The sequence below is a fragment of the Lycorma delicatula genome, chromosome 7 (genome assembly GCF_047948215.1).
Source record: "Lycorma delicatula isolate Av1 chromosome 7, ASM4794821v1, whole genome shotgun sequence".
NCBI classification, from domain to species: domain Eukaryota; kingdom Metazoa; phylum Arthropoda; class Insecta; order Hemiptera; family Fulgoridae; genus Lycorma; species Lycorma delicatula.
The window spans coordinates 77,700,896-77,772,984 of record NC_134461.1 but is presented as its reverse complement, the minus strand read 5'-3'; the positions used below and the strand labels follow the sequence as shown (position 1 = coordinate 77,772,984).

Sequence of the window (72,089 nt, the reverse complement as noted above, 5' to 3'; positions counted from 1 at the left end):
ATGTGAATTGATCATTTGTTCTGTAATGCCCCTGATCCCAGTTCAATCTTACTAAAGACATGTTACTTTTAATTGGATTTGAATACCTGTTTATTTTTTTAAAAATCTCTTAAGATTAAAGTTAATGCATGGAATATTAATAGTAAGCATTTATTGGACATAAATACATTATAACGAATAATGAAATTTTAAATAAAATATTTATCTTCAACCAAATGAAAACATTCAAAATAAAATAAATGAATAGTGTAAGATCACAATCACAAAATTCTTTTAAATGTTCCTCAACTCATCGTAGTGTATAACTCTCCCTCAACCAATACCAATGTAGTCTATCATATGCTGCTCTCTCTCAGAGTCTACCTCCAAAATTAATGACATCATATCTCAATCCTGACTTAAGACATCCCGTTTTTCTTGTATTTTATATAGGGAACCAATCTGTGGTTCTCCTGACTCAAATGGAGCCATTCTGGCCATCTGCTCAGCACATTTTCATATGGATTAAAGAATCACCAGTGACCTATTATGAGATAACTTCTGTTCATAATAGATTTCAATTTCTTTTAGTAATCCCAAATATAATTTTCCATAAACCTGTACAGAAATGTCCTATCAGCCATCTTAGTAACCATGCTGTAATAACCTTCTTGTACTGGAATTACATTTACAGATTAGACAGGAAGTATATTTTGTTATGACATTATGCACATTTCAAACTCATGATTTTTTGCCTGCCATTCACTCTCTGGAAACCCTTTTCATCCCATAGCCTTTGTTTTTACCAAACTTCCAGGCTGCTTTACCAAGCTTCCTTGTTATCCAGTTATCTTTTTTTTGTGATTTTCAACACCTTATTCTATTCATTAATCTAACTTACAAAGGTGTCAGTCCAAACAAGGATTCTTTAAAACTACTCCATAATCTGCATGGAGATTACTCCCTCTTTTCTTTATACCTTATATAGTTTAAGTATGATCTAATGTAGTTGTAAATTTTTACCTGAATCCTAAGTACAGGTATTCCTAAAAACTGTCAGTTACGATGTCATCTTTGTGTAAGAAAGGAGTAGTGACAACAGTCAGTCAATCAATATAATGCCAAAATTTGCAGCATTGTGATGTTTAATTAATAAACATCAATGTTTAAGTAATAAATATTACATTAAAATAAGCCTAGTAATTAAAAATGAATCGTTTTACTTAACGATATAATATCATTGACCAAGGCAATACTTTTAGATCATGTATAAATTTTGTAGATCTTTATTGATTTATTTATTTTCAGAATGCAGTTTGTTTTAAAATTTTTATACTCCTTACTAGTAGACAATCAGTTACTGCCGTTGAATGTATAGAAAAACGTTTTTCTTGAATGGGATCATATTTTATGTATAAAACAGAGAAACTGCTTTTTTTTCTTTTTTTTATTAAATAAAAGATAGAAAATATTGAACGAATCTTTTTTTTTTATTTCAGTATATAAAACAGTATTCTAATTACAACAGATGATATTCAATCCTACATAAAGTGTAATTTTATCTTTGTAGTTCAACCAATATTATGATGCAAGCAAATAATAAAGATAAGATTTCAGACATTTGACTTGAATTGCTTCTACTGTGGTTAGATAATCTCATTATGTATTCAAGAATATAAAATGAAAAAAAATATAAAGGCCTAAATGTAAAACGGAAATCATTCAATTTACTATTTAATTGGTAGTATTACTAGTGAAGAAAATGTGAGGTGGCTCATTCACGATCTGGTAGTATAATACTCATCTCGTTAGTGACTAACATTAAATTCAGTTTCCTGTCCAGATGCACTTTTTCCTCTAAAAAATATCATTTTGCTTTTCTTTTTTTTTTGTAGCTACTTCTTCATTAATTTTATATGAAATTTTTCGTGTACTGTGATCTTCAAGTTTGCAGTCATTAACATTAAAATAATGTATATTCATACTTTTTTTTTGTGTATGTAGTAGAATATTTTGTATATGTTTTAAAAGGGTGTCTTAATACAATTTTACATGGTACAGTAAAGTATGTGTTCAGATAATAAATACTCAAACCAACACTTGAAAAATTATAAGTATAATAATTATAAATTATTATAATAATATTATTGTTATATAAATTATAACTACAATTATTAGTATAAAAGTTATAAGTGTATAAATTATACACTTATAAAATTATAATTACCACTTGAATAATTATAAATTATAATTATAATCTATACTTGAAAAATTATAATTATAATCTACACTTGAAAAATTATAATTATAATCTACACTGAAAAATTATAACTTGTGTTACTACACAGCATATTGGACAGATTCTTAGTAAAGTATGATATAGATTGTTCACAGGACATTTCATTAACAATGGAACCAGGGACAGATCAAGGACCTTACTGAAAGGGCATAAATCGCTGCATGAAGCTTGATCTATACCATATGTAGAAGGTTTTGGAAAACATGTTGCTTACTAGCATGCTAGGCTGAAGTGTAGAGCATGTCCTGTTTCTCTTAAAAGAACTTATAACAACTTTAATATTTCATAAGATTTGTTTTTACTTCCTTGTATGGAAGTAAAGGAAGTATTGTGATCGCAGAAAATTTCGGTTTTCAGATTCCAACGGAAATATTTATTTTGAATCCATTTCGATTAGTTTCGGCGTTACGTTTGTATGTACACATATGTACATACATATCTCGCAAAACTCAAAAACAATTAGCTGTTGGATGTTGAAATTTGGTAACATCTACTTGTGCATTTTCCTTTTGATTGCAATCAACTGAACCAAAAGTGTCCAAAAAAGGCCAAAATCCATAAAAAAAATTGGATTTTTGACTTCTTCCTAACTGCAGTAATAAGGCCTCTTTGAGAGCTTTTCAGCGATATGTCATAAATGATACTTATTTTCATTGTTTCCATAGTTGTAGCCAGATAAAATTTTAATTAATGAAATATTTGGATCTTACAAGGGAAGGCACATCAGTTAGAATCCTATTTCATTTCCCTTTTTTTTTAATTTAAATATGTTGATTTATTAATAATTATTAACCCATGATTGTAAAAAAAGTTTTACAATCATAATTATTCAATAATAACAGTAAAAAAAAAAATTAAAATAAATCAGAAGTTAGTGAAATAAAATTTTATACTTTTAAAAATGTGTATTTATAATTTAATAGGCTCTTTGGTTTGATATAATACTTCTGATCTTAATTTGTGTTCACGTTCTCTAGTTTTCAAATTTTCTCTCTCTTTTTATTCATCATTTTCTCTTAATCTTTTTATTCTTTCCTTGGTCTTAACGTTTTCTTCCTCTTTATATTTATCATCTTCTTTTATTCATTTTATTTTTTCTTTGGTTTTAACATTTCCTCCTCTTTATATTTATCATCTTCTCTTAATTTTTTTATCCTTTCCTTGTTCTTAACATTTCTTCCTCTTCATATTCATCTTCTTGTAATTTTTTTGAGATATATTTCTTCATGTTATCTTTCTTTTTCATTTTTGATTATTCACCAAATAATCCAATAATAAAAACTGAATGTTTTACACCATAAGGTCGAAATTAACATTTTGTAACCTGTCTCACTAAATGGAATAGTTTAATTATTATTAACTTTTATTTACATAACACACCAAAAATCTGAATCTTTTATTAATCAGCAACTCACGAAGATACAAATAATACTAATTAGTAATACAAGTAATAAAGGGACTTTTATCTATCCTAATATTTAATTTAAGATTGTTGAATTAATAACTGTATAAATGTTTGATGTTAACAAAAACTAATATTTCAGCAATTGTATAATTGTCCACTTTATTACAGAATTGGAGGATCGTATCTCACTTTCAAAAGAAATAAGTTTAAATGAAATGTAGCAAAAAATGTGTATATGTAATTTAATAGGTGTACAAGGAAGTCATGTGGTGTACACATCAGATTTTTTAAATGCACAATTGTGCAAAGTAATTGGAACCAGAATTTATTGAAAATGTATAATCAAACTGAAAACTTATCTCTTGAAAGGGGGCATGTCTTCTTTATATTCTTCATTTTAATTATCTGTTTATTCATCTGTAGGATTTGAAAACTTGAGCTTCCATAATTTATTTTAAATGTTGTTCTTTGCTAGAGTATACCAGTGATAGAATACTTATTATATTCAATTACCATACTGCAGTGTTTATACAGCATTTAAATAAGTACTGTAAATCCTTGTTTAATATTTTTAAATGTTTTAATATTACATCATGCTTAAATTATGTGTTCAAATAAAAATTCTGTGTTTTGTAACTTTATTACTTGTGAAAACATGAATTTTAATGAAGATTTTTTTCTAGTGTACAGTAAAGAAGGAAATGTTATGTAGGACTCAACTTCCATTGATTGATTTGTATGATATTCCAGAAGTCACCTTTACCTGGTACAATTCTCTTGATTCAAGGCCATAGGCAACTGCATCTCTTGTTTAAGTAATGAACATACCTGTTGTGTGTTAACCCTGGCCAGAGTTTATTGTTAATTAGAACCAAACAACTGAATGCAGGCTAGGGACAGGAGCCAATGTTAGGTGGGGCTAGGATTAGAATTCATCCGGCAGGTTTCATAGATTTAACTAATAAAAATATTAAAGAAATTCTGGATTTACAATTTGAGCAATTAGCAAATGAAAGTTTGATAGAGATTTTGCAAAACTCTGGGAGAAAGATGAACGTAGGATCTGCTTGAAAAGCATATCTCTGCAGGTTTTTATTTCATTTATGAAGGATTGCATATTTTAGCAGAAGCCTTAATTGAGAATGAAACTCTCTTTAGGCAGTTAGAACACACTGTAATTACTTAAAACAGCTAAATATAAACATTTTCCTGTAGTAACTTATTTTATTATCTTTCACTACAGTAGCTAATAAATTTAGAATTAAAAGAGTAAATAAGTCTAAAAACTGGGTATATTTAAATCAGTTTAATCTTTATCTTTAGTTAAGAAATTTACACAAAGCAGTAACATTATAATAAAACCTAACTTATTAAAATTGAATCTTTCCTGATAGGAAGGGAATATAGTGTGCTTATTGTTTGACCTTGTTCTTTTCCAAAAGATTACTGCATTATTAAATAAACATGTGTTGTGTGCTTCTTGTACTAGAATAGTGCCGCAGATAGAATAGTTCCAGACACAATTGTTCACAAAGTAATAAAACAATATCAAAACTAGTTAGAATACATCTTAACAACCTACCTAGAAATCCATATTCTGATATGGATTTATCAAAATTTACAGAAAACAGATAAGTATCTGTAATTATCTGTTTCTGTAAATTTTACTTTGCTTAACTTGTCAATGTTCATATATCTTCTATATGTTCATATACCATATCAAATGGTATATGATACATATACCATTTATTAAATACCTTCTGTATTTAATAAATGGTATGTAGATTTTTTTCAGTTAATTTCTATATAACCATTGTTTTAACCTACTTTACTTTAGGTTGATCAGCCTACTTATTTAACGTATAATAATATATATATGCTTTTACATTAGCATATGAAAGTATAAGAAATAATATTAGTGTTAATACTCCATATCATATGGCACCTTATGGTAAGAGATCAGCAAAAACTTGTAGCATCTTTATAAATTTGCATTAGTTTACAAAAATGATTAAGTTAGGTAAACAGTACAATAATTTATTTAGATAATAAATTTTTGACGTGATGAGATAATGATTGTGGGAATTCATTCAAAACTTCAGAACTATTTTCAGATAGTTATGTCTCTGTGGATAAATATTGTTCTCACTATCTATCCAGGGTATTCTGTGGTTATTAAACTGATATCCCTTGGATTCATCCCTAAAACATGAAGATTTGTAGAAATAGTACAACCATTCATACATTGTGAATAAAACCTGAATCAGCTTGTTCCAGGTTTGACTCCTGCCAAAGGTATGGCATTTTTTCACCTATCATTTGATTCATCTCATTATTTTCCCCATTAAAATACATGTTTAGTATGTTTCAGGATGTAATACTAAAATGGAAAATTAAAAAAAAATTTAGTTCAAGTTATTTAATTTATATTATCAACTTTTATAAATTTGAATTTCTGTTGAATAAATATTAACATTATTTGCATATTTATCTTTTAAATCTTGAATGTAATGAGACTTTTTATTTTTCAATTTAATTTTTAGGATGCAGTATACATCATAAGGTAATTTTTTTATAAATTTTAATGATGTTTTTAGGTTATATATGTAAATATATGTGTTTATTCATTACACTTTTTAATAATGTCTATTTTTTGATTATCCTTTTTTTATCCCGTAGGCAGCACCTCACTATGTTAAAGTTATGGCGTAACAACGCCTCTATAAAAATAAAATTTGGCAAACATAATCCATTATCTTATAAATTAATCATGCTACTGTCTACCTTGAGATATTGAAATATTCTCAAGGACTTCCTCTCTCCCCTCTTCCTCTTCTTTAACCATCTCAACCTCTTTCTTTCACTGTTTTTCTATCTTTGATTTATAACACAATACATTTGTTTTTATTTCCATTTATGACAGATTTATCTTGAGTCAAAAAAATAGTTGATTAATGTCATTTGTCTTTTTCAGTTGTTTAGATCTTTCATTTCATTAATTTTTCTTAAAAAAAAAATTATGTCAGTAATATTGATATATTCTGAAAACTTGTTACTTTTTCACCACCAAATGATACATGCTTTCTCTCCTACATAAGTTCTTGTTGATTACAAAAATTTACATAACAAAGTAAATGCATCATCATTATTATATCATTCTGTAACCATTTCATTTCCACAATAGCTTTTATAAAATTGGAATATATTTTATCTTTATATTAGTACAATAAGTCATGTGAAAATGAAATTTTTTCAGATTGCATTTAATATAGACTAAGAAGCTGTTTACCATCACCATATTCATGTACTGAACTATAATACTATTTTATTTTGCTTTGTCTAGGTATTGTTGACTGCAAAACTCACCACCCTTTACGGGTAATCTTATTATTCAGTAAATTATATTAAATGTATTTCTCTTGATGAGATATTACATTTGATTAAGTGTATCATCTTAACATTTGTTGATATCAATGTTGAATAAAAATGTTATAACTTAATTTTTGTTTAATTAAGTTTCAGATAGAAGATACCCTCAATTAAAAACAAATTTACCTAGAAGCAGACACCCAAAGAAAACTGAAAATGAGTTATATCTTGTAATATGTTAAGATAAAACATCTTTTGATTCCCTTAAACTTTTCATGCAATTTTTCTGCAAAACAGATTAAAAAAAATTTTCCAAACAAATTTTTCCATCAAACAGATTGAAAAAAAATTCCCCAAAGAATATTTGAATTCTGATTTAATAAAAAGTAATTGCCGTTTATTTTTTATTTATTTATTTATTCATTTTAACAACTGCATATTGATGCCAATTATATCAATCTTCTTTCTTTGATGATGGGAAATGAATCAAGTTTAATCATCAGCAACTTTAATAGAGAAGCTATATTTTAGTTTGCCTTGACTTAATATTCTTAACCCAAGAAAGTATTACGGGTGCAAATTTCCCACGTATTCCTTTTTTTCCAAGTATAATGCAAGACTGTCCATCAAAATCTAAAAAAAAGTATTTTGGCCATAGGATCTCATTCTTTCTATAGGCTTGCTCATGCATCTCCATGTATGCTTTGGTAATCATCTTTAGTTCTTACTAAGGTTCACTGCCTATTTGCATGTATAGTTATGAATTTGATCAGTAGAGACATAACATTTTGCTTCTGATGATGGCATTATTCAGTATTCTATTTTTCAGTCTACAATAACCAGACTACCTCGTTAAAGCAATCCATCTTCCACTTATCATACCCACATCTGATCGTGTACTTATTTTTTTAAATAAATAAAAAACTTAAATTTATCAGTTATTATAGGATGATAATGAGTTTTGTAATATGTATTAAATAATCGCATGCCTGCCCCAGACTTGAACCCAGTACCTCAGATGAAAGACAGAGATGTAATGTTCCGTTACATTTTATAATTATTATTGTTATTATTACGTTGATAAAACTGTATAATGTAAGTTTATGCAGTAAGTTCAAAACTCAAAACATCCAGTTAACTTGATGGGATGGGATTTAAGATTTTTTATTATTAAATATTCATGTTACTTTGTCTCATTACATCATACATATTATTGTATTACATTTACTACTGTATGAGATAAGAATGGTTAAAAATACATTTTCTTAGATATCACAGGTTCTACCACACAGAATGGAAATGGAATTGATATTTATTCATAATGATAAACATTATATATATGCATTCTGTTTTCTGTTATATATACTTATATATATTTTAATATTACACAGCAATTAATTTAGAATGTTTTAGAATATTTAAAAAAATATTTTTAACATTTTTGTGTATCTTGTTCATGTTTTGTAAAATTATAATAAATCTTTATAAATAAAATATATATCAACCATAATATTCCAAAAATAAGAAAATAAATTAAAAAAATGTAGATAAATCAGTGATGAGCATTGTGTTTGCAGGAGGTATGTTAGTTACGCTAAGGTCAATGGAATTCTGCCGGTTCATGTTTTATACCCATCTAGAGTTTGTCGACCGGCTTGACTTGGCTTGGCTTGGGCTGGCTTGCAAGATGCCAGCCAACTATGCTGAGCAAGCTAAAAGTGAACAAGACAACAGCAAGCAGAACCAATAGTTTTTAGACTCAACTTTGGTTGTACAGTATATTTAGGTAGAAGAGAGGTGAGGCTAGGCATCCATATAAAACCAGTTTCATAAGAGTTTCTCTTTCTCACTCTCTCTCCTTTTTTCTCTCTCTCTTAAGCTGTTTTTAGCTGAAAACAGGTTTCCTTATTTCCTTCTTGGTCATCATGTAGCAGTAGACCTTTTTTTGTCTTATATTATACACTGTAATTATCATAAATTTTAACTGTGGATATTTATAACACAGCCAAAAACTTAATTCAAATTCCCTGTTCTTTCTTACGTACACAATCACACATATGAATTATTTATTTGCTTTTTAAAAAAAAATCGACATTTATTTTAGATAAAAGACTTCAAATAATGTGTTTGTAATTAATTAGTGCACAGTCATTTATATTCCATTTTACATTTTTTGTAAATTGCATTCATTTTTTTATAGAAATAATTTTTCAGTTATGAGAATTTGTCTGAAATAAATGATGCTATATTATTATTTTTAGGATTAGTAGTAAGCAAAGTGTGTGTGTGTGTGTGTGTTGTCTTTTATAGATTGCTGATTATAATAAAAATAGATCCATTATAAAAGGAAAATTAAAACAATTGAGTTAGCTGTTTCAGAATACATATGAGTTGAGTTGATTGCAACTAATAATAGGATTTGTCTTAACATTTATTTAAAAAACATAGTACATGATCTTTCTTCAGAAGGTTGTAATAGAGGGTAAGACTAAATGAAGCGACAGTTTTGATGTATATAAAAAAAAACAAAACAGGGAATTAATAAATCATCATATTTAAATTTTAAACATATTTTTAAGGCTAATTGTTAAAATGCTCATATTGTCTTAAGAACTAAATCATCCAGATATTTCATCTCTTTGTTTATATGTTCATTTTGCCTCACGAAGCTTTTTGTGGTTCAATAGATCATATCTTTTAATATTACAACAATTTCTTGCTGGATATCATCTTAAGGTTATCAATGGGGTTCACACTTTAATCATTGATGTACCGTTAAGAAATAAATTGGTCACAAAAAAATTGGTTGGTCAATCATACAGGACACAATGTGAAATATGATGCTTTGGGAAGAATTTTCTTAGAACATTCATAGAAACTTTTGCCATATAGGTGGTGGCTCAATCCATCAGAAAGCAGATTGATTACTATCTAAAAGATCATGGATCCAGTGATCCATGAGAAACTAAAGAGACGCTAAATGAGGGTCTGAACAGAGGGATAATATTTCAATGATTCATCTTTTAAAGCTGTTATAATTCATCTTATAATTATTCTTTGAAAATAAATTAAACATTAAATATATTAATTAACATTTCTTTTTTCCAGTGTCAACAGAATTATCAGATCATTCTACCACCAGTTTAAAATATTAATGGTACTGTATTTTGTTTATTTATTTTTTTAACACTTTATAGTTTTTGTAGTAATTTACTGAAGTTATTTATTCTCTTTAGCATTCTTTATTAAAAGGATATATCCCAGATATACGTCACTGAAAGAAGTATCCACAGAAACTACAGTCAACAGATGTAATTTTCATGATTATATTATTCCAGGTAAACCATCAAGGTCATTGAAATCTGTAACTTCAGTAGGTTATAGTCCTGTTGAACTGCATTCAGTTATGAGGATTGTATGGTCAATAAACGTTTCTTATATCTCAAATGAGGAAAATTGTTCCTGAAGTATTTAAAACTTCAGTTACAAACTATATATTTAGACTACAGTAGCCAGAGGTAGATTGTTTTGTTTTCTTATTTTCAATCAATTATAATTTATATTAGTAACATTTAAGAAGTAGAAAGTAATTAAAATAAAAACAACTTTTAAATAACATGATAATAGGACCATATCAGGCCATAAACTGTTTTCCTTACAACCTGTTGAATTCACAATATTTAGAACATCTGAGAGAGTAACATCCTGAATACGTAAGGGTTTGAACTTAGGCATAATATCAACATGTAAAGTCAAGTTTGATGAACTGGTTCTTTTAAATTCCTGAAGTTGAATAACATTGAATTCAGTTAGTTTTTTTTTTTTTTTTATAACCTGGGACATGCTTAAATTTTATTTTAATAAGACAGATGAAGTGGGTATAAAAAAAATGCTAGGAAACAAATCCAAGACCAGTCGATCTATAAGCTAGCATGTTAATTACTTTGTTAATTGAACAACCAAGCATGCTAGTGCATACTTTTGGCATTTATTATTGGCTAATGACCACAGCAATCGATGCCATTTAAAAGTTTAAAAAACTATTAGAGAAATGAAAATGTTGGTAAAGAAAAATGTAAAATGTTTTATTGATATGGAAAGAATTTTTTTTAAGGTTCTAGATGGAAAAATTGCAAAATCTTGGTAATTAAATATATAATTGCTTTTTAATAAGAAAATATTTAAAGGAAAAAATTTATTCACAATCAATTTATAAATTTTTAAATTCCCATCATCATTTCTGAGTACTTCAGTAAACAAAATGAATGAATAATTTTTGACATAACAAGGAAACCAGTGAATTGGTCTAGCCAAAATAAGTTAAGAGTTAATGAGTTTATTTAGCCATAACATTCTTATTCTAATAAATTGTTTCAATCATTTTTAAATTTTCATATGGTCCTTGTGCTTTAAAACCAGATTTGATTGTTTTACGTAGTTGTATCAAGTTACAAATCTAATGTGGACAACATATGACTTCCTTGTATGCCTATAAAATTACATATACACATTTTTTGCTCCACTTGATTTAAACTTATTTCATTTAAAAGCGAGATACAATCCTCCAAGTCTTTAATAAAGTGGATTGTTATACAATTGCATTATGGTGGACATCATATTTCATTCCATTTTTTTGTGGTGTCCGTATCAGCATTTTATATTAGTTTGTATATTAATTTTGTTTCACATCGCTCAAGTAGTTACGTGGTGTAAGAAAGTGTCGGATCCATAAGCATGAAAACATCGGTTCAAATCTGACTTCATATAAATATATTTTTTTTAACTTTTTTAAAAAAAATTGATTATATTGATTTATTGATAATTATTAATCTCTGTAAAAAATTTTGAATTAAAATGAAAAGTACATAAAATTTTATTTCACTATTATCTTCTGTGAATTGTTATTTATTGTAAACATTTTTTTTACAATCAAAGGTCAATAATTATTAATAAATCAATATATTTAAATTAAAAAAAAGAAGTTAAAAAATGTATGTATATGAAGTCGGATTCGAACCGATGTGCCTTCCCCTTGTAAGATTCAAATATTTCATTAATTAAAATTTCATTTGGCTATAACTCTGGAATCAATGAAAATAAGTACCACTTATGACATATCATTGGAAAGCTCACAAAGAGGGCTTATTACTGCTGTTAAAAATTCAAAATTCAATTTTTTGGATTTTGAATTTTTCACCCTTTACTTCATACAAGGAAGTAAAAATGGACATCTGTTGTTAAAAATTTTATAATTTATCTACTTTTACTTATATTTTATGTATCATAAGAGTTGATTATCAATCAATTAGTTTAAAAAATGGTTAATCAATTTTTTATTATTAGTTTAAAACTTGTCTTCACAATCTCTTCCTAAGTGCTGAAATTGTTGTCCTTTCTCTGAAATTATGATTAAAAAATAGAAGAGAATTTTACTAACATAAAAGTTTTCTTGGTTAATTAATAGTACAAATAAAGGTTTCTTTTTAACTTCATTCAATTTTGATTTTATTTACTTATTGTTAATTGATTTCGTATGATATTCTGAAAGACTACAGATGCTTTGTGCATGTTTGCTGAATCTTGTCAACAACTGTATCTCTCGTTTATGTAGCTAGTGTATCTGTTGCTTGTTACATCTTCGAATTGCCATGCCAGGATTTGTTTTTAATTACAACCAACAACAAAATGTTGGTTAGGAGACAGCATCTGTGAATCATTAGCATTAAATTATAAGCGCTAACAATCTTAAATGGATCTTCAATCTATTTTAACTTTCAACTATCTACTACCAACGCTATCATGTCAGGCAATGATAATAAAATACAAACTACCATTATTGTCATTGTCGTAAAGTACTATTTGGAGAGGACAATGATCTTAACAATGCATTGAATGTTTCAAAAAGCATTACTGAATGTAGTCATTACATTCATTTTTTATTGTGTAACAAAGTATATCTATATATATATATATATATACACTATTTATAACTATTGTTTTTTTTGGGAGAGAGGAAGATTTTTGAAATTACATCTTTCTCATTTAGTTTCATTTTTATATTTTTAATATATAATATAAATTGATTTGTTCTTATAAAAAAAGGTTATTATTTTCTCATTTTATTTATTTTACTGGGAATTAAAACTAAATTGTCAGAATTTATATTTCTATAATTATTGTTATTTTTTTTTGTCTTCAGTCATTTGAATGATTTGATACAGCTCTCTGAGATTCCCTATCTAGTGCCAGTCATTTCATTTCGGTATACTTCCTACATCCTACATCCCTTTCTTTCTTTTCTTTCTTTTTCCTCCGGTAAACTACCGTTTAGCCTCCGGTAACTACCCTTTAGATAATTCTTCAGAGGATGAATAAGGATGATATATATGAGTGTAAATGAAGTGTAGTCTTGTACATTCTCAGTTCGACCATTCCTGAGATGTGTGGTTAATTGAAACCCAACCACCAAAGAACACCGATATCCACGATCTAGTATTCAAATCCGTGTAAAAATAACTGGCTTTACTAGGACTTGAACGCTGTAACTCTCGACTTCCAAATCAGCTGATTCGGGAAGACGCGTTAACCACTAGACCAACCCGGTGGGTTACATCCTACATCTCTAACAATTTGTTTTATATATTCCAAATTTGCCTGTCTGCATAATTTTTCCCATCTACCTGTATCTCCAATATTAAAGCGACTGACTATTTCAGGATGTCTTAAAATATGGTCTATAAGTCTGTCCCTTCTTTTAACTATATTTTTCCAAATTCTTCTTTCTTCAGTTATTATTACTTTGGTGATAATTACAGCTATCATTTTATATTGTATACATTATTATTTTTATAAAAGTATTCAAAAAAACAATTTCCTTCTTTCTTTTCTTATGTTAAAAGAATCTTGAAATTATTGTGTGAATTTTTTAAATTTAATACAGCTTTTTTTTCTTTAGATATTATATAACTACGTAGAAACTATGAACAAAGAAAAAAATTCTTAAGCAATTTTATTCATAATTTAATACTTTCTTACTTCATGAATTATTATAATTTACTTTATTTTTATTATATATCACAATAAATAACTCTGTAATAAATAATCATTTTTTATTGTCGTAACTGTTTTGTATCTCTTTTAAATTCAGCAAAAGCTGAATTTAAAAAGAATAAAAAATATATTAATAAATAATACTGAGAACCAGAAAGTAATGGTGCTATTGAACTTTACCTTATACATAATCTTCTAAGGTATCTGGAAATGTAAATTTATATTTCTTTATATGTGTGTGTGTGTATTTCATTTGTTTTGTTTAAAATCTGTTAATAGTATTTATTGTTCTCTTATTGTTATTGCTGCATATATGTGTAACCCAGTCTTCTCATTCTTAGATGATTACAAGTTTTCTCTAAAAAAATGTTTTTAAAAACGTTCCTGGTGATCAGTAGTTAAGTATTATTTATTTATGGCTTTGATCTCTGTCTTAAACTTTAAATTCTTTAAGTTAGTTTAGCCAGTCAATTGATCTACGTTTAATAAACTGGTTTTTGGTCAGATAGTCACATATTTGATTTCCAACAATAGTTCGGCATTTTTACATCATTTAATTCATCTCTTATTCTCCTCATTAAAATATGTGTACAGCCATGTTCAACGATATAATACTAACGTAAAAATAAAATAAAAGGTTCAAAGAATAATAACGTTAAAAGCTTATATACAGAAATATGTATACCATTAATATAGTGTTGTAACTTTAGAAAAAAACTTGTAAAAATTGCAAACCTAATTGAATCCTTTTCAATAGGAATCTAATAGAGTTATTTATCTGTCAGTTGAATATTTCCAAATACCATTCAATTGTGGAGTGAAGTGAGCTTTTCTTAAGACAATTAAACCTTTTCTTAGATGGTCTTTTTAGAATATTGGTAAAAGAAATTTATTGCGAAGTATATTTTGGTGGTTAATCCAAAATCAATTTTAAAAATACATTTCTAGAAAGGGTTTTTTAAGTATAAATATTGGGGTACTTGGCTAAACTGTTGCGGATCAATTATTTGAAGTAAGTATGCATATAGAAACTGCTAGAATGTCTTTTATAAAATTATGTAAGATGTTATCCAACAGGGATATACTAATTTATGGTTGTGAATTAGAATGCTCAGGTCCAATACAAAGTATATTTTATTCTCTTTTGAATGCAGACTTACTATCATAGTGTTTAAGGAATATGCATAAGAGTGTAGAAGTTTATCAAAACAGGAAAGAAAAGAAAATTGTAATATTTAAAACATGTGAGGGGAAAAATACCCTTCACTTTATTTAACAATTCATAGAAAAGAGATATAATAAAACAAGTCTTAGGAAGAGGATGTTATAGCTCAGGAATTTGTGAGCATAATTCCATTGTTCAACTAGAGAAGTTTTTAAAATATTTAGTCATACCTCCTTGTAGGCACAGTATCGAATGGGTTTTAAGTAGTCGTTAGTCCTCCAAACATTACCTAAAACTTTTGTCTGAAACAATTTTTGATATGACCAACTCTTACGGCAAGGCATGATCAAAACATTGCTGGAATTGTAAGAAGATGGGGCTTGTCGTATGCTAAACATGTGAAACTTTTTTTCACATGCAACCGTTGTCGTATTGAGTGAATTTGAAGTGAACACATTTAAACTGCTGACAGCACTGTATATTTTAATTTTTGCAAGTGACAATATTTTATGTGGGAAATGTAGATTTATTGTACTTTCAAATCATCTTCTCAACATCACTGTTGTTTCATTTATACATATGTTTAAATAAAACTTTCTCAAAATATTGTCTTTTTTTATCAATACAGATACAAGCCTAGAATCTCCTACTAATCCTGAAATTGGTTTTGGTTTTAACTGGGTTTTTTGGTTTTGGTCATCCCTTACTGTAAGGGTTGGTCACATCAAAAATTGTTTCAGACAAAAGTTTTATGTAATGTTTAGAAGACAAATGACCACTTTAAACCGATTTGATACTGTGCCTATTGAGGGAGGTATGGTGTTTTGGTCTTCAAAGCCCCATTCTATCCACCCTCTGGGACAATGGTTGGTGATATCAAAAAATTTTACTTAGATAAGTTTTAGGCCCTTTTCCAAAGAATAGTAGGAACTTTAAATGAATTTGATATTTTACTTAATAAGAAAATTATAGCAATATTTTGTTTTTTCAAAAAAGCCCCTCCATTTCCATTTCCATGGTTCGATTTTGCCCATTAACGAACTTGACCGAGATTTTGGGTCATTATATTTTATTTATCAATTTGAAAGTGATTGGCGCAGAATTGCAGCAGTTAATGTGTTCACAAGAAAGTGAAATATACATATAAATGTATATAAACTTTTGGACTGACAGTGGTTTTGGGATATGGGGGATGTGAAACGAGAAGATATGTCAAAATTTTCCGGAAGTCGAATCATGGTACCCATTACTATATGAAATCTACTTAAAAGATATATTTCTTCTACATAGTAATCAATCTTCTCCTTCCCCAGCTTTTCCTCCCTTCACAAGGGGATTCCTGAATGATGTTTCAGTTTTTTCTTGCATAAACTTCATGATTCCATTTTCTTTCAAATCCTTTTTCGTATAGTCATACCATCATTTATTTGTTTTTCTTCACCTCTGCAGTTTTATACTGTTATCCTTAAATGATCATTTTGTCTTCTCATTATATGGCCACACCACTTCAATTCTCTGTTCTGTACCTTGTTTGATCTTCCGGTATTTTTGTTATCTAAATAGATCATTGCAGCTTTTAACTATCCTGGTTATTGAACAAAATTCATTATAATGTTCTCATTTCTGTCATACACTGCTTCTCATATGCTGTCATTATCCACCATTTTTCTGCTTCATCGATGAATGATGATCTGAAACTGCCTTATAAATATTGCCATTTCTTGCACTAATTCCTGTAAATAATACTCTTAGATTCAGTATTTTCAATCTATTTGCATTTTATGGTTCATTTCTGTTTTCAGACTTTCCATCCATCACAATAATCTAATTTTCATCTTTCTTCAGCTTTTCTTCTATAAATTCATCTCTTGTGGCCATTTTTTTTTCACAGCAATAGTGATTTCGGTCAGGAAAAACTTCTTTTTTGTTACTCATTTGTTGACTTTTTCTATATGACACCAACACAATTTCTGCATACATATGACTTAAGTTAATTAAATTGATTTTGTTTGCATTACTACTTAATTTTATGTTAATGCAGAAATATCTAGGATCTCTGTTGTAGATATTATTATCTTTAGGGATCTGCAGATATCAAAACATACTTTGTTCATACAATCACAAAAGTCAAGTAATTATGTTTTATCAAGATTTATGTATAGTTAATTAGTCACAGGCATGGTCGGCCTGAGTCTGTTCAAGACTACACATTTACACGCCAGACTGTGCACAGATGTTTACGCATCTCTGCAGAGTACTGTTGACATCATGTCACTGTGCTGTTACATTGTAACCTGATATACATAAATAAAATAAAATAAATGCTGGCCAGACATTACTGAGTAACCAGTAGTATTACCAGACTTAAAAAATTATCAAGATTTATCTTCTTTATTACCTCAAACCCCCTATATTTTAATAATATTTTAAAGATTTATTATTCTTTGAATAAAGTAAAAAATATATCAATGAATTTGTTATTGTAGAATATTTCTTCCAGTTTTTCTTTTATATCTGATCCATATGAAGTACATGAAATACTAAACGCACTAGTCATAGATATTCTCTCTGAGGATGATATTCATCTGTACAAATAATTCCTGTTGTAAACAGAATGGAAATGTTACTTGCAGAAATAAAACATCACCTGAATTTCAGAAGTCTTTATATGCCGATTTGTAATTTTATATTTGGATCTGTGAAGAGGGCAGAAGTGAAAACCATATCTAACTTTTAAATAAGCCTGGCATGAGAACTTTTTTTTTTTAAATTAGCTGTTTAATATTTTCAAGTATGACTTGTAAACTGTAGGCTAATAGATTACAAATTAAATCCAACCCAGTAATTATTAGCGCAATGAACCTTTTATTTTGTAATTAGAGGCCCATGACTTCATTAGTTTATTATCTTTTATCGTTGAATAGCGTTTTAATAATTATAATCATGAGAAAAAAAATTTCTTCGTAGGCTTTTTGTTGTGGAGTTGGCTAGAGTTCAAAATTTTTTTTATAGTGCTTTATTAATTAAAAAGTCTTGGCAATTTTTTTACTTCTTACCATCAAAAATTACCCCCAAATCCTAAAGGATGAGGCACCAGTTAAGATATAATAAAAGTTAAGTCTTAGGAAGTTTTATTATTACGAAACTGATTTTCTCAGGCGATTGATTTCAAGGAGTTTTATTATCATCACAGTTCCGTTAAATTTTGACTACTGAGAAAAGATATTAAAGCATCAATTGTCATATTTCAACCGTTCTCTGACCACCAATGGTGTTTTCTCTCGCTTGTCTACCGCTCTATGACGAATTATGTTAGGTTATACTTCATTTGTTTCTTCATTCAATCGTTGTACACCACGTTTGGTTTAGTGAGTATTTTTTTTCTAGTGCGAATACCCGTTGAAAATTAAATGCTGTTTAAAATATTTTGTTTAGAATCTCAGTGTTTTCTTTTTGACCTTTATTATAAGCACGCTTTCTTGTTTATACACGCACGCACGCCTACACACGGGCGCTTAACGTATAGAATAGTAAATAGCGGTCTTAGGATTGTTGCTCTGTTTATCATAGGTTAGTAACCTGACTTTTAGTTCTATAAGTACGCATACACGGTTTTTAACTTATTGTAGATATTCTTGGTTAAATGAATGATGCTATAAACATGTCTGTACCGACTTATAGAGTTACTGTAAGATACTTGTTTGTTGTTAAAAACAAATCTTTTATACCAGAGATTTCTTATTTGACTTGTTATTACTGTAATTCTTGCTTACAAGATACAGTACGTTATTATTTCTTTAATGATCTTACCTGAAGCTGGTTATATTATTGAATATAACTATAGATTGTGTACATGGAATGTTGTTTTAATAAAGTTGAGTAATTTTACTTCGTTTAATTTTTAACCGTACTGCTATAAAACTTTAAAAAGAAAGAATCGTCAAAACAGAAGAAAATTTTATAGTTACAGACGACTCATTTTGTACAGGTTTTTAATTTTCACGGCTCGAATTATTGAATTTAAAATTTAGAGGCTTCTAAATAGTGTGAATTTTTTTATTATTTTTTTTTTTTTTATATTAGTCGACATAATAAAAAAATGAAAGGGTTAGTGCTATCTCATCTCGGGCAGATCCCTTACTTTGTATCTGTATCCTTTCCCTGTTCGAGTTCATGATAGCATAAATTTCCTTTTAAATCATTTATCATTTTTATTCTTTTACATATTATGTTGATCCTTCCAGTACTGTTTTATTCAGCCCTTCCTCTTCGATATGTACTAGCCAATTAGCTCTACTATTCTGAATTGTTCTAATTAGACGATCTAAGTGTTTTCAATTTCCTTCAGAAAGAATCAAATATTCATGGGTTACTTGATTAGATTGTTATGCATTCTACTCTTCGATTTTATCGCATTCTGTGCTATTTGCATGACTGTTCAATCCAATTTCATCTATCATTATGAGTTACATTATAATCCTGCACTGATAAATTGTTACACATTTGTTCAATGACCTTTCTTTTTCCTGTTTAGCCTCCGGTAATTACCTTTCAAATAATTCTTTAGAGGATGAATGAGGATTGATATGTATGAATGTAAATGAAGAGTAGTCTTGCACCGTCTCAGTTCGACCATTCTTGAGATGTGTGGTTAATTGAAACCCAACCACCAAAGAACACCGGTATCCACGATCTAGTATGTTCAATGGCCTAAAGGTATTTTTTAGCGCTCTAATAATTACAGCATCTATATCTTGATATAACTTACAATAGTCCATTCTATTTTACGTCTTCACGACAAGAATGAGAACTTTATGGATTAGCATTTGTATAAATGGATCAAGGAGATCAGAACAGCATCAAAAAATATATAATTAAAAAAAAATGATGTAATAAAGTTATATTAATTATTTAAAATATAAATACATGAAATCTTAAGTAAATCCTTGAAGATACGTAATAAAAAAAAAATTGTTACAAAATAAAATTTGAAAGCATTAATAAAAATTATTTTAGTACGTATTTATATACATGTTGAACGGATAGAGAAAATTCAAGGATTTTTTTAAAAATTACTATTATTTAAAAATTCATCCACAAAAGAAATCATTTATTTTTTATTTTTTTTATAAATTGCTGGCAAGATTAAATGATTTGGTAATTTATTAAAAATGGTAATGGAAATATAAGGCACTTTCTCGTGAGCCGAAATATTTTTTTGAGTTACAAAAATCTGGTTCTCTTGTGGGTTTGGTAGACGTGGATATTGTTATTTTTTAAGAATAAGTGACTATTACTTTTAGCAAAGATTCCACATTGCTAAATATAAACACGTGGATAAGTTAACGTATTCGATTTTCTCGGTCAACATGATTCATATTTATGGGCGCCATACGAGATGGCTCACTTTTGTACCTTGAAAACTTATTTTGACGTTTTGAGAGAGTCCGAAGAGAAGATATTATACTTAGGTTGGGTATAATAGATATTTAATAATGAAAAACTTACTGTATTAAGCCGATTTATATCAGAACAATGCGGTTTGATTTTGTTGCAAACGAATCAGTTTGATCATTTCAGGAAAATTTGTCATCTTATAAAACGTCCAGAAATGTTACTTTATGAGCAACGGAAATTCTATCCACTAACGAGAATTCTATCCATGCAATCCTACGAAGATAATGGAAGAGTTTTATCCATATTTTAAGTTAGATTATTGCAATTCATCCAGTGATTAATCCTTTTTAATCTGCTAAAAGAATCTTCAAATCCTTTTAAATAATTATCTTCGAATATACAGATGTCCCATGCATACACCAGCTGTGCTGCACAGCTGGAATATTCTTGTAATGGCATTGCTGAATCGTTCCTTGATGTGATTATATTTTGTATCTTTTCCTGATACACTATGGTTTCATAAGAAAATGTTTATTTTTCCTCTGTATGAAAACTTATGGGGTTACGTGTTCTTCAGCAGTGGATGAGGCGCATCAAAATGTGTTTAGAAAACAATGGTAGTTATGTAGAGCATATTATATAAATAAAGATGGTTTTCATAGAAAAATGTTTATTTCTCTACGTATGGAAAATTATCGTGACACTGCAGATACATTTGTGTCGTCTGTTAGTAGGGTAACAATGAATGGTTCTAGATTTTGAGGCGGATCATTATAATAAACAAAAAAAAAAAATAAGGGAACGAAGACACTTCCCTGTGGTACTCCGTGTTTTATTCCTTAAAGTAAAGACTTACATTTTACATATATATTTTGTTATTGAAAAGATGAAATTTCTACAATTGTTAAGGTACGATTAACCGTAGTAAGTAGTAATCAGGAAATCACAGCTGTTACTTTTATACGAATTTAGATCGTGGATACCGGTGTTCTTTAGTGATTGGATTTCAATTAACCACACATCTCAGAAATGGTCGAACTGAGATTGTACAAGACTACACTTTATTTTCATTCATACATCAGTAAACACCAAAACCACTACCTTACGGTAGTTCCGGAGGCTAAACAGAAAAAGAGAGAGGATACATACAGCTACCAAATATTTTCATCAGTAATAAATTAGCCTCAAATGCTTTTCTAAAATCGAAAAAAATTAAAAATGGAGTTTTTTTGTATCTTAGTTATTTAAAATATTTTATAAAAACTGTGAAATGGCTGAATCAAATAATATTTTTTTCCTTAAACCATGCTGAGAGTTTGTCAATAAGTTAAGTTTTCAAAAAACGTTAAAAATTTATTTTTCATAATTTTTTCAAACGCTTTCGAAAATACAAATAACAGCAAAATTGGTCTCTAATTTTTTAAATTAAATACCTAACCTTTTTTGAAGAGAAGAATAATAAACCAAGTATTACGTCAATTTAGAAACTCTGTTAAAATATTCGTTAATTAAATTTGCAAGAATAATTATTCATTATAAATCGATTTAAAGAGATATTTTATAATGTTATTAAATGTTAAATACTAAAGAGTTTAAGTATTCGTACAAATGGTAATTAGAAGTAGTTGCACGGCCTGTTTCATGCCGTTTAAAAAAAAATTTCACTGAGTGTAGAGTAAATTGAATTTAGATATTTTCAAACCTAAAATCGTCTGAACTTTTAATTATTTGCTTTAAAATCGCTTACGTGTAAATAAAGCAAATTCACAATAACTACAACAAGCCTTGTTCCATTTACCGTTTCAAAATTATGAACGAATAATCTATTTTCTTAAGTAATGATACCCATAGGTATCTTTAGATGATTAAAGATGAGCCACACGGGAATTCCGGGTAATGAGCATGCAGATCCGTTAAAGACGCATTTAGTCAACCGTCCTTCACCGCTCGTATACTATATCTGACTTAATCAATTTTGTAAAATGGCAACGTGACTGGATTGCTATAGTTGATAACAAACTTCGATTTATCAAAGATAATGTGATGCCATGCCTTATGTACAAAAGTTCTCTGAGAGGAAGTGGTCCTCTGCCGATTGCGGTTGGGACATATGAGAGTTACGGAGTATTTTATGTCAGGAGAAAATGCTCCATTATGCATAAGATACGACAGCCGCTTGACTGTGCGGATATCAGGATACCTTATCTTGATAGTTAAAGTATATCTGGAATGATTTTAAAGTTGCTGAGGAGATACTTCTGACTCGCTATGTATATTACTCTCAAATGAAATAAATATTTATCTCTTTCACCTCAGAAATGTTATATTTGACATAATAAGAAAGATTAGTACATATAGTATAAACCAACAAATTAATGTATCCTTTCTTTCGTGAAGCGATTCGTTTTACTTAGAGAGAACCCTTTTTGTAAGTTTGTAATCATTCTGGTATTGGTTTAAACTTGTCTTTTGTTGGAAGGGTATATGATTTATTACTTTTTCGCTTTCCTATTTATTTCTTCGTATATAACTTAAGAGTAATAATCCAGTAAATTAAAAATTAGGATGTACTGTAAAGCTGTCAGATTTGCTTTTTATGTTCATAGTTTTAAATCAACGTATTGCTAAATTAAATTGTATTTGTTTATTGATTACCAATGGTGCTCCCATGAAGTAGACTATGGAAGTTGCAGCCCTCTCCTTTAACAATTGTTAAGGGAAGGATAAAATAACAAATGTTTGTAAAATAAAATAGAACAAATGTAATACGAGAAGGAAATTATATAGTTAAATTTATTTCTTATTGAACTGAAACAAGACATATTTATTTTTGTAACTTATTGGGAACTGTTGTTCCAATATATCATAGTAATGTTAACCAAAAATTTACACGATTAGTGCTTTATTATTTAAAGAAATAGTTTTTTTTTGTTTTAACATTTTTTTTAATTAGAAAAATTGGTAGTCTATTAGATCTTGTTATTCTTGCTAATGATTATGTTATTTTCGAGAATGACTTGTGACTCGTATCAGATCGCCTATAACTCTTACAATTTTGTCACTTAACATACAAACATGATTTTCTTAAAACGTTTTTTTTTTTTTATTTAGCCGACTACACAGAAACGACAACCTGTATGTTTTTTTAAATTATGTTCAAGTCTTATATTTTATGTATGAAATGTATTGAATTCGATGTCTTTTTTGTTATGTAGAGGAAGTTTTCTTGGTTATTTTATAAATAATTTGAGTTGAAGTTTTTTTTAAAAAAACTGTCAGCATAAATTATCTTACAAATCAACTGATTTGGGAAGACGCGTTCACCACTAGACCAACCCGGTGGGTTAGGAGAAATGTACCTCCGCCTTCCGGCGTGCCGAAAGGGATTTTTTTATTTTATTTTTACTGTGTACACTGCAATCTGTTCAACTAGTGAACAAAGTAAGCTACCTTCCCACAACCAAAATGAGATAAGGATGAAATATATGACTTCTAAGTGAGGTCTAGTCTTGTGTTCAGACGTCAGGTCGACCATTCCTGAGAGACGTGTGGTTAATTGAACCTTAACTACCAAAGTACACCTCTATCCACCGTCTAGTATTCAAATCCGTGTAAAAGTTCACTAGGATTTGAACTTTCGACTTCGAAAATCAGCTGTTAAACAATTGATTTCCTAGGGCGTGTTAACCACTAGACTCGCCCGATTGGTTTTTTTTACTATTTAAGCTCTTTTTTTTATGTTAAATGATTTCTTTATGTTTCAAATATACGGTTTATCAGATCGTAGTTCAGTGCATTGTTTTAAAGATATTTTTAGCCGATTTCAAAAAGGAGGAGGTTTTCAATTCGACCTTGACCTTTTTCTTTTCTTTACTCTCCGTCTGATGTATAGACGATTAATAAATAATTTTCTTTTTTTTTATCCGTTATTATTGCTCAGTATTAGATTGTTATAACGTACTGAAGTATAGCCTAAAATATTTTCACATGAAAATTCTAGAAAATTTAAACTAATAAATAATATTTATTTCCGCATTCCTAATAGATCAGCTTACACATTCAAGAGCGATATTTTTTTTTATGTTTTTCAGCAGTCCTTTTTGTTTAATTAACTAAGATGCATTTTTCTAGCGTTTCAGTCTTTTTTTTAATACTATTTTGGACTTTTCTTAATTGGAGTAATAAGCCCTCATTGAGGGCTTTTCAACGATGTATCATCATAAGTGGTACTTATTTTCATTAGTTCCAAAGTTATAGCCAAATAAAATTATAATTAATGAAATATTTGGTTCTTACAAGGGGAAGGCATATCGGTTCGAATCTGAACTTCATTTCCTTTTTTTAACTTTTTTTTTTTTTAATTTAATAATATTGATTTATTAATAATTACTAATCTGTGATTGTAAAAAAATGTTTACAGTAAATAATAATTCAATAATAACAATAATATATATATATATATGTATTTTATTGTTATTATATATATATATGAAAAAAATCAGAAGTTATTAGTGAAACAAAATTTTATGTACTTTTAAAAATGTGTATATGTAATTTAGTAGGCATTATTACATATGTATATATGTAATACATTTGGTGAAACATCTGATTATTTAATAGTAATTGAAAATTATAATTTAGAATCGTATTATTTTTGGATTTTTTAGTTTAATTTCTTTTTAATTCTCTTTAAGTATTCTGGAATTTCTGTTTAATTTTATCTACTTTAAGTTAACTACGGAATGACTGAAAAATAGACCCTCACAAGAACAACATGTACACTGAGGCATACATGCCCGAACTTTATAAATTGCAAAAAATTCTTAGGTTTAGTTCATTACTCCTTTGATATTGTCGGACAATAAGTCGGACCCTAAGTCGGAGTTGATCATTGTTTAGTTTATTTGTTTTTTGTTGCCAATCATTTAATCGCTCTTTGGTTTGATATAATTCTTCTGATCTTATTTAGTGTTCACGTTCTCTAGTTTTTAAATTTTTTCCCTTTATATTCATCATCCTCTCTTAATCGTTTTTTCCTTTTCTTGGTCTTAACGTTTTCTTCCTCTTTATATTTATCATCTTCTCTTAATCTTTAAGATACGAATAATACTGATCTAGTAATACGAGTAATAAAGGGGGTTTTTTACCTTATCCTAAGATTTCATGTATGATTGTTGAATTAATAATTGTATAAATATTTGATGTTATTAAATACTTATATTTCAGCAAATTTGTAACTGTCAACTTTATTAAAAGGATTGGTGTGGATCATATCTCGCTTTCAAATGAAATAAGTTTAAATGAACTGCAACAAAAAAATGTGTATATTTAATTTAATAGGCGTATAAGGAAGTCATATTATATCGACATGAGAGTTTTTATTTTAATAAATTTTATTTTGTTACGATTCAGTAAATTAATACCAGAATGGTTAATCGGTTTAATTTTAACAGATACCTTTTATTATTAATACTAATACTAAATCAGTGCCCTTCCCAACGTTTTATGAAATTTTGAACGTATTTTTTTTTTAATATTAATATAACAAGCATGAAGATAATTGCTGATGAATATTAAACTAAAGTTTAATCAAACAATACTTTATCCTTGTGTTAGTAGAGTACAAATTGTCGTAACACTACAACCAGAAGGGAAAGTTAACATTTCAAGAGGCTAGGGCAAGGTTAAAGAATGTTATTAGTCCGGAATGTATTCTCTAAAATTGTTTAATTTAAAACTAGCGTAATGGAATATTATTGTACGATGCCTCTATCTGCCAATTTTTGTGGTAACTATTCCGTATAGAACCGACTAAGTAAGAGTACTATACTACTACGGTAAGGTTTCTTAACCTTCAATATCGGTTTGTGTACGCTCTCGCTCGGTTCCGAGTTCCCAAGGATGAAAACTGAAGACCAATCTACTGTTGTAAGCTAGGCTACTTGATTATTGGATTTCCACGGAGAATTCGATTACGATCTGCTGCTGATGGTAGTTTTTTTTTTTCTTTAAAGACATCTCCCCTCGTTCTCTTATTTCTCTCGCTTTATCTTCTTCTCTTTCTTCTTCCTCTTTTTCTTCTTTACTTCGTAGTTGCGAAACAAGTAACCGACAACGATAGTCATAGTCGCGGTTGCGTGTGACTGGTTATAAGGTTAGTCACACCAGTCACAAAGAGTCATTGTGAAGCTCAAGGTCAAACGGCACATGAGATTATTTCATTGTTATGTCACTCTTTTCTCCTCCTTCTACACCTCCTGTTCTTATTCTTTATCTTAAAGATTTGTACGCCTTCTAGACAGTGAAAGTCTTCTTATTATCAGTAATACCAACTTCGTTTGTATTTTAAAACGATTACGTTTTACTTCCTCTATTATAAAGAAGTGTAACTGATAAACAAATAAAATGTGAACGTGCAGAAATGTCATTATAAAAAAGATTAAAATAAATAGAGTTCCATTTTGAGATTTTAGCGAATTTGTTCGTGTTTAGGATTCTTAATTACAAAAAAAACTTTTTTATTATAAAATATTAAAATAATCAAACGACTTCATCCGGACTTTTTTCCTGATATTTGGGATTCTTATGCCTAAAAATACTAAATCTGATTTTAACAAATTCTGGGAGTATATTATATGTAATTTGGTGTGGGTGCCTTTGTTTTAGTGGGGTGGATTCTCTGGAATCCACCAGTTTGTTTAGTGGGGTGGAGTAAAACAGTTTTTAATTATTTTAATAGATGACACTTTTGAAGATATATAATGTGCATGAAGTTTTATTAGTACATTATTTTTACTTACCAAACATAACCGCTGGAAATAATAAAAACAATAAATAGGTAGGATTATGTGATTGCGATATGTTACATTTTATAAATTAAATTTTTCTCATTAATTAAAGTGAACAAAAGCTATTCAAACAAATATAATGGTAGAAGTTTACAGTTAAAGATATTAGATTAACAAAAGTTATGGCCTGTTGCAAAAATAAACAAACTAATATAAGTATATGACTGATGGAGGAAAGTGGATAGCTCATTTACTTTGGCAATAAAATTACTGAGGATGGTCGGATTATAAGAAGTAGTTTACATTGGAAAGGACAAAAGAGAGACCATAAGAATTAATAGAATTCGATGCTTTCGAATAGTCCTAAAAGCAGAAATAGATTCTTAATTACTTACGAATAGAGTTTGTAACTAAATGATTACAAAAATGGACAGTATGAGCAGAAGAAAAATGGAGGCTTCAATAATTCTTTTGAATTCTTGTACTGTAAGAATCGGTTAAAAATACGGTGCTTTGATTAGACCTTGATTAAATAGGAGAAAAAATACAAAACAAACTTTAAAACCTTAAAAGTGATCTTGTATTTCAGCATACGCGTTTCTACATACACCATTATCCAAGCCCTTTGAGAAGGACACCATTAAAATAACTATAAAAAAATGTATGAGTTTAAATATTTCTTTTCGATTGACAGAAAAATTTCATCTAATTAAAATTTGTTTTCTTTATTTTACATTATATATCACAGTAATTATAAAAACTTATTATAACTTCAAACAGTTATCAATAATTATTCCTGAATTAATTTTATTTAGGATGAAAATACATAAAACGTAATACCGTAAAACATAGATTATTGGTTACATTACATGTCGTGAGGGAATTATCAAAGCATAGTTGAAGATTACTATGATGATAAATGACAGAGGAATATCAAAATTCCGATTTATAAATCAAATGGTTAAGATGACGATTGCAATTCTTATAATTAAATCAAGCGGAATTTTTTCTTGAAGTAAAAACCTTCAAAATAGGGGTTACAGATGTGATTAACGTCCACCATATGAAAACATATAAAAATGCTTCGTTAATATTTTTATCAACTACTAAAAAGCCTAAGTTATTAAAACCTTAAAAATATCTAGAAATAAAATATTCCAATCAGGCAAAGTATAACTTAAATTTTATATAAAAACTAGCTCTACCCGCTACGCTTCGCTGTGGCACATTGTGGTTGCATGGATGAGAAATGAGAAACAAAACAAAGCATACGTTTCATAGAAGTTTAATTTTGCAATACTTGTGGATATACAATATTTTTTTGTTTTTCCACTGTCTGCGTAGATATAAAGGCTATCTGGTTTGCCGACTCGGGAACACGCAACATACAGTTGCCCATGTGAGAAGCAATCCGCATCTAAATCTAAACCACACAATTCTAAAGATTGACCTTGAGCTTTATTGATTGTGATTGCAAATGCCAATCGAATTGGGAATTGCAATCTTTTAAATTAAAATGGTGTATCGGTCGGGATTATGGGTATTCGAGGAATGAGGACATCTTGACCTTTGAAAGGCCCCGTTAAAATCGTTGCTTCCACTACGTTATTCATCAATTTCTTAACTGCAAGTCGCGTGCCGTTGCAGAGTTTTGGCTGATTAATATTCCCCAACAGAATAATTGTCATTTTTTGATCGAACCGTTGCTAGAATCAATCTAATGAGGAATGTTTTCCCAGTTTCTCCTGGCGCATCCAAGAAGAAGGTCCCCCTAACTCCCTCATTTATCATTTGCATTATGCGATCATAAATGCCTTTCTGTTCACGCGTTAATTTGGGAATGTTTGATTGGACATATGATTGAAGATCACCAATGTTTTAACTCTGTTCACGGCGTAAATCCACATCAAATGAAGCAATCGCAGCTCGGGTGGGTGCTGGCATTCCCAATTAACTAAGAACTTTATTTGCAATACCTAAGCACTTGTCTTCAATATTTATCAATGCTTCGTTGTAAATGCCTTCTGTAAATTCCATGGTCATATTGGTATTTTCTAGGCGTACTCTATGCAAAATATCCTCAGCCATATGCGATCGATATCTTTCCCATAACTGTGGGAGATGAAGGGAAGCAAGCGGTCAATATAATTGCGAATAATGCGCGAATTTGTTTTGGATGTGCAGTGGTGCACGCGTCATTAATGCATATATCCCACTGTTGGTCGTTTCCTAATAAATTCAGAGCTTGGTGAAAGGCGCAGCTCAATTACGACACGATCACACAAAAGTACCTCGATTAAAGTGAATATTTAATTCAGATTGTATAATAATCTGAATCAGATGCAAGTGGATACATTTTTTTTTTTTTTTGTTAATAAACAATGTAATTGGGAACAGGTATTGTTTCACATGTGACTGCGGTTTTCGTTAGCTAGTATGGCGAGTATTCCCCTCGCTTTCGCTTCCGGCAGATGGCGCGGTCACTGGTACACAGCTGACCGTTAAAAAAACTGTTTTCTCGCGGTCGCGGGTATGTGACTGATGCGAAAAATAGATAAAAACAGTCTTTGATGCGGGTTATATATCGTGCTAAAATTTGAGCTCAATCGGTGCAGAACATTTTGAGTTTTTGAAGCGTACACAAACGAACTTAACATTTTTATATATAAAGGTTTGTGGACTGCGAAAAAAAGCTCTTAAGCCGTGCGAAAAAACACATCATTTTAAATGCTTACAAATTACAGAATAATCAAACGGCGTTGATTTCAGATGTTAATAAACTGCTAACGTAAGTAGAAGTTTTGCTGCTTCAGTGTACAACGTGATTCTCGAGTATGAATCTACTAATGAATTACGGTCTCCAAAGAAAACAAAACCCCGCAGGTCAATTGAGAAAAAGGTGAGATTTTGATAAAAACGCAATTCGTAAAAAAATTACACGAATTTGAATTATTTAGAAATGGTTTAGCGGTGTATTATGTCCTTTGGAAGAGAATTCGGTTATTGTCTTCGACAACGCTTCTTATCATTAAACGAAAAGAATTCCAGCCGTGTTATAGAAAAACAATGATATCAAAATGTGGCTTAGTTCAAAAGGAATAATTTTGAAGAGGTTTAAGTTATTGTTTAATCATTGCAAAGGGTTTCGCGTATTAAAAGTAATTGTAATCCGTATAAAATTGGTTTGACACACAACGCCATATTGGTAAGTCGTATTTTTATTCGGCTCCTAACGAATATGTTTGCCGGCCTTCGTGGCGCGAGTGGTAATGTCTCGGACTTTAATCCGGTGGTTCCGAGTTGGAATCCCGGTCAGGCATGGCATTTTCATACGCTGTAAATCATTCATATCATCATCTGAAGCAATGCATAACGCTGGTTTCGAAAAAACAACAAAAAAAAACGAATACTTAGTTGTGTGGTTTCAGTGTTACTATTTGTGAATTTTGTTCTTTGCTTTTACGTAGCAAAGAACCCTAGATGACCAAAAAACGATTGTTTGGTCATATATAGTAAAAAAATAACCTAACAAAGGATTTTTTGGTCATTATGTAGAAATATTATTTTCTGTGTATTTGGTTATTTCGACTTTTTTTGTTTGCATAGTCTTAAGTCTATCTGGGCTATAAGAAAGTTGGGTGTTTTAATTTATTTACTGTAAGTCATCCTTCTTGGTGGCTTTTGTTTTTGTTTTGGTGTTTTTTTTTATTTTTAATAAAATACACATGTTTTAGCTGTTAAATATAATTCAAAGAAATTTGTTACTTAATCAGTTGTGATTTTGTTTACATTGGCAACGGCCATACGGGCTCTTTATGATTGGTCGTTGTGTTTGACAGCGGCCATCTTGCATTGATCTGATTGGTTTTCCTTTGTTCACATTTCCATCTGATTTATTAGCCTCTTATTTATTAAAAAACTGTACAAATTAAAAATAGATAGATAGATTTATTAAAAATAGATGAAAGCAATCTTTGATGCGGGTATATATCGTGCTAAATTTTTTTTATCGTGTTTTTTTTTGTTTTTAATAAAATACAGATGTTTTAGCTGTTAAATACAATTCAAATAAATTTGGTCGTTGTGTTTGACAGCGGCCATCTTGTATTGATCTGATTGGTTTTCCTTTGTTTACATTTCCAAATTAAAAATAGATAGATAGATTTATTAAAAATAGATGAAAAGAATCTTTGATGCGGGTCGTATATCAGAACATTGGTGAAGAACATTTTGAGTTTTTGAAGCTGTACACAAACGAACTTAACATTTTTATATATATAGATAAAAAGTATCCACTTACCAACAATTATGAATATTGACTATCCAAGCGCTTTCGGATTCCTCCATCATCAGGGATTTCTGTATAATTATGAATTTTATAGTTGTGCATATAAATTTTTATATAAAAAAAAATTAAAAATTAAAATTAAAAAAATTGAAAATTATTATGTTCATAAGAGATGTTTACAACTGTTATCAGCTTTAAACAAAATGAAAGTTGTAAACGTCGTACTCACAAGACGTTTTTCTTTTAACGTTAACTTAACTATTGACATTCAACTTTTATGAACATATTTCTTATTTGTTTCTTTTTAATTCCCATTTATAAAAGTTTATATGCACAACTATAAAATTCATAATTAATCAGTTATCCCTGATGATGGAGGAATAATAAAAAAACGCTTGGATAGTTAATATTCACAATTGTTGGCAAGTGGTTATTTTATTTTTATATCAATTTTATAATACCAACTGTGCCAGATGTTAAGAAAATTGAACCTACAACTTAAATAACCAGGCATTAAATAGAAAAAAGACTAATAAAAAACAATTTAAAAAATCCAGAAGAAACCGTATAGAACCAAAAAAGAAAAAATAATAATGGAAATATAAAAAAGTTCTTTTAAAAAAAGATAATCCTGTCAATACGAAAAAATATAAATCTATTATAAATTAGCGAATACATTGAATTTAAAACGATAAGTGCAGAATTTATCTGTACAGAATTTTAATTTACTATTTCATCGGGTTTGTAAACATATGTTCGGTTATCAGATAACCTAATTTCTGTACTTTACAGTATTTGACATTGATATTTTGTAAAGATAACGTTTTATTATTAAAATCGTTTGTTTTTTTTACATCTTTTTAAGAAAAACACGTCTACACATTTATTTTATAAACAAAATTTTTATTTGAGATAACCTATTTACTAAATATTACAATAAATTTAAATATTTTTTTCACGATAATGATTTTAATTAAATAAGATCTGCATATTTAAATTCTTCCTCTGAATTAGAGTCCGATGAAGATGTACGTCTAACTGCTCTTGCAGGAGAATACGAGCCCTGTACGTCATTACAGGTCGGATCGGAAACAGGATTGTGGATTTTTGAGTTGTAATCATAAGACTGGGCTTCTGTAGTTTGAGGATGATGGGTATTAGACGAGATAGGATTGACATGTTCAGGGGTTAATATATTAAATGGATGTGTAAATACCGGCCGATTTGCAGGGTAATTATATTGTGTACTGTAATATCCTGTATTAGCTTTAACAAATAAGCTTATTATTTCGTTTTGTAGATGCGTTCTCACTTCTTCTGTGTATTTTCTAAGTTTGGCAGCAATCATATTACCAAAATGTTGACAGTCTTCGTTATTATCATTATTTGATGTTATATGTGTAACAAAACCAACTTGATTGTGTTTGTCGTAACTGATTTCTTCATGAATTCTCTTCTTCTTTTTCTTCGGTACCATTGGTGTGTCTTTATATCTAGATTCAACGGGTACTTCTGCAGTTTCCATTTGTACCTCGAGTACCTCTTCAGGTGTAGTTATGTCATTGTTTTCCTATAACAAAAAAAAAAAACAAATAGTAATAATAAGGCAATGAAAGGATTCCGTTGTTTCATTCAGCAATTTTTTTTAAGCATTTTGTACCCCTTTTGATTCTATCCTTGCATTTACCGTTTTAATTGAAGTAGATTTCCATTTGAAGGCAATTTAAGATCTGGTTAAAGAATTTATATCGTTCAGTTGGATAATTTCAGGTCACACAATTCAAGATAGACGATGGTTTTCCTGCAAATGGCCACATTTTTTTTCATGTAGCCGTTTGGTATCTATAGGAAAAGGAATAGATTTAACGAATATATGATGAACTGGTAAACACAAACCGTTGGTTGATAATTAATGTCCTGCTTCGTTTTGGGTTCCTCAATACGCCGAGGAATTGCGGTTGGGATAGATGCCCCACTGCCGAGGGAACCTTAAGGTAGATGGCCTTTTTTCATTGTACTCCTGTAATCCTCGCATCTCAATAGGATGGCATGTGAGTTTTGGTTAAACAATACATCTAAACCAAGGATGTAAGAATATTTGTTTGAATTAACCGCTTTGGTGTTGATGGCTTTGTCTATAGACGTAACCGGAAATTCTGTTTCCTATCAGGTGGCTGCACAAAACCCCTAACCTTTCTTTTTCCTGTTTAGCCTCCGGTAATTTCCGTTCAGATAATAATTCAGAGGATAAATGAGGATGATATGTATGAGTGTAAATGAAGTGTAGTCTTGTACAGTCTTAGTTCGACCACTCCTGAGATGTGTGGTTAATTGAAACCCAACCATCAAAGAACACCGGTATCCACGATCTAGTATTCAATTCCGTGTAAAAGTAACTGACTTTACTAGGACTTGAACGCTGGAACTCCCGACTTTCAAATCAGTTGATTTGGGAAGACGTGTTCACGACTAGACCAACTCGGTGGGTCAAAACTCCTACTCCAATAAATGAAGAAAGAATTTATCGCGTAAAGCCGGGTATCTTAAAAAATAATAATTAAAAATGCAAGTCTAATGTAGTATTATCGAGTTCTAATTAAATTATATTAATCTTAAAAGGATGTTTTTCAATAGATTTTTTTCTTTTTTTAAGGAAATAGAGGTAAATAGATATAATAATGTGGATTTGATGGAATTAAAAAAGATTATGAGAGGGAAAGAAAATTGTTTTCTGAACAGCCTAAGGGAAATTTTATTATTTACATTTACATGAAAAGATCTTTATTTTAGGAAATTTTCAAAGCAGAATTTTTCAAAACGTTTTTCTTACGATTTTGATAAAATTAATTATTTGATCATATGTCATCTAAAGATAAGATACAGAAAAAATAAACAATCTTGAGAAAAATTAAAAATATATAAAAAAAAACAAAAACTGTACGTGATGGTAAGGGAAATAGGTAACAATAGTTTCAGAGAATGAGTCATGGAGAATTCAGAAAAAAGAATGGTAGAAAAGTCATAGGTTTTTATTTAGACAATATATATATTTAATGATTTTATATAAGTGTCAAATTATCTGTAAAGAAGAGGTAATCTATAGGCGTGATTGTAGGATCCCAATAAAAGAGAAAAGAGATAAATCACATTTAAAATTAAAGCACTCTGTAAAACATATGTTCCGGTAAATTCCATGACGTTATCAGAAGATTGAAGGAAAGAGTTCATCGGCTATACTAGAATAGTAAGAGGAAGTTAGTTGAAGGAAATATGGGTAGGACGAGAAGCAAGAGTGAGAAGAAAGAGAAACATCAACATTAGCAATGTAATGGATATGATCTGTGATAGAAGGAGAGGTATATCTAAATACATGTGGATTGACGTGATCAAATTACTCTTTTTGTGATAAATAAATAGAGAAGACGCAAGATTGATCGATCTGGAAGAGGCTTGTTGCAGAGGTCGTGGACCCTTGAGGTAATATAAGTATTTAGTGAAACTGAATATTGGGAAGGCAAAAAACGCTTTTGCGTTATCATCGCCCGGAAAAACATAATACAAATGAAAATATATTTAAGTTATTATTAAATAGTCGAATACAGATGCACAACCTTAAGAAACAACAAGATATTCGATAGCATTAACATATTGTTTCCTAGAATATCTTTATTATTAACTGCTAATTTAAATTTTCGTCGCATGCCGCATTAACACATACAGTCCACAAGGATGTGGTGCATCCGTTAGTTGGCAGTTGCAGTGAACCCAAACGCGTGTATCGGTCTGATTCATTAGATTTCCCATGTTAAGTTTAGTATGCCCTATTCATAAACGACAAATAATAACCTCCTCTCTGCGGTTAATTCGGATTAAAGAACTCCACCATGACGGGGTTCTTGATGTGTCCGAGTTTATTATCTACTGTAATAGCCTATTAATGTTCAGAATGATTCACGTAGAATTTTAAAAACTTTCAGGAAATTTTCTACTGGTGAAAATAAAGAAGAATATTCATATAAATGTAGGTTTGGAAACGCTTCTTTAGCGAGTGTCGGCTGGTGAAAGATCTTGCTTGTTTTCTACGCCTTCGGTAAAATTAAGCCAGATAGAGTTCGTGAGACCTAAATTAAGCAGAATTTAGTGGTAATTGTTTTTGTTTGGATTCTGATCTGAAAAACTGAAAATGGTAGGTCCTAAAAGGTATTTTTAGTAGATTTTGAGAAACCTGGGGTAAAACACAAAAGATTGGGATTTTATGTTTTGCATAAAATTAAATTTTTTAAATAAATAATAAGCACATCAAAGTTGTACGTATGTGTTATTTTTCTGAAATATTTTATTCTTTTGTTTTTTAGTATTGAAATTTTTTTTTTTCGTTTAATACCTAATAGTTAAAATTTTCCAGATTTGGATACGTTTTATTTTTAATATTTTATTACGTTAGTATGTAGTTTCTGTGACTATTCATACTACTTTACTTCGAATTCTTAATTCTTTACAAGTTTTGTTTAAAATTTTTATATGTTTGTTTTCCATTTAACAAAGTTATTCTACGCCAAAAAATAGTGTATTTTTCGATTAAAAATTTTTACTACCGACTGATGCTGATATTTTAAATTATAATTTATATAGTTATCACGAAAGTCTTACCTGAAGATATATCGTTTAACATAAAAGAATGACAATTTTTACTGGGTCCTACAGTTTGAATAGTTCTTTATTCTAAAAAAAAGGAAATAAGAATATGGAGTGTTGTTATGTTATATTTAAAAGTTGTACCTGCTTTTGTATGTAGACACCCTTTCTACAGAACTGTTCACGAAAAGCTTCGTTACCTCTACGTATTGCAGAGCATAGACTTTTGTCCTTTGGTACTGTATCATTCTTGTGGAATGACATATATTTATAAAATTTGATTAGGCAGAAAGTCTGCTTTCCAATTCTTATACGGTCTAAGGTCGTTTTGAGATGCGAGGAGGGTGAGTTCCGTTAAAGGTAGAATTGCAATACTAGTCATATTTTCCCGGAGAGATTACCATTCTTTGAAAACCATTTCGGTGCTAGAATCCGGTGTATTTTACTAGGAATGCCCCTAGTAGGGTCTCTAGTTTTGTGGTTATTAGGCAATGTTTGTACCACCAAAAATGTATGGTAAGATTAGTGACAGTTCCGTTTATTCAAAATGCAATTTGCAATGTAACCTTTCATTCTTACTGTTAATTTGGTCGGTCTGAGACACAAATGATTTCGGTTTAATGTTGTGAAAGCATATAATTATAATCAATGTGGGATTACATAATTTTTTTATTCATGTCGGGGGCTTACCGAAGAAAATTAAAATGAGCCCTCAATTTTTAAAATTTTTAATCTTGTAACGATTGTATTACTTCTTTAAACGTCTTAAAATTATTTATCGAATTAATTTTTCCGCTGAATGCTGGTTTTTTTTCACGTTTATTAATTTTGCAGAGATCTCTGCATTTTCAGCAAGTTTTATGTGTTTGTCATTTTATATCAGTGACTGAAATGGTAAACATACTTGAAGGAAAACGTGAAGGAAAAAACAACAGTAAGTGGAAAAATGAAGTTTTATAAATTCTATTGCTAGAATGTAATTTCCTAAATTATTTATTAATTTTCTTAAAATAAGGATACCGACAAACGGCTCCGGTACATAGATAGTTGATAGTACATCGTGGAATCAATAAAATATAACTGAGAATCTCTTGAAGAAATCCGTATTTAAAATTGTGATTGTAAAATTTCAGTGGTTCGTTCTTAAATATGTGCATAAAAAATAAACATTTTTTATTAAATTATTTTATTATTGAGTTTACTTATATTTTACACATTCTCCTTACCTGTTTCTTGTTTTATTTCGCTCTCTTTTAATTTTTTTCATCGCATAAAGTTTTATTTATATTTAAAAAAAAAAAAAAAAAAAAAATACCGCTTGCTCAGTTCTGGCAAGAAGACAGACTTTTCGTTTCGACGCCCTCACTATTCCGCAGTCAGAAGCGCACTATATACGTACAATTAACGAGTAGAGTCGCTAATATAATACATAGCCTCATGTTTGTAAGAATAAGTATTTTACTGAAATATTATGATAACAATGTTTGGATCTACCTAAAAGTTCCTAAAAATCGGAATTTATCATTGTCCTGAATTTCATTTTTATATGATGTTTCACTGAAAAATTATTTAAAAAAAAACAGGAATTTTAAAATCTTTAATAACCGATAACTTTAAATAACGATAGACAACATATGTTTTTTATTTGCCATATCGATAAATAACTAAAAAATGAATCTTTTGACTATTTCAGTAAAAAAAAGTTGTTAAGCCGGATTTGTGCAATAAAAATGTGCGGTTTACTGCCGCATGAGCAGTCACATCGAAAAAAGAGAAACATAAAAAGTATTCTTGCAATAAATAGAAACTGTTTGCCGAATTAGATTTTTTTGTATACCATGGGGTCTTTAATCTTGCACTACAAAGAAATCAACTCCTTTATATATATAGATAGATAGATAGATACATATGGATATACATAACGGGACAACCGGATGATCGAGAGTAAATTTTTTGTATTCAAAAGTTAGCCCCTTGTACCGCTAGCAAATACGCTGTTTGAATTTTTCAAATTGGTTGGACCGTTCCGGAGATATAAGTAAATTTCGGAAAAATAACGGATAATCGAATGATCCAGCGTACATCTTTTTATGTAAACGTTAGCACTCAACATGGTAAAAAATAAGCCGTTTGAATTTTTAAAATTGGTAATGGTGTAGCCGTCTTGTAGATATAACTGAATTTCGGAATAAGATAAAGACCGAGTAATCGAAAGTACAGAAGAATAACATAAAAACCACCCTTGCAATAAATAGAAACTTTTTGCCGAAATAGATTTTTTTTGTATACCTGTAGGGTCCTTAATCTTGCATTTCAAAGAAATCAACTCCTTTTCATATATATATATATATATATATATATATATATATATATATATAAACGCGAAACCGTTTTTGATTTGGTTTTTCGATGTAAAAATAATAGACTATACGTTTTATAACATATCCGATTTTCAGTTCTCTACCTTAACCCCTTCCCGAGATATAAGGTACTCTGGGATAATGGAAAGGGGACCCAAAAGGGATAATTTCGTCTGCAGCAGGAGCGTATCAGGACTTTTACGTCAAGAACAGGAAAACATTGGAGGAATGAGTTTTTTTATTTATCAGTGTTATTCACACAACCATGAGAATAACGAACAAAGCGGCGATACACGAGGCTCCCCCTTTGCTAAATTGGAAGGGCCTGCTTCGCTTGCCGTGACCGGTTGGTATGTTATTATATACTGGTCGAATTGAAAATTTATGTTTTGATTCGATTAAAATACGGAATAAAACATTATCATTTATACTTTTTAATTATTAAAATAAAATTAAAACGCAACTTGATTTCATATATAAGTTCTTCGATGTTTTTAGTTAGGATAATACGTGTGATACCGTACACAGTAAACCACATTCCTTCTAACACACGGAGCTCAGTCTTATACAAAATATATATATATATAAAATGACCAAAATATTTAAATATAAAGAGTAGTAGTGGGTCGTGGTTGATGATGTGTATGTAGGACGAACACATTATGTAATTGCTGCTACATATTGTAGGCGCTATCAACAGGAAATACATTTATCTTTAACGTCCAACCAATATCTTAATGATTTCTTTTAATTTAACTATAAGAATTCATTTAATATTCCTCTTATAGCATTCCATATTCTCTTAATTGTAGTTTAGTATTTATGCACATAGGCGCCCAAACTAAAATTCAGTTAGTGGGATATTTATTTTTAAAACTTAAAAAAAAGTCATACGTACCTCAGTCGGCTTTTTTTATTTATCTTTTCCATTGTAACAAATATTTTATTACGAACTATTCCTGACTTCATATATTACAGTCGAAAAAATTATTGTATTATGAGATTTTATATAATTTTCAAATTGTATAAAATGATTTTGGATTTTATTGTTATGATTTACTATTCCAAATGAATGATTTTGAAAGTCTAGAAGACTTCAACCATCTTCATAAGCTTCTGTTCTCGTTTACCTTCTTCATTACTTCATTATTTTTCACTTCGTCAGTCTATTTAATATTCTTTATGTTCATTTTCAAATCCCTGCATTCTTTCTTTATCTCCTTTTCTTCATTCCATATTTTACATCAACACAAAAATAAGTACTAAATATAACTCTTGTTAAGATGCTTTTTTAAGTTTAACTCTACCTTACTATATAATAACTGCTTTTTTCTGTTAAGCATTTCCTTAATTACTATTCTTCATATTATTTTGTTTTCATTTTTGAAAATCCTCTGTTAACATGGTATCAAAGTATCTATACTGTTCTTGTTCATTTGGTTCTTTTTTTGTGCCTACATATCTTCTATTTTTTCCTTAATGTTCTTTATTTCTTATTCTGTCACCTCTTATAGTTATTAGCATAACAGTTGATTTCCTTTACATTTTTTTGAGAAGGCAACCTGAATTAAGAATGATGTACAGGCTTTAGCTACTTTTAAAAGATAAATAAATAAAGGAAGAGATAACAAGCTCTTCCTATTAATTGTTTCATAATTAAAATTAACTTCATAATTAAAATGAAATAATTATTAAAAAAAAACTACTACTACTAATTGTACACATCTATCTAGAATAATTATGAAAAAACTAACAAAAAATAGTTAAAATAAGTTTTTCTTACAGGCGTTTTTCCAGGACACAATATTACTTCTACATTTTGTTTTGTGTTCGGGTGCCTGTTAGTCTTAACAAAGAGGATTAAATTCACCATCTCATATAGCCTACACAGGCACCCGACTACAACATAAAATGAATATGTAATATTAAATTTTACATCGCCGACTAATTTATTGTATCCTGAAAAAAGTCCATAAGAAAAAAGAAACAAAATTTTGTTTAACTATTTTTGGCTCTTTTTTCATAATTATTCTAGGTAGATGTGTACAATTAGTAGTCGAGTTTTTTGTTTTTTAATAATTACACTGGACAATTTTTGTCTCACGAGTAAAAATACGTGTACTTAATGCAGTTTTTTATCCCGTTTTCAAATATGTATTCGATATTTCTCCCATCACCCACAGTTGTTTTATTTTAATTTTTTTTATATATTTTAAAACGTTTTTTCGCCCATTTGTCCATTGTCAAGTAAAAGCTTCTAGAGCATTGTAAATATGATGGATCCAATTGAGCTAACTTAAATGGTAGCGCTGCTACTATTGTGCTGGTTTAAATGTGTGTAGATATGTACAAACGTGGTCTAGTGAGCACACATTCATCAGAATGATGTCAATTATGAGATAGTAGTGAACCAGTAAACACGTCCTTGTGATTGCTTTGTGTGTCTGAATTATTGTGCATTACATATTTACAAATGTATTTCTTTTAATTAGTCGTTAGTTACAAAATGCCTAGAGTTTGTTTAAATCATCCTAACAATTGTTATGTATGTGGTGAAGTGACGCTCAACTCCCAAAAGCGAAACCTTACTCCATTAGTAAAAAAGTGTTATGAACTTTATTTTGGGTGTGGGGACCAAGCAAGAGCCTGGGCCCCACATATCTGTTTTACCGTGTTCTAGGCTTCCCACTGCATGGAAAAATGGCACACGCCACATGCCATTTGCTATCCCTATGATTTGGAGGGAACCCAAAGGTCACTCTTCTGACTGTTATTTCTGCGTAACAAACATTAAAGGGATTACGTCAAAATCAAAACATGCAGTGGTGTACACTAACTTGCAATCTGCAATTAGACCAGTTCCACGTTGCGAAGAATTGCCCATATCAAAGCCTTCAGAACTGATACAGCTTTTGAGCAAAGCAGTTCATCTGAACCTCGTTTACTGATTTAAGAAAATCTTAACGATCTCATATGAGATTTAAAGTTATGAAAAAAACAGTCTGAAATGCTTGCTTCCCGGCTAAATGGATGGAATCTTCTTCAAAATAATAAAAAAATGTATATTTATCGTAATCTTCATTCTGAACTTAAAGACTATTTTTCTTAAGAAAATGGCTTAGTGTTTTATAATGATATTTCTTCTCTTATGGAGACACTGTAATGAACATAACCCAACAGAATGGTGCTTGTTCATTGATTCCTCTAAAGTTAGTTTAAAGGCTGAGCTTCTGCGTAATGGCAATAAATTCCTATCAGTACTTGTGGCTCACTCTGCTAGTATGTAAAAATCATATGAAAACTTTAAATTTATGTTGGAAAAGCTTCATATGCAGTGCATGAATGGAATATTTGTGGTGATTTGAAGATAACTGCACTTATTCTTGGCCCCCCAACTTGGTTACACAAAGTGCTGTTGTTTCTTATGTGAATGGGATAGTAGGGACAAAGAACCATTTCATTAGAAAAAAATGGCCTAAACGCGAATCAGTCATTCCCGAACAAAAAAAAACATGACCGATTGTGTAATCCTAAAAATGTGTATCTACCTCCGTTACGTATCAAACTAGGATTAATGAAGAATTCGTCATTTTGCATCATTAGTGATGCAAAAATTAAAGAAGGAATATTTGTCGGTCCACAAATACGATCAATAATGCATGATGAAAAGTTCGAGGAATTATTGAATCCACTGGAGAAAACAGCTTGGCAAGCATTAAAAAATGTTACTCAGAGTTTTTGCGGAAATCGAAAGACGGAAAATTACCGTGATATTGTCAACGATCTTATAAAAATTTGGGTTGTAATATGTCCTTAAGAATATACTTCCTGCACTCGCACCTAGATTTCTTCCCAGAAAATCTTGACGCAGTAAGCGGTGAGCACGGGGAACACTTTCCATCAGGAGATTTCAGCTATGGAAAAGAATTATCAAGGCAAATGGAATCCTAATATGCTGGCCGATTATTGTTTCCATCAAGAGGGATGCTCCACAGACGAAATATAACGTAAAATCGTCATTTCTTACTCTAGGTGAGTCAAATGTTTGAATGTTGTGGTTAAAAATGCAGAAAGTATTAAAATGTTTGAAATTATAAATGCCTGTCTCTCGAAAATCTTGCGTAATGGGGAAAAACCGATATCATATTTGAATCCGGGAGAAAAAATACTATCATCACATATTTTTCTTCCCGAGACAAAAAAAAAATTCTTGTTTGTTCCTCAGTGTTATTTTATTCAGCGCTTTTTTTGTTGTTTCCATGACTTTACCATTCAATATACTAATACTGGTATAAGTTTTTCTTACTTTTTAGAAACGTTAGATGCTTAAATAAAAATTGAATATTAGAAATGAATGAATATATGTACGCATATACGTACTAACCGCGATGCTTTCCTCTTTTTGTTGAGAATATTTCTCGCTTTTATCTCGAGAATTATGAATTTTTCGAAAAAATCACAAGAGGCAAAAGATATTTCTGTTTGATCCTTTTTTGGAATATCATCATTAAAATTAGAAAATAGCAAAATTTTTTAATTTTGTCCTCCAGTGCAGCGCTCCCCCTTTTTGGTTAAGATAATTTAAGATAACATATGTTACTTCGACACTAAAGATCTCTTACTGCCCAAATTTTGGTTGTAATTGGTTGAATCTCTGGTGCTACAGAAAAGAACAAATACATAACAGTTAAACACGCATTACTATTATGTACGTAGTCGGGTAATTAAAATTAGTTAAAACTCGTACCCGAAATTAATCGAATACTTTAAAATTTACAGCATTAACATGTTTTATTTTGTCAAATTATATTAAGCATGGTTTATTTACTTAAATCAGTAAAATTAAGACTATTTTTTTGGCGTTTACTTACAGTGATAACAGTCTGATGTGGATTTTTTCTGTCTAAGAGAAACTTCAAACTGTCGAAAGCGAACCATGAGGTTCTGTATCCTTCGTCTTTTCCTGAAAAACAAATTAATGAAATAAAGTTTATAAATATTTATGTTTGTAAAGAAAGATTTTTTTTTGTAAATGGATTTCTCCAATAGAATATACTTTATTTATATTCAAGAAAATTTGAATACAAATCCTACACTACTAAACGGAAATTGTATGTGTGTCTGCGTCTCCCTAGTATAGCCCCGGAATGTACCGATAACTAGCGGAAAATCCCGATTCGTTAGTACAAGTCTCGTGGTGGTCAGTTTTATGCTTGCTATATTATTATTATATATAAATGTATATATCGATATGTATGCGAAATATTTATCGAAGTTTTGGGAATTTTTTTTCTTCTAAAATTTAGTGCTTTTTAACCGAATCCGAATTCTCGGACGAAAATCGCAGATATCTCAAAAACGGTCGGTCCTAGCGCTCTGAAAACCTTTCTTACTCCCCCCCCCCCCCTTATGATACCCCACCCGCTCCCAGTGGTACCCGACGGATGATAATATTTTCAAGTGCCCCCGGAGCGCCGTTCGGAATATTGGAGAGGGAGTACCTCTCCAATTTCCGAACGGCGCTCCGGTTCTGTAATCTTTTTAAAAATTAGGTATCTGAAGTATTGGTCCAGACTATTCTAAGACAATTGAGGGTCTGTCCCCTTAAGGGCCTCGTTCTGACGTTCAAAATCTCTCTATATTTCAGATGAGTTTATGCTTTCTATTTCCCCCAACTCTTTGAGACAGTCCGATGTTCTGGTCTGTTCAAACAGAATGCTAAACTGAGGATACAATCAGGAAACTGGCACAGAATTATTATTCGGAGATTTGTTCACCGAAGCAGTATTGCGCTGGGACTGTTACTCAGTTTTCCATGTGGTTTGTAGGCACCTCTTGCAAGTTGTATTAGAGTTAAAAGAATTCTCTTGCATGAATTCTTATTTTGTACGGTGTAGGTGGTAAGTATCACTTGCCGATTCGCCACACCCGAAGCTCCCTTTAGGTAAGCTCCTAGGGTCCGGAACTTAATTTAATTCTATAATTAGCTAGGTTCATAGTTTTCATTGTATGTATTATTAAATGTAACTGTGATTTCTGGTGCATAAATTTAATTTTCTTATAAAATTTTATAATGGCTTCATGATAAAACAATTTTGTAAATTATATTAACTAGTCTTTAATACAATTTAAACCAAAAATATTTTATTATGTTGGTAATGCCAGTGCAGTTTACAAATCACATTATTTATTATTAGTGTATTTTACAAACGTTCGATAGTTTTGATATTGTCCTATTAATTTTCTTTTATTGGAACAATTTTTCCATAAGTCTTTAAAAACGATATTAACCTGAAAAAAATTGAAGATATGAATATTTATATTTTTTATTCACATAAAACGACCTGAAATTTTTTATTGGATTGGATAGCATGCTACCCTCGAACAAAGCCGGGTACATCAAATAGTAAAGTTTATATGCATAGTAGAACATCCGAAGTTGGATACCACCCAATGTTGATTAACCAATCCACTATATATATACATATATAAAAACTACTTTTATATAAGAAAATTTATATATTTATATATATTAACAAACAGAATATTTATTTGGCTAAAAATATTGTAGTCCTACCTTTGGAAATCTGTTAGCTACGAGTAAATTCAAAGGTAAATGTGCTTTCACATTAAAAATGACCTGTGTAACTATAGTTAACTTCTATTCTTGTTCAGATGTCTATTTCTGTATAAGGTCGCCTCATACTAAAGTTGAAGTAATCCACCTGGAACTGGAAGAGTCGGACCGCCCACCCTTACCTGTCAGTCTACGTTTTTGTTATTATACTTAGGACAGTTGCACTGAAATTAGTACAACTCGCTATGTTGTAACTTCTCGTTCCGACATGGAACTCATTTAACTCTTACAGTTAAATAAATATGAGTCAAATTCAACTCGTAGGCTAGTCTATTACAAAGTATGATTAATCATCAGTCTAATTTTGAAATCTGTTAATTAATTACACTTTATTTTAATTATCATTAAATCACCTAAGAATTCTACAGTCAAAAGTAACTAAAAAGAACTACCTAAACAAACTGACAATATCACGGTTTTTTTTTGTTTGTCTGCAATGTTGATATAATCCTTACATTTATTTTCAAACAGGAACTTTTATTTTGCTACTTTCTTTGGTTCCTCAAATCACATCGATATGTAATTGCTCTCTTTAGCATCCTTAGGATCTAGATGATGGCGTAAATATTTAGGTGGAAGATAGGAAAACATCATATTAATCTTGGCGTGGAAACTCTGCAGTTTTTCATTGTTCAGTCGGTTTTTTTCGGTTCAAATGCGAAGAAGAAAGGTTCAGCGATGCAGTTTTCAGTCAATCCGGGACACTGTTGTCTTCTGATCGGTTAATGTAACCAGTAGAACATTAACGATGACATCATTATCTCTATTCGGAAAGCCAAAATGAAACAGGCTTTTAGAAACTTTTTTTGCAATTTTGTTTATACAGATTTACTAAATTTAGTTCCTTACATAACGCCTCAGCGTACCAGCAAATACCGACAAACATGAAGATGTCCTTAATGATTTGATACTTTTGGTCTTCTGTAAGTTGAACAAACCTTTTGAATGTTTTATTTTATTACATCTGTGATCATCGGCGTTGATAGGTCATCATCTATTTTAACATGAAGCAGCTTCGCTGTCCAACATCCGCTACTGTCTTTCTCTACGCTGTCGCTTTCTACTACCGATTTAAAATTATTTCTTTCAGTTTGTAATGTTTGTGTACACTAAGGTTTTCGAAAATTTCACCATCTTCACTTTTAAGGCTGCCTTACTGCTCTTCAGAGGATAGCATCACAATTTTGTGACGTCAACTAAAAGTTTGTAACCCACCGGGTTGGTCTAATGGTGAACTCGTCATCGAAAATCAGCTGATTTTAAAGTCGAGAGTTCTAAGGTTCAAATCCTAGTAAAGGCAGTTACTTTTATACGAATTTTGAATACCAGATATTGGATACCGGTGTTCTTTGGTGGTTGAATTTCAATTAACCACACATCTCAGGAATGGTCGACCTGAGACTGTACAAGACTACACTTCATTTACAGTCATATGTGTCATCCTCATTCATCCTGTGAAGTAATACCTTACGGTGGTACCGGAAGCTAAACAGAAAAGAAAGAAAGCTAAACGTTTTCACCGCCGAAATTTAAAACCATCCATACCTACAGTCAGTTTACTCCGCTCCCTCAAAATTTCGTTGATTGTAAAAAAAAAAACTGATACGATTTAAAGAAACATTCTTACTATTTTTTTTTTTTTTTTTTTTTAATTTATTTCCTTTATATTGAGCGCTTTCGGGCATAAGCCCATCCTCAGTAATGTTTTCTGATTTATCTTCATTTACATTTACACATATAACTACTATTCAACACCTTTACACTTTGGTTACTTTTTATAACTTTGATTATTGAGTAAAATATAAGAAATTTTAAATATTTGCATTACTGAGGATGGGCTTACGCCCGAAAGCGTTCTAATATAAAGGAAATAAAATAAAAAAAGGTAAGAATCTTTCTTTAATTCTGTATTTGGAGGGTTGCCTGAAAAAAAATTTCAATATATATATATATATATATATATGTTTATATCGTTAACTCACATAGGAATTATGAACTATAAGAAGATTAATTTAAATAAACTTATATATATATGTAACGTTTGTTTGTTTATTTGTTATCGTGTCATGCGAGAACCAGCCGAACGATTACCTTCAAATTTTTAGGATACATTCGTGATATCTCAGGGAAGGTTTTTAGCCATCGACCGAGACTCTAGAGCTCTCTTGAAGGTTAAGATATTAATATTCATTATTTCTTCGCCCCAAAGGAGAGTGAAGCTGTGAATTAAAGATATTCATTAAGGAAAAAATAAATTAATCCTTTTACTTCATTATTATATTTCTGCTACCACGGCGAAGAAATAAGTTAAGAATGTTTCGTCATCAAAGGTTGCGTACTTTAGTTACCATAGTTACTATTTTTTATGTTTTATAATTTAGTTCCTTTTTCAGGTTTTTATAAAGCCTGTAATTATTATTTATAGTATTGTTCTCACAGCCATAAGGATAACGCATAGTGCGGGGGTCCAGGGGATACATGTAGCCCTCTGAGTAGATGGAAATGGCGACCGAAGCAAGCTCTACGGGTGTCTAGGGCGCCGGTCCCCCTGGAAAATTGAGAATGGCGAGCGAAGCGAGGTCTGTGGCCATTAGGGCTCAGGAGGCTTCAAGGAGCCCCCTGAGTTTGCTCCGGGATTCATCTGGGCTAACATGACCCCCGAGGGTCTAGGTTCTGGCTAGAGGGGCCGGCTAGTATATGAATATATGTATTTTAATAGTGTTGCACTTTACTGAGTAGTTTTAAATTTATAAACGGTTGAAAGTTGGTTTATTTTTCTCTTATTTTTCTGTTAAACCATTAAATCTTACTTCAGTATTGCAATTTGGCTTCAAAACACTTGGGAAAACTAAAGAAAAATATCCTTAATTGACTACTTTTTAATTTTACTCGGTTTTATGCTTACCTTATACGCGTAAAAACGGTTTATAAACATATTCCATTATTCTTGTTAAATTTAGACGATTTAGAATTAAAGAATTTTTTCTTTTATTCATCAGTTTTAATGTAATCGCTACTTAGGTCAGAAATGTTTATTTTTTAAATTAAGATTATCTGATTGATAAGCTGAATGAAGAAGGAATGTTTTAATTAAAAGTAATCATTATGACCTGAACGATCAGATATGTGAGAAAAAGTCATCCTAAAACGTTTCTAAAGGTAAAATGTTGTATCGATTGAAAAACTACATTTTTAACTTCTCATTAAATAAGTTTACCTAATAATCATTTCATTGCAGTAATTAATTACTACACATCATCCGTACTGGTGAATCTAGTCTTTTACTTTTTTCGGTACATAAAGTTAGAATATAAAAAAAGGGTCCAATTAGTCCAAAATAATATACATATGCGTACGTGTGTGTCGCGCTGATTTTACTTTTTTATCACGGACTGATATTCAACACCTTTACACTTGGTTACTTTTTATAACTTTGGTTATTGAGTAAAATATAAGAAATTTAGACATTTGCATTACTGAGGATGGGCTTATGTTCGAAAGCTTAAAATTTTAAAATATTGCTTAAATATTTCTATATATGGGAAAGTGATCATATTATTCTTTTTTAAATTCGTTCAATGGGTGGGAGGATATCGCGAAAAAACCAATTTCGATTTTTTTCGGAGGATCTTTAGAAAAAACATTGGCAAATTTTTTATCTATATTGCGTATAAATAATACAATTTTTGTGTTCCAAAAAAATCAACCCCTACCTCTGCGCTATTTCCCTTCGATTTAAATATTTTTCATAATTTTTTTGTAAGTTCATACTTCTCATATAGAGCTATCAACAAATGTCTATAATTTTTTTGAAAATTATCGACCCGGGGCCTAAAATGCAGAAAAAATTTTTATTATTCCCTTTTTCTTACTTCAGCTTTTATTGAAGCGGGTGTTAGTTTTGCTCCTTTCTAAGGCTTCTATAGACCTCTTCAGCTCCTAAAGAACGTTGTAAGAAACTGATATCTGATTTAAATCAGCCGTTTTTCTAAAAATGACCAATAACTGAAAAACCATTGTATTGGGAATTCATACCTGAAGTAATGTTTACGGTTCGTTCGATTATTATTCTATTATTTTAATTAAAGAAATGATACATACTGATTGAACTGTTAACCACATAAAGTTGATTTGCTGAGGAATTATTTATGGCTTCCACTTTTAATATCTTAAACTGGCTATCCATTAGACACCCAAACCGGTCATGTCGAGGTATTTTGGACAGTTCAAGTATGATTTCTCTCAACAAATCCCAGTGGAGCCAAGCGTAATTGAAGGTTTTATATGAATTTAATCGTTTAAAATATTACAAACAATAAAAGCAATTATAATAAAATTTAGTTAAGAGAGTTAACATTTTGTAAAGTGGTCTAATCAAATTGGAATTAAGTATTCGGTTAGATTTTTAAGAATAAGTAGCTGATATTAAAGTTTCATTGTCTTTTATGAGACAAAAGAATACGTCTATAAAATCATAATAAAAAATCATCATTCATGACGTTCAATAACATGTACTTGAAGATAACTAATGTAAACTCGCATGGAGTTGTTTCGTTTTAACGGGAACAGTTTTTTCCCTTTTCAAAAACAAAATTTCCCTACGCTTTGATTAGTTATTCTAATAGGAAGGTAAGAAAAATTAAATTTAATAAAATATGTAATTTCTAAAGTTCATTAAATTCGCCGTTTGAAACTTGTTTTTTTTTTTTTGTAATTAACATATGTACAGACAGGATACTGCTAGGTCAAGAAATGTTTTCAAATACTTATCATGAATAAAATTCGATCGAGATAGCTCTAATCATCGAGTTGATGAAACATTTTGGATTACTTTATTCCCAACCAGTGTTTTCATTTTAAAAAATAAAATAAAAGTAAAAAAAGAATAACATGAAATGTCGTGATGAGCAGCTGGATCTCTGCGTAATGTAACATCTATTCATATGTATGTTTGACAGTCATTGGACATAAAAAAATGTGTCATTTCTACCGGACGGATCACGCCTGATTAATGTGTTTTTAATGTTTTATTATTTTTTGTTACAGTATTCAATAATTTATCTGTAATCTGTTTTATTTTTACTGAATAAAATAATTATAGTTAACATATTGTTATTTTAGTGAGCTCGAACCGTAGTTTTATATTGCTGTAAAAATCTAGACCCTGACCAGGAAACCAGGGATTTTTTTTTTAGCCTTCGGGGACCATCGGATGAAAGGCCGAGACGCTACCACTCTCGCCAGTGAGACCGGCTTAGTTTTAGAGTTACTGACGCTACTAACTGAGATAACTAAATGACGTCTAATTTTTTTATACTAATCTATAATTTATTATTAGAGTTTCGATTTTTTCCGATCCGGTTACTATGAAGTACTTATTAATTCTTCAACAATTTATATGTAATATTTTATTCGCATATAACAACGTCCCAATCATCTATATTAACCAAAATTATTTTAAGTTAAGTGCTAAAATAGTTGTAAAATGTTTAGTTTTATTTTCTCAAAAATGGGCCGTGAATGTTTTACTAAATTATAGCATTATTTTTAAATTTTTTTTCATCTCAGTATTTTGTAAAAAAAAAAAAAAAAAAAAAAAAAACATGTAGCAAATAAATGCGTTACTCACCTTTTCCTTTACTCTTTTTCATTTTCATTTTCTCTCTTCGAAGAGCGGACAGTAGATACTCCATTTTCCTTCTGCAATCGTCAACCGGCTTTTCCAGTTCCCGCGCGATTTCATCCCAGGCTTCAATTTTTATCTGTTTATTAAAATAGGATGTGTTTTTCGGATCCCATAATACATTTGTTTGCTTATATAACTCTATTAATTGCAGAGTTCTTTCTTGCGGCCACTCCATTTTATTAAAATAATTAAAAAATGAAATGCAAGAACAATACTAAAAAAAAAATAAAAAAGACAACTAAATAGGTCAATGTTTCTCCTTGAACTCTGAATAATAACTGCTAACAAAGCTTTGCGAGAACGAAATACAGCTGATACGTGATACAGATGCGGGACTCGACTAATCTAACAGGCATGTGCAAAGCGTATCTGTATCTGCTGGTTGTTAAGAGAGGGGGAAATACTACCAGCTGTCGGTCGATGAAGCCCGCCCGTATCGTACAGTCACGACGGAATTAGATACAAGGATACGATACGGCGCCCCACCCTTCTACTATACAATGCATACTGCATACTAAGCTGACAGAGACAAAATATAGATTTGAACTTAATGTATGTGTTACGAGGCACATTTGGGGAAATTATAATGACTAGAGAACAGTAATTTATTATCATTATTTATACTTCGTTTACAGAATAACGTTAAATGTTCATTAAGAAAAATTTGTTTATAACATTTGTTTGATTTTTCACGTTAGATATTACTTATAAAATCGTCAAAGCAATCGGAAAGGAGAAGAGATTGCTTATCATTTCACAGCACCATTTGTAAAATCTGATAAAGAATTTATTCAAAAATTCTGTTTCGTAAATGCATGTAATTAATTATACTTTTATTTTTTCTTTCGTTTTAATCGCTACTGACTACAGAAACTGTTTTACACATCTATCCTAATCATTTTGTAATGCTGTGAAGTAGATTGAAAACATATATTTACAAGTGGGAGAATATTTCTCTGAAAGTAATGATGTTCATTATATATTTTTATATTATTTAAATATTATTTATATATATAATAATAATAATTAATATAATAATTTATATTAATATTATTATATAATTATATTATATATATTATTTATATATTTATATTATATATATATATATTTTTTTTTAAACTTCGGAACCACCGTTAGGTATTCCTTCCGAGGATGAGATAAATGACAAGTAGCGTATGAAAATAATGTGCCTGACCGGGATTCGAACCTGGGACCTCCGGATGAAAGACCGAGATGCTACCATTCGCGCCATGAAGGCCGGCAATGTTCATTATATGACTAGACCCCAGTCCTTATTATAAATATAAATAATATTATAATTTATATGGTTTATATCACCTTTATTTTGGTATTCATCCTTTACTGATGGGCACAAGTACATTAGGCTAGTTAATTTTTATGTTTACCACTAAACTCTTCAGTTAGCTAATAAGACTCCTAAAAGATTTATCCAATTATTGAAAGTGATTACACCATGTTCAGGGGTACCTTGGGACTCATGTCAAATAAAACCATTTGGTTACCGTAATAATAAGTATTTATTTATAAAGCATGATTTTTAAAAAATTATTTACCGTTATATCGTTGTATCTACCCTATCTATAAGCCAAAAATTAATTTGTTAGTCGCAGAATAACGAAAATATTAATTCAGAAAAGCTAAAAATGCTTACTAATCAAACCAGAAAGGCTTATTATCTAAAAAATAAGAAAACTTTATATGAACATTGATATAGGTAATAAACCGCTGTTAAATTCGATCCGGTTTTTTATGTATTTTTTGTTCAAATTGCATTTCAAACATATTGAACTGAACAGTTTATAAATTTTAGTAATTTGTATGAAACATTTATGAAATTAATCATTATTAATTATTTAAATAATCATAATGAGACTTTCGATAAAACTTATTTCTACTTTTTCCCCTCAAACAATTGACATACTTTTCTTTAGGTTATTAATTTCCCGTCTAGATAGCGCTATAGCTCTACAAGGAAAAGTACTGCAATCGGCCCAATTTGGATATATGCAGTTTTCACCGGAAATCTTGAAGTTTTGATACCTAAGGAAGCAAAAAACCAAATGGAAATTTTCCGGATGTTTATGTTCGTTTGTATGTATGTATGTGTTGGCCTCTAAATCAGCTTATATCTCCAGATCTACTGGACCTATTTTGATCAAATTTGGTCAGATTACTTCTATATATGGGGCATTGAGATATTAAATTTTCAACTTAGTGGATCAAGGGGGTGAAGATGTAGAGTAAAGTCACCCTCAGTATCTCGAGATTTCGCCTAATTAAGGTTATATTTTTCTTAAGCGCATTTATTAACGATTGAAAAATAACAGTATTTGAAAAAACCTTTGCCCAATTGCACGTCCGTTCCAAAAAATGCTCTAAACGCCTGCTGTGTTGTGACGTCACAGGTGAGCGGTAGAATTAAATAAATGAATAATATTTAAAGTATAAAATAGGAACTTGGTCTGGCTGCACTTCGAACTAGATCGCCTGGTTGACTCGGTATCTGATGCGTTAAGCCTCGTAGTTACACCAGTCTGCCGATCTAAAAGCGAAATTTGTTCTATGTAAGTTGTGAAATTAAATTAGTTTAGTTACTGCCGACCTTCGCCGCTAGTACCGCCACACCCGCGCGAATTAAATACGATATGCGCGCGCGCTTTAGTTAAGATCATTGAATTAAATAAACAAAAAAATATTATACTTAAATAAAATGATAAAAATTTTAAATTAAGTTATCTTTGTATGTGTGTGTAAGCCGTGCATCAGAAGCAATCCACAGTTGTAGGATTTTCCCGGAATTTTCTTCCCGTTACGTGTACAATTTTCCCGTTACGCGGCTTTAGCCGCGTAACGGGAAAATTACTTGTTAGCTTTTTTTAATTGAATTAGATTCGTACCTAGAGTCTTTCCAATGAAATATAACACGCTATAGCTCCTTCTTGAACGGCAGCAAAAATTTTTTTTGAATAATTTTTTAATTTTTAACATATTTAGATTTTTTGTTATCTTAGACGTTCCTTTAATATTAAGATTTTTTTTTTGTTAATATTTTTTCATATGAATATTCTCTGTTACACTGATCAATTTAAAAAATTCTTTAACTGTTTAAAGTCTGTTCATAGATAATGCATGACTGTGGGAACTAAAATAATTAAATCATTCCACATCTCCCTCCCCAAATTTCATTTCTTTTATACTGATTTAAGATAATATATGAATAAATAATGAAAAAATATGTATCGATTTAAAATTAAAAAAAAAAAAATTGTAACAAAAATGTCAGTGCATGCGCTTGTTTGTATTTGTTCTTAATTTATTTATTTTATATTCTATTCCTGAATCAAATGAAAGTTTGTTGTATTCGCATTACAAATAATATTTGTGCTATTTTGAAAGTAATTTTTTCTCTATAATATCATCGTAGAGGTTGACACCCGTATTAGATTCTAAGACGATCGATTTATTAAAATTATTTGCTGTAGTATACCATTTACCTTCAACTTTGAAGTCGTTAACTGTGAAATTGTCTAAAACTTCACATTTGTAAAGTTTTAAATTGAATAAGACTATCGATCTCTCTGGATCGGTAGAATTTCCATTTGATCAATTACTGCACAAATCTACTATAATATAGTCTGGCAATTTCCGTTACTTAATTCGAAATCGGCGACGGGATAGCTTCAAAACGGCGTCATTGTTTATTACATGATATAACTTATATACATTATCGATCTGTAACTGGGAAAAAATCAGATACTTTCCGCTATACCAATCGTAATTAATGATTCGGGTGTTATGATGATCTCGAAGAAATTGTAAATTAGTAATAAAATGGACTGGCCACAAAGGAATACTTCGATGATTTTTGAGTTGTGGACTAATTAGACAAATATCTCAATTTTTTCGAAATTATTTTGATAAATAGGCTAAGGTAAAAAAAAAGAAAGTATTGTAATCCTACCCTGCTAAACGGCATTTGTATGTGTGTCTGTGTGTGCGTCCCCCTTAGCTTCCACCGGAATGTACCGATCACTAGCGGAAAATTCCGATTCGTTAGTACGTCTGGTCAGATGTATACTTGTTCACGGATTTGAATACTAGATCGTGGATACCGATGTTCTTTGGTGGTTGGGTTTCAATTAACCACACATCTCAGGTATGGTCGAACTGAGACTGTACAAACACTTCATTTACACTCATACATATCATTCTCATTCATCCTCTGAAGTGTTATCTGAACGGTGATTACCGGAGGTTAAACAAGAAAAAGAAAGAAAGAAAGTGTATATTTTTTATATTATTATATATCGATATATACGGTTTATATATATATATATATATATCAAAGTTTTGGGAAAGTTTAGTAATTTTTAACCGGATCCGAATTTTCGGACGAAAATCGCAAACATCTCAAAAACGTTCGGTCCTAGCGCTCTGGAAATATTTTTCGACCCCTCCACAGGATTTCGTATCTGCTCCCTGTAGTACCCGTTGGCTGATAATGTTTTCAATGCCCCCGGGTTGCCGTTTGGCGATTGTGGAGAGGGTGCGATGAGGTGCTACCGTAACATCTCGGCAACGCTCGTCCGATTTTCACAACTCAAACGGCATACGTATCAACAAACCTTGTAGAGAATTTAATTCTGAACAAAATGGTATAAGGTAAGTTGAATAAAGTAAAGAAAAGTTAAAAAAATTAGAATTTTGTTTAGAAACAGTACATTACTACATTTGTCAGAACATTCGAACATTTATTCCAATTTTAATATTGGTGACTATTTTTTTTCTGGTCAAAGTCAAAAGAAATCACTAATCCTTTTTCAGTACGATATCATTTCACCGGCGTAACTGAAATCCGATTGAAATCTTCCTCTATCCGTAACTCGCAAACGAAGTATTTTAGGACATATGTTTATAACAACTTTTTCCATTATTTTCACGAGCAGAAGAGGTTATGAAAGTCCCGACAGAATTTCATGTTACATTTGTATATATCTAAAATAAGGTATTTTGAAGGATGATGTTCAGAGGGTAGAAAAAATACGGGAAGATAACCGCGTCTAAAAATATAGAATGTGGAATTATGTTAGGATAACAATATCAACAAAGAACATAAAGGAATAAAAAGTGCGTGATGTCGTTTATTCAAGGTTAAAAAAATATTTATTAACCAATTTTTGATTTTATTTATGGCAGATGAATCTTTTTTAAAAAACTTGAAGTCCCTTTTTTAACAACGTTTAACTTTAAGAATCACATTTTTTATTTTATGTTTTTATTAACACCCTATGATAAAAAAAATGTGATAATAAAGTTGTAATACTTTCCTGACACTAGTTAATTATTTTCAAAGATTGGAAAAAAAATTATACGTGAAAAAAATTACCTAAGATTTTTTTTGGGGTAAGAGTAATTTATGATGAAGTTTTGTTGTTAAATTATCATTATATGTTTAAATAAACAAAAAAAAAACTTTTTTCGAGTAAAACACGTGTAGAATACGTTATGAATGTCTCGGAAGAACTTCGTGATACATTTTTACATGAATAACAAAAGTCTTTTAAAAATTATACTTTTTTAATATTTGCAGAAGATACGTATCGTATTCTTTATTTTATATTTATCCCATAAGTATACAGTATTTATTATTTATAAATTATTATAATTTTACAAGCATTTTCTGTCGCGGTTTCGCTTCCGAAATAATCAGAATTAAAAACATTAATTACTATCACAATGTTACCAAATCTCATAAAGATTGATTCAGTAGCGGTAACCTAAAACGGCAAAAATTTAAAAAACAATTTTTTTTTTTACCCGTTAAAATATTAAAATTCAAAAAATCTGAAAATCAGTTTTACATATTTATATTTACTAGCCCAAAACTAGTGAACATCTCGTTTAGTATTGTCGGAAATGGGAAAAATTTGCAAGGAAGTTTTCTTAACTTTCTTCACGTCGTTCAAGGTCGAATTTTAAAAGTTGATTTTTGGATATTCGAGGTTACATACATGAAAAATCAAGTTGTTATCTTCATACCGATAAATATTTGTTTCAGTATGCACTTAAACCGTAAGAAGAACGTTTGTAAAAAATTTCATCAACTTATCTGTAGTGGTTTTTGCTGGGATATTCTGGGATATTATATGATATTATAGTCAGGCATATTGTTTTATATATATATATATATATATATATATATATATATATATATATATATATATATATATATGTAGACTTTATAAAAATTTTAATACATCAATAAATTTACTATTTGTTTATAACTGATTAATGATAAATTAATATCCAGATCTATATATAAATTTATACATCCGGGTTATAAGCATTTAATAATGCAATTATAATGCACCAATAATAAGTTAATAATATTTGAGTTTAATATAAAATTTATTTATATATTATTATCAGATGAATAATTTATAAATTATAAAATTGTGTTTACATATTGCTTTTATTTTATAAGAAATATTTTGTCTTATATATTTTATTTTTAATACGATTCTATTTTACTTAGTTTATTTTTATTATTAAATGAGTGAAAGGTATTTTTAAAAACACGAAGGTTAGTATTTTAATGTAAATGTATTGTGTTACACATTGGCGCGACTGTCTTGTTAATTTTTTAATTTTTTTATAGAAAAAATCATATTTATTAAATATATAAATATACTCGTTGTAGTTCGTTTATACAGTTATATCTCTAGTAAAAATTTTTAAATTGACAATAATTTGTTGGTGTTTCTTTTTAAAGGGAAATAAAAATAATGAAATTTTTGCGAACTCAGATATTACTTTGTAACAGTGTAATAAGTCACGTTGAAATTATTTTTGTTTGTTTGTTTAATCCTGACTAGTTTTATAACAGTTCTTTCCGTTTTGTTCTTGGTAGAATGAACAAGTGTTAGAGCATTGTGCTGATCCCACGTGAAATATGATACATAATATTAACTCGTAAATTAATGTGTGGCTAAGAATTCATACTCTCTCTCTCTCTCTCTCTCTCTCTCTCTCTCTCTCTCTCTCTCTCTCTCTCTCTCTCTGTATATATATATATTTAATTTTTTATACGATCTCATGTATATAGAACATTGTTTCCTTAAACTGTATCTTGTAGACTTTGTATAAAATTGGATTCAATTTTTTTACTTCCTTATACGAAGTAAAGAGTAAAGAAAGTATTGTGATCGCGAAAACTTTCGGTTTTCAGATTTCAACGGAAATATCCATTTTGGCCATCCCTGAATCCATTTTGACTATGTTTCGGCGTGACGTTTGTACGTACATATGTATCTCTCATAACTCAAAAACGATTACCCGTAGGAGGATGAAATTTTGGATTTAGGACTTTTGTAACATCTAGTTGTGCACTTCCATTTTGATGCAATCGACTGAACCAAAAGTGCCCATAAAAGCCCAAAATCCAATTTTTTGGATTTTGGACTTTAGTGCTGAGCTGGTCGTGAATCTCAACTGGTAACTCAGCAATCACTAAATGGATTCAGTACCCATCTATTTGAGAAATCATTTTTATCTTCCGGGAAATATTCTGCCAACTGAATCTTTAGCTCATGCAAATGAATCTTCATTCTATCAAAACTGTGGTGAATAATAGTGTCTTTTTCATCAAAATTTTTCTTAATATAATCGGAAGTGATTGGAAATATATCATACTTTTGTTTTAAAAGCGAATAATCCAGATATCACAAGCTTCTTAATGAAAGCATGAACTTTGTTATTAATAAAATGTTTTATTTTAAAATACATCAGCTAAGTAAGCCAACAGCAACATATATTTGTCGCAGGGAAATGATGAAAACAGAGATTTGATTTAATCCCTAAGGTAGATGATCAGTTGACGGAAGATGTTAAAATTACAACTCTGTGGGGTGATTTCCTTAAAGAAAGTAAGTGATTTGATCAAATCCCTTAACTGTTTTATTGAAAAGATGAAATAATGTTGTCAAGATATTAAAAGTATTTATTTAGTAAACCATGCATTATTAAATGTAGAGTAACTTAATTAAGTTATGTAGTAAGTTATAAGTTTTTTCATAGTTTTTTTTTCAATTAGTTTCTAATAAATAATTTGTGTTTCAATGACAATTGTTGTATTACTTACTCTACATTTAATAATGATTTTCCTGCTCAATTTTTGTGGCAAGAGCATGTCTGTGAAAGAAGCAGTGCGTTCATTTCCCCCGTGGCATAAGATGATATTTCTATTTTTTTTTTAGAAATCCACAGTTCTTTCCTGTTATCGCCTTTGAACTATCACTATATAATCCATTATATTTTGTCTATTTTTTTTATTTTTTTTTTTTTGGGGGGGGGGCGAAAAACGCTTGCGCGTTATTATCGTCCGGAATCGTTTTTTATATAAAAAAATTAATGGAATTTAAACTAATCTAAAAGATGAATAAAACTTACAACTAATATCACAGGTAAAAACTAAAATAAAACCAAGAGTAAACAGAATTTTACAAAGTCCGAGATGGGTGTAAAGGGCCCATTTCGGATAACAAAAAGACTAAAAACAACTAAAAACCATAAAGGATCTAACATAAAACTTAAAACTAGATTAAAAACTAAAATAACAAAATTAAATAAAAATTAAAACTAACACAAATTATATAATTAAAACTAGGTTAAAAATAAAAATTAAAAGGTGAAATAAAACTTAAAACTAACATTACTAAAATCTTACAACTAATATCACAGGCAGAGTCTTTGAAACATAAAAGTAAAAATAACTATATAAAATTTACCAAATTCCGTTAGGGAGTGTAAAAGGCTCCTTAATCGGATAAAACAAAACAAAACACAGAACTTAAAAAAAAAAACCAACTTATCAACTTATAAAAACTCTTCCAGCATTAAAAAATATACGCAACAATATTACATTTTTTTATTAACCCAGTACTACGCAAAAATAGAAACATCCGGGTTAAAATTTCATTATCATTGCACAAGACACCACGGATGTTTCTGGGTAGATTAAATTTACGACGCAACGCCGCATAACATATGCAATCCACGAGTATGTGGTGCTCAGTCATGGGGCAGTTGCATCGTGCGTATAGGGGTGCTTGTCCTCTTGTCATCAAGTACTCGTGTGTGATCCTCGTGTGTCCTATCCGCAATCGACAAAGGACTACTTCCTCACGCCGAGTTTTTCTGTATGAGGAGTCCCATGGCAACACAGAATCTTTAATCTGTCGGAGTTTATTATCAACGGTAGCCGTCCAGTCACCTTGCCACTCTGCTCTTAGTGATTGTTTTACATAATTAATAAAATCAGAGGTAGGAATTCGGGTGGTGAAAGGAGGCTGATTACATGCTTCTTTGGCAGCGGAATCTGCATGTTCATTACCTGGAATCCCTACGTGGCTAGGGACCCAGCAAAAACTTACTTCTGTGTTGCGATTATTCAATTCTGCGATTGCGTTGTAAATTTCAATGACGATAGGATGTTTGGAATAAAAGTTTTTTTAAGGATTGGAGAGCACTACACGAGCCACTGCAAATAAGAATTTTTCTATATTTAGGGTTAATGATGTTTAGAGTCTTATTTATAGCGTATAGCTAATTTTTGTTGTAGCTTTTAGTAGCTTCGTAAAAAACATCAAAAAGACATTGTCCTGTTGCATGACCAGATATTGATTTGCAAAACAACATATTTTCTTTGGTAGATCTGTCCCTATTGCATTCATATCTCACAAAACATAAGAACTGAGAAATGTTTGCCACATGTATTGATTCATCAAATTGGTTACTAAAAAATTTTTTATTTGAACTCGCTTGCTGAATAATCTATCGCAAACATCGGCTGCCATGTCATCGATTCGCCTTGATATTGTGTCGTTAGAAAGCGGACTTTTTTTCAATGTTTTTGCTTCTTCCACGAGTACTAAAACACTGACCATATCATTTTCAGCAGGCAATATGAGGTTTTCTGCTATTGTATGAGGTTTGGACATCTTATCTACTCTTAATGCTACGAGATAAGATTCTTCAGGTGTACTTTTATCAGTATGGCTTGATTTAAAAATAGAACTTTGTTGATTTCTCAAAGTATGTAATTTTCTTTCGAAAAATTTCAAGTGTTTGCTTTTATGATCCGGATGTTTAGTTTCCAAGCGTCGAATTAATTTTTATGGCTTCATGCTTTCTTCAGAGAGGACTTGAAAGCAAACAACTTACTGTGGCTTTCCGTCAAATGAAGTAAAACCATAATTTAAATGACTGTTAATGTACAATCTTGCCTTTTTACCAACCGATTCACGATGTAGTGGCTCACTTTGTTTTTAAATTTATCCATTTTGCATAAGAATCTAATTGAAAAAACAAAACAGTTACACCGTTTGAATGGATACTAAAAAATCCAAACCTCAATTACTATTATTTTCAATGAAATTACGTTTTTAAAAACCGAAATAAAAACACCAGGCGCATGCTTAGCATTCGTAACTAAACTGACGTTGTGTAATTCGTTACGACTTTTTTATACTGCTGACAGCATGATGTGTCAAACGTATAATATGCTTGTTTTAACATGACACTCTCATAGCGAATATTATGTAAGCAGACCAAATAGAAAGGAGCACGTACAGAAGTTGGATCCTGTGAATTGCTCATATCTGTACTGTATACTTTATATATGTTCGCAACTAGTTTTATCTAGGTTTCATTGGGTTGAAGTTGCGGGAGTTGCAAAATATTCATTATATTTTTTTTTTACTTTTTGAGGGTCATGGAACTAAAAACGTTGAGAATCACTAAAAGGTGCATACACGAATGTGTGTCGCACCGCTTCTGACTTTATGTCTCATGATTGACCCTCAAATATTTCTATACATTGGGTGTTGATCATATTAATGTTTTTCAAAATTCTTTAAGGGAGTCGCGAAAAACGATTTTCTATTTTCTTCATAGGCATCTTTGAGGAAACTTTATTAAAACAAATATGTTACCTGCATACATTACATACATATGCAGCGTCCCACGAAGAACTGGAGAAACTTTCAGGGTTTGTTACAAACGTTTTTGACGTAGTCAAAAGTTTTTGACATAGGTCTAGAAACGCTCTGTTTTCTAGTTACGGCTAACGAAGAGTTCGTCCGGATTTCAGCTCTTCTAATTTAAAGAAGCCCTTCTGTAATTTTTGGGACCCAAATTAAGAAGTAAAGTTGATGGTTTCTTATGTAATTTGTGTTGGGAAATAGGATAAAACAGATCTCAGAACTTTAACTGCAGTAGTTTTTAAGATATCCAATGTAAAACACAAAATTGGGTTTTGAAAAACAGGTTTTTTTTTAGGTTCGTTAAATCATAGCTTTGTTAAATGACTGATAAATGCGGAAGACTTAGTAACAAAACTTGTAGAGAATATAATTCTGAGAAAATTAATTTAAATACACCCAATAAAAAATAGAAAAAACTTTTAAAAATATGTTTTTTATTGAAGCAAAACAGACAAAAAATAGAAATTAAACATTATTCTTAATTTAGCAAAACAAAAAATAAAATTTATGTTATGATATTGGTAACAGAATAACAAACCTCAGTGAAAGTAATTTTTCAAAATTCCCTCCTTCATAATGTGCACAACGCTCTTCTCGACGTAAAATATTTCCAGTAGCTTTCCGTATCATCCCAGGATCGTTTCGTGTAAATTCAATAGCATTTCACATTTTAAAGAGTAACTCTTTTCTCTTTGGTTTCTTGAATTTTTCTGTGAATTTTTTCAATTTATCAAAAATATAAGTGTATTGTAATTTTTTCAGAGCAACAGTTTATCAGTTCAAGACCCATAACTTTCAGTGATCTAAGAATATCGGTTTCAAAACAGTCAGCCTTCATCTTAAAAATATTAGTTATGACTTGTTACCCGTATTTCGTACGGGTAAAAATGTGTTTTGCCCGGTTCATGGTAGAAATGTGTTCTTACCCGACAAACATCACGAGATGATCGTTATTTGTTTTATCTTGTTTAATTTAGTCGGAAATGGGGAAAGTTTGCAATCATTGTTCAATTTTTTTTATCATTCTTCACCCCTTTCAAGGTAGAATTTTGAAAATTTAGAAATCTGTTTTTAGGTATTTACATGAAAATCAAATTGATATCTTCATTTGTTACAGAGAAATTGAAAAAAATAGCTGGGTTTCAAAAAGTTTTTTCAAAATCCATTTTAACCCTTTAAACTCGTAATTTCAAAAAATCTAGAAATACGTTTTTAGATATTCACATGAAGATTACGTATACCAAAAATAAAATTGATATCTTCATTTGTTACCGAGAAATTGGAAAAAATAGCTGGGTTTCAAAAAGTTTTTCAAAATCCATTTTAACCCTTTAAATTCGTAATTTCAAAAAATCTAGAAATACCTTTTTAGATATTCGCATGAAGATTACGTATACAAAAAATCAAATTGATATCTTCATTTCCTACTGAGAAAAAAAAGTAAATTTCATTATTATTCCATTTGAACCCTTTAAACTTGAATTTCAGAAAATCCTTTCTTAATGTGCAGTTACACCGTAAGAAGAACATGTATTCAAATTTTTATCAATTTATCTTCAGTAGTTTTTGCTGGACTTGATGAATCAGTCATTCCATTTAGGACAAGACGCTTTATAGGTTCAGAAAAGATATATATATATATATATATAACTACAACATTATAATATATAATCACAATTAGTTATAAAAAAATAAACATTTAAATGAATCTTATATAAAAGACAAAGATTTTTTTTAAGTAAAATGGATCTAATTCCTGAATTGTTGACGAAATCTGATTGGGATCTTCTTTAATCGATTACCCCTACTCAAATGACTTCAGATTTTTTTGTTTCATACGCTTTCCTATACCTATTATATACAAAATTATATCATCTTTGTAAAATTTAAGCATCTATTCCTTCCTATATCAATCAATTTTTATCATTTCAACCCAGATTCACATATCAACCAAAATCCAGCATACGCTCAAAAATCAAGTTGTACAATCGTTCATTTACTCCTTAGGAATATAATTTTCGATACAGGAAAAAAATATAATAACTATTATAAATACAAAGAGGTTTTTCAACGTCTTCGCCTAATTTATAAACAGTTGTATATATACATGGATGAGCATGCGAAAAAAAACTTTCAAACACGTAACAACAAAAAAAAAAACCACAAACATTAAACTATTAAACAAACAAAAACATGCATAGGAATATGCGAAAGGGTATACAAATCCCTTTTTGTGATTGGATTATTATCTTAAAATATTTCCGTATTTTTCATCTTAATTAAAGAAATGGCAAAACAGTTTTCTAGAGCCCATTTTTTTTCGTGCAATGGGCTTTATTGCTGCTAAAATTACGACTCAGTTAAAGTAAATAAATTATTTAATAATTAAAAAAGTAAGTTTACAAAACAGCTTTTTTACGTTTAGATTCTCAATATTTTTATTTTTTATCGTGCATTCTTATAATTTTCATTTAAATTCACACGTGAGCATCTAAGATGAGAAATGTTTTCACGTTGATTAATAGCTGAATATAAATGAACAAATAGTAGTTTTTATAGTAATAGTGTATATACTGTAAGGACTTGTGTGTAGAAGTAGTTTGTGCCTTTCGTAGCTGTTTACTCTATCTCATAACAATGATAGGGGAGGTTAAAGGCAGTCATGTGTGGCCCTAACCATATCAGTCCCCTTCAATGTGTACCATTGTCTGTATGGTTGAGTGAGATGATTCTACCATAACCCATACCCCTAGAATAAACCCTTTCGTCTACGTAAGTATTTTTTTTTCCAAAATGTAATATAAAGGAAGTGCATGAAGTTTTTTGCGTGCGTGCGTGCGTGCGTGTGTGTGATTTGTCGTAGCGTTATCTGTATCTGAAATTAGAAAATTTATTTTAATCTAAATATGTTAATGCTGTAATTGTATAAAATAAATAAGATGTTTTCCATAACTTTTCCTTCAATCACAGCTGGAAAGATCTCTCTCTGATTACGAATTCCGATTAAACTTGGATTTTTTCACTCGTTACAAAAAAAAATTACTCAGTATAAAAAAGAAGGAAGATGGAAAAGTAATCGGGCTTTAACCCGAGTATTTTCCGAAATCAATAAATAAATTATTATTAAATTAAAAAAAAAAGTATAGTTGATTATAGTACAATTTTTCAAATAAAATCAAATTCGAAATATGTAGGAAGTATCAGTTAAAAAAATAATTCCTAATTTTTAATTTTAGAGAAAAAATCTGATGTGGACACCCCATGACTTCTTTGTACGCCTATTAAATTACATATACACATTTTTTTAAACTGAAAAGTACATACAATTTTATTTCATCAGTATCTTCTGACATTTTTTCATATTTTTTTTTATTGTTATTATGGAATTACTATTTATCGTAAAATTTTTTTTTACCATCAGAGGTAATAATTATTAATAAATAATATATTTTAATTAAAAAAAAAAAACCTTAAAAAAAGGAGATGAAGTCGGATTTGAACCGATCCAAACCACCTTGAACCGACCTTGTAAGATCCAAATATTTCATTAATTAAAAAGTTTTATTTGGCTGTAACTCTGGAACCAATGAAAATAAGTTCCGTTTATGATGTATCGTATTGCAGTTAAGAAAAAGTCCAAAAACAAAAAAAAAATTGGATTTTGGAGTTTTTTGGACATTTTTGGTCCAGTCGATTGCAGTCAAAAGGGAGGTGCACATCTAGATGTTACACCAGTCCTAAATCCAAAATTTCAACATTCTGTGGCTAATCGTTTTTAAGTTATGCGAGATACGTACTTATGTAAAGACATCACGCCGAAACTAGTCAAAATGGATATTTCCGTTGAAATGTGAAAACCGAAATTTTTCGCGATCACAGTACTTTCTTTACTTCGTACAAGGAAGTAAAAAGTACAAATGATTAATATGTACTCGTACGTATAATTTTCGTAAACCAGATTTAATTGATATTTATGCTCATACTTCATAATTTTTGGAAATTGTATTTTGTTTTAAAAATTAACAAATATAATATTTTTGTGTAATTGGTTACGAAAATGAGGGAAAGAAACTGATAATAAATCTTATCTAAAAAGGAACATCAATTGGGAAACATTAATATACAAAGTTTTCAATTTTTTTTACGATTATTATTCCTAACAGTTCGTGATTGGTCAGACTTTGTGGCGGAACTGATTATTTGATGGCTTGTCGCGTCAGTCGGCGCATATTTCCTTCTAAATCAATTTGTCCCGGGTTCTGTCCCTAATTAGTCTGCATTTTTGTTATCTCCCTTTCTCATCATACCTATAAATACTATAAGTGGCTGTGTTTTTTGAGCTAGAACGTTATGTTGAATTTTGGTCTAAAAAAAAGATATTTTTATTTTTGCGTCCATTTCATTTTTTCTTAACAATTAGAAAAATTGATAATATTTTACAAAAAAAAAAATATATTAGGATATATAAAAGTAATTATTATACGTATTAGTCGGCTTCCTACGTTGAATAATTTAAGTTCAATTAAAATTTATGTTTGAACTTTATTTACATTCTCATTTAAATCAAATCAGATTAAACTTCCATTTATAGTCTAAATAACAGAAAAAATAAGATGCCGAAGTAAAGACATCTGACTTTTACATTTACTCTCAGAAATCTAAAAAAAAAATCAAACTAATAATAATGTAAATTACAAAGGTTTTTGTGGAAATACTCTTAATTACTGATATTTTTTCTTTCCTGGCATCATAGTTCTAGAGCTATGCTGCAAGTAGGAAAGCATGGAAATTAGTCAAAAAATGGGGTATGGGTTTTTTTGCATTTCTCATCGTTTCATGATCTAGGGACCAAAAAAAAAACAAAAAAAGTGAGAGGTAATATTCGTTCGTACGTACGTGTGTTGCATGTTTGAACCTTAATAACTTTTGACTTAATAAATCGATTTTGATGAAATTTTTTACGGATTCGTGTGTGTGGGCAATTTCTTGGTAAACTTTTGGGGTCAGTATCTCTAGTTGATGGTGTAGATAGTTATTTGGAGTCGACTTTCTCAAAATTTTACAAACATAAACACTTAATATGCTCAGTAATAAGCTCAGTACTTGCGTGCATACTTATTTTACTATTTAAAAAAAAAGTGCCACAAAATTCTCCCTTTCACAAAAACCTAAAAAACCTGTCATTTTATTTGTTGCATATTTTGTAACGGAATTCTTTTAATGTCTTTTAGGCATGCCCAAGCTACCCCCCCAAAAAAACAACACTTTGTGGACTGTATTGGAGAGGGAGCCAACAAAGTTAAGAATATTGATTTGATTTTCATTTATTTAAACTTTCCTTTCTTTTTCCTGTTTAGCCTCCGGTAACTACCGTTTAGATAATTCTTCAGAGGATGAATGAGGATGATATGTATGAATGTAAATGAAGTGTAGTCTTGTACAGTCTCAGTTCGACCATTCCTGAGATGTGTGGTTAATTGAAACCCAACCACCAAAGAACACCGGTATCCACGATCTACTATTCAAATCCGTGTAAAAATAACTGGCTTTACTAGGACTTGAACGCTGTAACTCTCGACTTCCAAATCAGCTGATTTGGGAAGATGCGTTAACCACTAGACCAACCCGGTGGGTTTCGTTTATTTAAACTGTTTATTTTTATGTTGACGACCTGTCTCTTCGTCATCCAACGACTCTCTACCGTCTTTAAACCGCTTTCACCACGTGTTTGTTATAGTACAAGATGCGGCTTCATCACTGAATGCTTGCTGTACCATAGATTAAGTTTCAACAAAAGATTTTTGAATTCGACCACAAAATTTTGTCGCAGTTCTGTTTTCCATGTCCCGAGCTCGCACAAAGTCACAACCCCAACGAACGCGACCGAATATAACTCGAGACTGGAGGGACGAAACGTGATGAAATGTTTTACACACACTGATCAGATATCGTACTACATAGTTCCTTGGTTTTCCGAGAGGTAGCGCCGCCACTTGTATCGACTACAGAAATTTAGTTGGGAACTTTTCAGACCTACTGTGTAGATCACATAAACTCGTTTATCGTTTTTCATCAGTAATTTTGTTTTTTGTTCTTATCCATACCCATCTTTTCTGTGATATCTTTTAATTTTGTTTCACAAAAAGGGATGAAGTACCAACATATCCCGAATTAAGAAAGCCGCTCAAATGGACACTTCTAATATATCAGAATAATTTTCAAGATATTTTCCACATTCTACATTTTGAATTATTTAATTCGTATTTTGCAATCATCATCTAGTTTATAATTTTTACGCTCCACAACATTCCATATACCTTTCTAGGTTTAAATTAATTAAACCTGAATGTTTTAATTTATTTTCTCCAGTCTTCTTTTTATAAGGTTCTCTCTTCTTCAATACTTCTTGAAACCTGTTCGTTTCTTTTTTATCAGTTTTTTATTTCAAAATTCTCCCATAATACCTCATTTAAAAACTTCCTATTCCTTTTCTTTCTTGTTATCAAAACATTTTTTACTCTTCAGTTTGTTATGATTCCTCTCCTTTTGTAGCATCAACAAATTCTTTTTATTTTTAACTTCTTCAAGATATCTTTTAATTTTTATTTTTAATAATTTATTTAGTAAATTTTCTTTCTATTTCTTTGTTTACAATGATTTTTCTCATTTTTAGAAGTTATATTTTCTGACTGTTATCAGCTAATTAACTAATATTCCCGGATAAAAACTATGGTAACATAATACTACAAATTCCTTCTTTATCCATTTTCTGTTTTATAATTTTTTTTATAAAAATTAATTTATTTTTTATTTTACCGGAGTTCCAGATATAATTCACGCATATTACGGAAATTGTTTTACTGCTTCTTCATAATTAATACTTTTCTATCGTCACAACATGCTTTTTCTTATTTATTATAACATGAGACTGATTAGCATGCAATTAGACTCATATTTATATTGCTACGTGTTTAAAATACTTAAAAAACTGTATCCACTGAGTGAGTTGTTGCCAACTAAATATTATAATTTAATTCTAAAATGTTTTATCTTAAGTGTAAAATTGCAGAGCATTATATAATTTTTAAAGTCTTATTTTTACTAATTATAATCCCTTACTCAAAAAAGAATGAAAGTTTGTCCATACTGTAAGAAAATTGTGCGATAGCACCCTTATTTTTGAGGTTTAAGGGTCTAACATAATAATTTTCACAGTAGAATCAATTTACTCAATTAAATTACCTAGCCGCCATCAGTTCGTTACTTAGATTCAGATAACAATAAATAGATTTCTTTTCTGTTTCTGATGAATTGTGCTGAGTTTTATTCAGATTTAAATAGATATCATTTATAAAGCTAAATAGTTAGCTTATAATAGTATAAACAAATAAGTTAGTGATGGATATTTGTAAATTATAGCTTGTTGTAAATTCTTTAAATTCATTGTCTGTTAGGTAACATAAAAAAATGGTTATAGATGAAACAAGTCATTTACGATAACGGGATAGCATTCTCAAGAGAAATAAGTATCCTGTGTCAGGTTTTCATGGGGAAATAATGAGTGTCTTTCCTCTTTCATAGAGTCGAATTTACGTAGAACCTCGGCATGCCAAGTCCATTGAAGAAACTGGGTACTTAGTAAACATTATTACTCTAAAAGAAACAAATTCTGGTTGGTGCTTCTAGTTTACATTAAAATTTCATTTAAACATATTAGACTAGTATAAAACAGCGGATATAAAATTAGACTGTTATAAAACAACAGATTAATACATCCTTTATCATTTCACGTTGTAAAACGATATGTAATATCGTTAATGAAAAGTTAAAGAATTAGTTAAGAAATTAATGTATGATTAATTTTTAATATATTTAATAATCTTCTATTAAACAGAATGATTCCCGAAGAATATAACAAATTCTCTAGGCATATTCTACTGGTGAAAATAAAGAAGAAAGTACGTATGAACATAAGTTCGGAAACGCTTCATTGGCCACTGTCGGCTGGCGAAAGATTTCGCTCTCATTTCTGCGCCTTCGGTAAAATTAAGCCAGAATGTAATTCTTGGAACCCAAATGGAGGGGTAAATTTACGCAATATAAAAACTTAATTGTTGGAATCAGTTGTGAGTAGTACCAACTTAATGAACTAAATTATTTCAAACAAATTTAGATAAAACTAATTTTTAATTGGCTTTCAATATCTCTTACAGGTGACGCATGAAATGTTCCAACATATGTTTTGGTAATAATTCTTTGGGTTATATAGGATTAATGTGTTTTATGTTGGTAGAAGTGACACCAGTTCATGAATATTAGTCTCTTTCCTTTCCGAGTCGGAAAGGAAAGATGGCTGACAAAGGAATAGTGACTGTTAAACAGCGCGTAAAGACTGTGTTGTATTTAAATGAAACGTAAAGTGTGGTGCTTACGCAAAGACGGTTTCGTGCATATTTTCAAACTCGGTGGTCGCCCTCAATTAAAACAATACGTAGAATTTACGAAAAATCTAATAGTGATGATTTATTATTTGAAAATAAGCGCGAACAGCCTGCCGATATTCGTTTTCCATAGAATGTCGAAGCTGTCAAAACAGCGTTGCTGAAGAACCCGAGCGAATCAACAAGAAAAGCAGCAGCACGACTTGGGATTTCTAGGCGATATGTACAGCGAATTTTAAAAACTGATTTCATTTTGTATACGTACAAAATAACAGTGTTGCCTAAATTAACGGCTAACAACAAACATCAAAGAATGGCATTCGCTGAACGGATTGTGAATCACGACGTACTGTTGAAAAATGTTTGGTTTTCAGATGAGGCATATTTTCTCATCTAGACGGAGTTTTTAATAAAGAAAATGTGCGTATATGGACTTCTGAAAATCCACACGTGCTTCATGTAACGATGCATCACGCTCCAGGAATTACGATGCGGGCGCTATCTCAACTCACGGGGTAATAGGGCCATTCTTTTTTGAACAAACTGTGTACAGTGAATGTTATCTAAACATGCTGCGTAATAATTTTGTTCCTCAGCTTTTTGCAAAAGGGTTTCAATTAGAAAACGAGTGGTTCATGCAGGACGAACCGAGACCGCACACAGCTAATGTTATTTTAGATTTTCTGCATGAAACTTTTTACACAAATGTCGTTTCAAACCGATTTCCTAATCGTTTTGCGTGTGGATAGAACTGGCCCCCGAACTGTCCTGATTTTATTCCGTGTGTTATTTTCTTTGGGGATTTTTAAAGGAAAAGATTTTCCTTTAACATCCTCGTAGAGTGATGGAACTGTAAGTGCTGGTCATTGAGGCGTACAACGAGATAACTGAGAATATGTATTGTCGAGTTATTAACAACATAGATGTTCGTGTTGAAGAAGTTGCTAGACGTGATTGTGGTTATATTGGACATGTGATAAGCATAATTTAATCTCCAGGTATATAGTAAACACGTTATATTTTACTTTTTGTATTGTTGTGATTCAAATAAATATTTTTTAACAAAACCAAATGTTGGATCATTTCGTACGCCACCCTGTAAATTGTTTTATTGATATGTATTATTTGATTTTTTGTGTTCATTTTTCTAAAATATTTAATACTTTGTTTTGTAATATTGAACATTTTTTCCTCTCTAATACATAGTTAAAATCTGTCACATTTTATTTTTTTTTTGTTTTTAATAAACTTCAAAATTCATACGTTTGTATTTAGCTTCTGTGGATTTTTATTCATTCCGTTTTACTCAAAATCAAATTTTCTTCAACTTTTGTTTAAAATTTTTATGTATTTATGACAATTTAACAAAGAATTTTACCCCAAAAATTAAATTTTGTGTTTTTCGGCCCCAATATTTTGTCTTTTATCGCAGATTTTTCAAAAGGGAAGTAAAAATGCAGTTCTAAGGTAAATGTTTTTCAATTTTTCAGGTCAGATTTATATAAAACCACTAACTTTAACCCTTAA

The 72,089-nt window shown here is 30.1% G+C and overlaps 1 protein-coding gene across 1 annotated transcript; it reads right to left on the bottom strand.

Annotated features, from left to right (window-relative positions):
* Positions 1–32,670: 32,670 nt before the first annotated feature.
* On the bottom strand, positions 32,671–51,496 carry LOC142327660 (uncharacterized). The gene is made up of 3 exons (XM_075370885.1): positions 51,002–51,496; positions 43,607–43,698; positions 32,671–33,310 (listed from the first exon to the last, which is right to left on the bottom strand). Exons 1-3 carry the CDS (start codon positions 51,231–51,233, stop codon positions 32,714–32,716), a joined length of 921 nt encoding a protein of 306 aa, XP_075227000.1. The 5' UTR covers positions 51,234–51,496; the 3' UTR covers positions 32,671–32,713.
* Between the last annotated feature and the right edge of the window lie 20,593 nt (positions 51,497–72,089).

Bases quoted from the DNA above. Each gene is read 5' to 3' on its own strand.
- LOC142327660 (XM_075370885.1), bottom strand. From the start codon at position 51,233: ATGGAGTGGCCGCAAGAAAGAACTCTGCAATTAATAGAGTTATATAAG. The intron at 43,699-51,001 runs GTGAGTAACGCA...TTTGTTTTTCAG, and splicing joins GAAAAAGAGTAAAGGAAAAG to GAAAAGACGAAGGATACAGA. The intron at 33,311-43,606 runs GTAAGTAAACGC...TTTTTGTTATAG, and splicing joins CACATCAGACTGTTATCACT to GAAAACAATGACATAACTAC.